Source organism: Anser brachyrhynchus, assembly GCF_964034855.1.
Source record: "Anser brachyrhynchus genome assembly, chromosome: 1".
Classification (NCBI taxonomy): domain Eukaryota; kingdom Metazoa; phylum Chordata; class Aves; order Anseriformes; family Anatidae; genus Anser; species Anser brachyrhynchus.
The window spans coordinates 92,160,870-92,232,958 of NC_137694.1; the positions used below are offsets into that span (position 1 = coordinate 92,160,870).

General features: G+C 37.2%; 1 long non-coding RNA gene across 1 annotated transcript; it reads right to left on the reverse strand.

The window, feature by feature from the left end:
- Positions 1–31,045: 31,045 nt before the first annotated feature.
- LOC308176699 lies at positions 31,046–41,349 on the reverse strand. The gene is made up of 4 exons (XR_013938506.1): positions 40,195–41,349; positions 37,831–37,887; positions 32,896–32,947; positions 31,046–32,213 (listed from the first exon to the last, which is right to left on the reverse strand). It is a non-coding gene; the product is annotated as an uncharacterized lncRNA (long non-coding RNA).
- Between the last annotated feature and the right edge of the window lie 30,740 nt (positions 41,350–72,089).

Here is a 72,089-nt window from a genome sequence, read left to right on the forward strand (position 1 = left end):
AACAGCTAATTCACTGCCTGTTCTAGGACTAGCAGGGCAGTACAGCTCTTGCTTTTGTAACTTTTATTCTTAGAAATCAGCTGCATGACAGATTATATTTATTAATAGAGGAATGTAGTTCTTTGCCAAAAGGCTACTTCAGCAAAAAAAGATAGTAGAAATTTATGTTATCGTCAACGGTAGACAAGAGCATGGGAATATGATGACACATCCCAAGCATAACCAGAATAAAATGTTCTGTGCGAATATAGTTTTGGTATAGGTAGTAGAAAAACAAACTTCCCATTGTGGTCTTGGTACATCTGCAAGCATGAAAACATATATAAAATCACTTTATTTATTTTATTTTATTTTATTTTATTTTATTTTATTTTATTTTATTTTATTTTATTTTATTTTATTTTATTTTATTTTATTTTATTTTATTTTATTTTATTTTATTTTATTTTATTTTATTTTATTTTATTTTATTTTATTTTATTTTATTTTATTTATTTTATTTTATTTCATTTTATTATTTTATTTTATCCAAATTTATCTATGGCCAGAGAAGGTCATTGTGATAAAGAAGAAATATAACAATGGATAAATTACATGGAAATGAGGTAAAATATAACTATTTTCAATCATGAATCCGTTCAGTCATGGTTCAGATTCATTTATAGTTCAATGCGCACGGTATTGGGCCATGGTACTGGCTTTGGTACAGAGGGACAACCTTAAGCTTTCTCACTCCATGTCTGAATATAGGGAGACAAAAAAACCTCCAGTGCTTTCCAGTACCAGAGCTACACTAGAGCTCCCACCAGTGTAACTCAATGATGGGAAAAGAAGATGGTTCATCATAAATGAAGCCACAGTTGACTCAAGTATTTGAGCTATTGTATAAATATGGCAATATTTTAAAGACAACACAGCTATTAAACAGTAATGAAGAACTGAAAAGCAACTCTGCATAATCACCATTCAGCTAAATGATGATTTCACAGATGGAAGAGCAGATGAAATTCAGCCAAATGATTTTAGGGGAAAATGAATAGGCAATAATGTACTTAGGAAGCATTAGCCTCTCTTCATTCTCAGAGACAGTGACCCATTGTTCACAATTAACAAACCCTGAGGCACAAAGGGGACAGAGATGGTGGCTGCCTAAGATCTGTTCAGATCCACATAATAACACAAGCATAGAAAATCGTACATTACACTGTATCTTAACATAAAACAGAGCCTCAAATTACTTTCATATATATTCAGATTAAAATGCAAGACCTGCTAAACTATGATGAGTTACAAGTCTCCTTCCAGATCTGATGAAAGTCACTTTTGCTATAAGTTAAAGGATCAGTGGTTAGGTAGCAGTTTAGCTTTCCTTTGCTCATCGGCCTTCCTCAGGCTGGCACAAAGAAGCATGCAAAGGAGTCACCAGCCCTTAAATGCCAGCTTGTCCTTGAGAGCTGAAAGCTCGGATATAGAGCACTATTATCTCTTAGCAGCAAAGCAAGTTGAAAATGAGGAATGTATTGTGTGGCAAGCACCTGAGCCAGTAAAAACCCTAACTGAAGGCTTCAGTTACTCCTTTCATTTTGATAACTGACACATCAGTAACGTCGAAAAAGGAAAAATGTCTGCCTGTAAATAAATAATGCCACTGCAAAGAAAAGCAAATGCTAATAAGTAGTTCATCTTCATAAATAGGTGAGATTAGAAACAACTGTTACAACTTTTTTCTCTTGGAAGGCCAAAAGAAATTGTCTTTTTTAATTATTATTATCATTTTGTCACCTAGCAATGTAATTACTAATTTTGTCTTGGAAAAAAATAGGGAATTACATGCTCTTTCTTTTGAGGATATTTCACCCATGACGAATATGTGCCAAAAGTTGGTTACAATGCTGAGGCTGTCAGGTTAGTATTCTAAAACCTTCTTTACAAGATAAGGACAAGTAAATGCTGTGCTGTAACTGTACTGTGGAAAAAAAAATGGCTTTGTAAGTGACTACTGTTCTGAATACCTTACATTTCTGTGTGAAATAGGATACTTCAGGACATAAACAAAGTAACTTTAGAACTACTATGATCTTTTAGCACACCTGGCCTTGACAAGCTGGATTTCTTCTGCAGTTCCCCACTAGTTAGTTCTGTCTTCTCTACAGAAGTTCAGACCTGTAAAATCACTGATATCACAGAGAGAAAAAAGGGGATTGCTACTTATTTATTTGCCAGATACCAGACTCACAGGTCATCCAATTAAGTCATCAGGCAGCATGTTTAAAAAGCAATCCAAGGGAAATAGTTTGGAGATGAACAACTTGCACAGCTAAATGTTGGTGGACGAGTGCTGATTGCAATTTTCTGGTTAAGGACTAAATCTGGGAGGCTATAACCAGAAGTATTGTGCTATACTTGGCTTTTTCTTGTATTCTTTCTCTTAATGTCCTTACTGGTCAATGTCTGGTAGCGCACTGCAGAATGGACACAACTTTGGTTTTTTAACCCTGTCTTAGGTCAGGTTGTCCCTGACATGTCATCTTGCTGGTGACTTCATACAGTCACTGCCTGCATGACACAGTATGTGACATCTGTTTTCTGAGAGAGATTTGCTACATCCTCCTCTCCTTAGAGGCAAGAAGGAGGCTAAGCTCTGCATTCATGTTTCACCGTAAGTTTGAAAATTAAGCATGAGAAAATTTGGTGAAATCATCCTAGATGGGACCTAATTGACCAGATTCCTCAGAAAAGAGATCCTCAGAAGCACCCTTAGGGCACAAAAGAAGTGCGAAGAAATAGTAGTGTACATATACTACGCATATACATGTGGCTTCCAGTCTCTTTCCAGACACAAAAAATCTATACAGGTAAACAACAGAGCTTGTGGGATGGGGGTGGGTGGGTGTGAACAGGCAGTATAAGAAAATGATTCCTCTATGACCAATATGTGAGAAGTGACTAAATGAATGTGTCATTGCAGCCGTTGAACCTGACTTGCCACCAGCAAATCTAAAATGTAGAAGTATTAATATTACTGCATTCAGTTCTTGGGCCCCCAGCACAAGAAGGACATGGATCTGTCAGAATGAGTCCAGAGGAGGGTCATGAACATGGTCAAGGGGCTGGAGTGCCTCTTCCATGAAGACAGGATGAGGGAGCTGGGATTGTTCAGCCTAGAGAAGAGAAGGCTCAAGGGAGACCTTATAGTGGCCTTCCAGTACCTAAAGGGGGCCTACAGAAATGCTGGGGAGGGACTCTTTTTCAGGGAGTATAGGGATAGGACAAGGAGGAATGGCTTTAAACTAATAGAGGGTAGGTTTTGATCAGTTATAAGGATGAAATTCTTTCCTATGAGGATGGTGAAAAACTGGCACAGGCTGCCCAGAGAAGCTGTGGATGTTCCATCCCTGGAGGTGTTCAAGGCCAGGCTGGATGGGACTCTGGGCAACCTGGTCTGGTGGGAGGTGTCCCTGCCCATGGCAGAGGGTTTGAAAGTAGGTGATCTTTGGTTCCTTCCAACCCAAACCATTCTATGATTCTTCTGAGACCTGAAATGTGATCTAGACTTGCCGAAGGCTTATGCAAGTGTTTTAAGATAATGTATAGCTGTATGTACGTGGCAAACCTATGACTAGGAAAGCTTCAGGGTACCTATTGAAATATTTTAGATGAAGAAGTGTGGTGGAACTATTGTTTGAACTCAGAAGATTTCCAGAAGTCGTGAAGGACTGGAAGAGTTTTGTTGGAAAAGGGAAGAAGGTCTTGGGGAACACTTGTGCAATAATTACTTAACAAAACTAGACTCTAAAGCTGATTAGCTGTATTTCACATTCACAAAGCAGATTTCTGAAATAGTACCCTTGTTGTTGTTGTAGTAGATTTTATTGTCATAGTGACAACTATAGTGGGTCATTACGGGGCTACCAAGGATGGAACAATAGTGAACACCAAGATACCTAACATAAGCTTGCTGGGTTTAAGTGATTTTTCTTACAATCATTGCAAGGAAATCATTGCATTGCAAAGCAATGATGGGGGGGGGAAAAAAAAAGGAAAGGTACCAATATTTTTGGCTTATAGATAGAGAGACATCATTTCTGTAGGACTTCGAAATAGTGTGTAAGTAGCAGCACTGTTATGCCCGGAGATAAAGACAAAAAAGTTTTTTCAGCCTGTGAAATGAATTTGACATGTTATGCCTACTGTTAACTGCACTAAGATTAAAAAAATGTGTCAGTATATATTAAAATTTTATTAAAAATTCTTATGCCATGCTCTAGCAAACGATAAGTATCCAAATAGCAGACATTTCATAAAGAAAGCTTTCTGTTCCTGTTTTGGTAACACAAAATATTTGTGTAATATTTGGTAATATCTCATGTTTTCTTTGTTAACTTCTCTAATCTCATTATGTCTAAGCAATCCAAAACTGGAAAATATTATGTTCATTATGATTATCATACTCTTAGTTGAAGATTTTTACAACTCAATATCTCCACTATTCTTCTGGAGAATATTCCAATTATAAGTTACAATTTCACCACAAACTAAATTTCAGACAAATTAGTTTTTCCCTCCTCCACATGACATGAAAAAAAAAATAATTTTTTTTTTCTTGTATTCTTGCATCTTTAGAAGTAATAGAAGAACCATATGGTATGGCATTACTGTTACTTACCAAGATCAACAACAACAACAGACTACTACTGACACAGTGTAAAAATGGTGTGCTTTAATAGTCAGCAAAATGTCTTGAAAAATTTTTGTTAATGCTGTAAAAGAGGTTAAATCGAAAGATTAACATATCCTGCCCTCCCGTCCCATGGAGTTCTGGAACTTAAATGTGTCTGGTTTTGTTTTGTTTTGTTTGTTTGTTTTATTGTAGACAAATTCTGGGAAAGGTTAAAAATAGAGTGTTGTGCATTTAACTAACATGAGAAAAACAAATGACCATATATTAAAGAGCAGCACAGGACAGGAGAGGACGAACATTTTACCCTTCGGGTCATAAAAGAGGAATTTTTGACAAATTTACATTGTCAAATTTTTACCTTTTGAAAATTACATACCTATAACAATGCATGTTTGAAAGCTGCTGACTCTGACAGCCCTAAAAGCTCTACAGGAAAAAAAATATACATTTCCAGACTTTATGCCATTAAGCTAAACTTAAATTAAATCCTTCAGTACAAGCATTGTTGCATACGAATAACAACTTTTTAACATTGTTCAGAGGGTGATGAGAAATCTATACTGAAGGGGAAGAATTAATGAGGGCTGCCTACTGATGGAGGCTGACCAGCTTTAAAAGCCTTAATGTCTAGGAACATTGGGATGGAAGAGATGACAGGATTTAAATTCTGGGTCCCCTCATGTAAACACTAGCCCTGGCTTCTGAGCTGGGAAGACACGACTGCCAGGATCCAGAGTCAAAGCTGCTCATCAAGCTCGTCACATCGCTTGCCTTCCACACTTGTGCAGTGCCAGTGTCGTAAGTTTAGGTGCAGGTTTCAATGTTGCTTGCTGGCCACTCGGGCAGAACCCCTGTGCTATGGCATGGATCCAAGTCCATCACAGCCTGCCCACTCCGGCTTTGATAGCAATACAGCCTGGCTAGAAACCTATTTGGAAAAACAAAAAAGCTCCCTGTTGTCAGGAGAATAGGAGTCAGGCTGCCTGTGTGATGATCCTGCATCATCCAGGTTGTCAGAAAATGGCAATTACTGTCACACCGTGCCCTAGGTACTCTGCTTGACAAGAAAGCTATAGGGCAGAAATAAAATTAGACAAGTTCCAGATCTCCACCGAAAACTAGACATCTGCATTCTGCAGAGAGACATTCACTGCTCTAGAGAAGCATAAACGATTATACAGAGCATGATTCAAAAAGAAGTAACAGGTGTCAGACCATCAAACAATGCATATTCCACCATTATTCTCCAGTTCATTCAAGTGTAATTGGTCCTATTGCAAAGTTTGCTGAGCAAGAAAATGGAATAGCACTGCCAGAAAGCAGGCTTGACCCTGACTTCGTTATGGAAAAGTTAATCAACCAAAGAAACTGAAAAACTAGCTGAACTGGTTTTCCAGCGCACATTGTAAACCAAGAAAAGTGAGAATAAATAGAAGGGACATCCTGGGAGTGGGAAGGACAAAGGAATCTGAAATGCAGACCTTCAATGTTTTATCGCACACAAAGACTGTGTGATATTCAGTGAGATAAACCTGTAAACTCTAATATTTGTACACAAGGTACATAGATCAGTATGGCTTGCCAGGTAGGAGGGAGGAACATCCTGGCAGAGGACACCAGTGGTGTTTTCCTAGCATGGCAGCTGGGGTTACAAGAGGGGAACCTCACCTGCAAACCATGCCAGAGGAGTGAGAAAGTGCACCCTAGTACCAGGTAGTCCTCAAAGACACGAGGAACCTGGCATCAAAACCTCATCTCTGGTAGTCTGAAAGAGTGAAGAAGAGTTTAAATATTGGGGTCCTGAGCCCATTGTCATCTTTGGGTGAAGAAGTTGAAGCCTACAGAAAAGATGGCAGAAGTGAAGGCCACTTGGTCACTTCTGCTGTACAGTGCTTAGAAACACAGTAAAAATAGAAATGGCACTATCAACAGTGGAGAAAAAAACCAAAAAAACAAAAACACAAAAACACAACACTTACTTTGATTCATGCTTTCTGTTGGAAAAGTGTGACAGGCTCCACATTCATTGTTCATACACAATGCTGAATATATAATCCTGGTAGATATATAAAAAATCCACTTCTATTGAAAGAGTTCAAACATAAACATGGTACGCTTTCTGCCAAATACAGGGAATTTGTTCCTCAAAGGCAGGCTATTTTCCATTAGCCTTGGAGAACACAAAGAAAAAGATGGAGAAAAGTTGTAAAGGAGGTTACAGTCTATGGGGCATGAGTTTCTAAAATGTTATTTGAATTTGTGGAATCTTGATGGATTAACAGTATTTTATGGCAGATTTTTATCATTTTCCTTTTATTTTAAGGACAATGTGACAATTCTGGGTTAGTGGGAATCACCCATTTGAGCTCTGCGTGACATTTCAAGGGTCAATTTGTTCAGAATACTGTTTTGCTGAACAAATGACGACATCAGGATGTGGGTGGGGTCTATTTGTATGAGGGATACCTACAACTGATGTTATATACAAACCTTTACCTCAGTTCACGGAGACTGGCAAGTTAACTCACGCTGCAGTTTGGGATTAGACAGGGTGTTCAAATATGGAAAAAATGCAAAATGCTGGATATTTGATACCTGACAAGCAACTGGTACCATCCCTTTAAGAAAATTCAGAATTAAAAACTGTACACTAACATATACTTCAATTGAATAAGCATCACTTGCTTCTGACAAGGTGTGAATTGTCATGGATTGATGGAACAAACAGTTCTTTAAAAAGCAGAAGCTTCATGATTCAAACTAGTTTTGTAGCTTAAAATAAGGGTTTGTATGTTAGTGCTTAACTAAAGATATGAAGATGAAGGGAAATGGAAGAATAGCCTGGCAGTAACATTCATATAGCCTTGGACTATGGATAGCATTTAAGTGTCAGGCAACAGGACATGTGACAACATCACACAGGAATATAAAGTAAGTTCTTCCTCTGATACTTTTCTTTAAAGACTGAAACAGTGATCCACATCAGAAGTTTTAAATTGACCTATCAATTTCTTATTAACTCTCTACACAGGATACAAAACAGTTTTTGCTCTATTTGAAAAGGAATCATTGGATGTTCATTATTTCTCTTGGGAAACAGGTAGCTTACTTTTATTTATTTATTTATTTTTTAAGGAACACCTTGATGTTGCTGTGTTGCATACAGATTTTCCTTCAGAGGTATCAGAGACCAGTAATGAAGCACTTTTTTTCACTGGTGTCTTGTATGAAAGGAATATAATATAGAGATTTTTATTTTTTTAAGAAAGTACTTGCACCATAAACTTGAGTTTTGTCTTCAAGAAAAAAGTCTGCAATTCTTTCTAAAGAAACAGTAAAGGTTAAAAAAAAATTAAAAAAATAAAATCTGACCAAATAACCTATTGTATGTCTGCAAGCAGACTTTCCAAGCTGAGTAGGAAATTAAGTAATCAAGCTGGACATTTGACAGAAACTTTTTTCCAGCCATTTTTGTGCAGTGCTAACAAAGAAATGAACACAGTTTATGCTAGCGCAGGGCAGCTGTCTGTGTGCAAGAAGGCAAATGAATGAAATCAAAAAGATGCAGGGCAGGCAAAGATACAGATTTGTAGAAGAAATACAAAATAGGTAATCATTGTTGATGAGGAAAGAATGGGAAGTGTTGGAATTGTCAGAGGGAATTGATTAGTTAAATTCTGAAAAGATCAGTCATGGGACCTTTATTAAATTTGTACATTGAATAAATTTGATGAAACAACTAGTAGCATGGAGACAAAATACACTAAGACCAAGCTTGGAGGAATCTTTAATGGAAGAAATAGAATATTTTGCACAACACTGATATGGCAAAAATGGAATAAAATTCACAGCACAACAAGCAACCTGGTCTAGTGGGAGGTGTCCCTGCCCATGGCAGGAGGTTGGAACTGAGTGGTTTTTAAGGTCCCTTCTAACCCAAACCATTCTGTGATTCTATGATAGGCAATATTGTTAAGTCTGTTATGGCATAAAGGAGAAATGCCTGTCTGTAACAAAGCATTCCAGGTTATTACAGACAATTCTGGAATTTGCCAAAGAATCCCTGAAGTGAATGAAGAAATAATGGTTCCGTGTATTGCATTTAGGAGATTTCTTCAACCTAATTTAGAGAAACTTAGGTACTGAAGCTTATGTTGCTTCAAAAGCGTGCTCATTTACACAGAAATGGGGATGGCCAGCATAATAATTGGGAGGTTTATTTCATACACTAATGAAAACTTGAAGAAATAATACAGATTATATATCTCTAACATGTAGGTACATCTTCCGGTGTCACCATCAGTTTGAGCTTTATAAAATATACCACAAGAGCAACCAGAGATTCAAGGAACATGTTTTGTTTTCTCTTGGGTTTTCTGTCTCGTGATAGCTCAAGCTGAAAATTAATGCAGCTAGGATTATGAACCTTGTGTTACCCTCCACTAAGAAAAAACAGCAGATTCTTCCTGATCCCAGGCATTCAGATGTTTGCAATGCTCTCAGTAAGTCAGATACAATTCATAGAAATATAATGTAGCTAAAACACAGGCTAACCAGGATTACCTTGGGATTAAGAGTTCAAAAGTGTGAAAACTGGTACAAATAATAAAAAAAACACTCAAGATTGTTTTAAGGTTGCATTTTTGCCTTCTAATCTTTTCACCTATAATATTATACTGATGGTTTAACATTTAGTATTTTGATATAACAGAAGATAGAGATTATAAATTTTAGATTTTTTTTATTTTCTTTTTTTTTGGTATTATGCTTTTCTGAAGAAATGGTGAAACCTTAGCATCAAAATTCCCATGTGGGAATAACCTCCAACATATCATCCTGAACAAAACACCTGTAAACATCTTTGTCACTGCTTAACTAGAACAATTCAGGCCAGACAAAGCAGTGCACACAGCCTGGGGCCAAGCTGGGGCTGTTTGGCAGAGACCTTGGTGAAGCTGCACATCTGGAGCAGTCCAAGGGAGAGGAAAGGGCTTAAATACTATTTCCTCAGCTCAGATAATCAGCAAGAGCAGTGTGTGAAGATCAGATGATAATGCCAAGTCCAAGAAAATATTTTTTCTCTTGCAGTTGGTTACATTTATGGGCAAATTTACACCTCACAAGGATAAGCTATTAATAAGTTTTAAAGTAAACAAACATGACTAGCTGAATTTAGGGGATTAAGTAGCATCTTTTAAAGCTTTACAGACACATTACATTTAATTACACTTGAACAGCTAAATGTTAGCATAAAGAGCAAATGGAGCCACATCATCCATGTGAGCAGTCTTTTGGCACAGTTTACCTAGGTTACAGGTAGACCAACAGAGCCGCTGTTAATCGACTTAAATCTCAGAAACTTTTAGCTCATGGTTCTAAGTCGCCATAAGGTGCTATTGGTTTAAAAAGCAACATGGTACTGTTCATTATCCTTGTGGTTTAACATAATGGATCAATTTATCTTTCTGATAGGTCATTTAGTGCATGCCACTCTCAACAGTAAATGTGCATGAGTATTCCTTATTCCTTATGTAATTGCAAAAGAAAAAAAAAAGTCAGTATTTATATTTTGTGGTTTCTAACATAAGAAATTTAGAGGACTTTTCAGCAAAGTTATGTTTCTGCTCGGTTTTGAGGGTGGAAGGGCAGATCTAGCTTAATGGAGTGATTGCTTCAGCCACTTAACAGTCAACTTTGTCTTATTTAGTTGCAAATGTTAGAGACATACTTTCAAAAGTCACAGGCATGAACATAGCATTCAATAGCAATGAAGAAAAATACCGCAAGTTTAAATTTGGTTTCAATTAGGATGTGATTAAGGTTGAAATATACAGAATAAGTTAAGGCAGAGTTCCATTTTTCAAATGGCTATTTGTTCTTCAGTATCCAGACTGCATACTTCAAACAATATGAACTCTAAGTTGATTGATTGAAGTGTTCATTTGATAAAATACAACACAAAATAAAATTACAGGCATAAGAAGGCATTTAGACACCTTTAAGTGTTAAGTGAAAATTAAGACAAGCCTATAAGAGAAAAATAAGAACAGACCAGAAGTAATTTATATTTGTTGAGAAGGAATAATTAGAACTGAGTAACCGCAGTAGACATGTATAGAGGTGTGCCATAACAGCTAGGATGGAAGTGTGAAAAAAGAAGCAAGAAAGTAATTTTTTCTTTGAGGAGGGTGGTTCTTTCGCAGATGTTTGCAGCTGGTCATTTATGTATTGAATGTCCTGCTGAATTGCCACCTTTCCACTGATGAGCACCAATTTGGTAACAAAACAGAGGGAATTTAGGAAAAAGGAAGATAAGTTTATAGAGGGAAAGAGATGCTTAGAAAGGTTAAAACACTCCTCAAAGAAAACTGATATCTGATTTAGCTCTATAGTTTAAGGTCTGATTTTTCTGATTACAATGTTCTTGCAGACTCCTATGGTGGATGTAGTTATGTGAATGTAGCAACTTAATGAACATGGAGAGAAAAGAGATAAATATCAGGGAAAGCTCTGCTGGTGTGCTGAGAAACTAATTACAATGGGGGGGAGGAGGGGAGGCAGGGCATGACTTTAATCCAGAATGGTAGAACTCTAAACTAGATTATGGCCGATAGAAGGGATGTGCTTCATACTGCGGTATACAAGGAAGGAGACCAAACTGTCAAGGTACTTGAAAGGGATATATCCATATCTATCTGAGACATTAAAATTGTGGAGCACAGTTAGAAATGGAAGTGTACAACATTTAAGAGACAGCTGAAGAGACAAAAGAGGAAGTTATTTGAAATACAGCCCATTAAAAGTTAAAGATTTCATGGTTAGTTAAATTACTCTGAATTACTGAAAGATTAAGAACCATGCTTAAGCTGAGTATTTGTCTTTCACACAAATACATTAACTATAGCCAATTAAATTTGCCTAATCAAGCTTAACAAAGCTACATGCTGTTTCTCATTAGAAAGTCAGTATTTAAAAAAAAAAAAAGTCTACTTGAAATGTAATGGTAAAGAGATTCTGTATGGATCTCCAGGAGTGCAGCCATCTGACTCTCTCGCTTAAGAGTAAGTTAATGTCACTGCTTAGTGTTTGTCCCAGGCAAAAGAAATTTTGCTGTTGCTATTTTCTTTCTGCAACTGAGAAGCACAAGGAAAAGAATACCTGCTTCTTGTAAAACAATGAAAGTGATACAACTTTTATCATGTCTCAGGTAATACTACAGCACTTTCACTTGTGTTCAGTGTAACCAGTGCTGGAGTTCCAGCTTTCTTATGACTGGTAACTCCTGAGCCTTGGAATAAACCTCAGTTTGAAACTTTAGTGCTGGACAAATATTGCAAAACCTAGTAGGAAATACAGAGGAGGACTGACCAGACTTAGGATTTCTAAGCCGAAAGGAGCATGAGATGATAGAGAAGTTACAGCTCTTTTTAAAGGCCTAGGAACTGTTATTTCCAAGTTCGCCACTGCAAATACGTATGGATTAAGACTGCAGGATGCTTGCTAAGGGCTACAGGCATGACTCTGTTTCCAAGAGCATGTTGAGCTGAAGAAAGGTTTATGCTTATTGATGAAATACAACTTGCCAGCAAGGCAGGTAACTTCTCAGATCTTCTTTAGAAATTTTAAGGTAAGTATCTAATAAAAACTGATGAAATCAGTAAAGCTGATGTTACTTACTGTCTCCAAATTAGGAATGAATCCATATTACTTCCCAGTACCACTGTATGAAATTGCTCGAAGGATCTACTCCATAGCTTCTCTGAGGTAGACTGGTGAAGGACAGAGGCAGATCTGTCAGGAGCAGCACACAGCTGCTTTTTTTTTTTTTTCTATCTAATCAGAGTGGGGAGGAGGAGTAACATCGTTATATTTTGCCACAGAAGAGTCTGCCTGAAGACTTCCTGGCATACGGGTTCAAATTCATGACCAATGTTTTCCATTTGATGCTGAAGACAAAGGGGTGTTTTAGACCTAGTAGGTGATCTGCTCCACGGAGCATCTCAAGGTGTGCGGTAACAGAAACTGATGGGGACAGAGCCTGGCTGAGGGCCAAAGCAGGCCTTGTTGGCAGGTGAATGAGTAGCCCCTACATGGAGAAAGTGATCCCAATGGGAGACTGGGTTTGAGGAGAAAGACAGCTCATTTCCACATTGTAGGGAGGATACTCAAGAAGGACATTCATAACGATGTATGTGAACAGAAAGCAAAGCTACAGGCAGTGACAATAGTGTAAATTAGTACCTCAGTTCCCTAAAATCTTAACTAGCAATAAGTCCTTACTAGCACTTGCCTTTCTTTGAGCATCAGGTGTCTTTTCTGTTAAATAAAAAGCAGACTCTAAACTTGGTTCTTCTTCATCCTCACCCACCTGAGCACAGTACAAAATGCTGAAGTTGTATTTTCATGTGAACTCTATGGAGGAAATAAATATGTGGCCCAGAGGGATTTGTTAATAGCTGGAGATTCTCCCTCACTGTCCCATTAGGTTCAAGATTCTGTTGCATTGGCACAACTTCCTAGAGCTGATACACTAACACTAGCAAAGCTGTGCTTGGACTAGGAAGGTTTATTACCGTAAAACTGAAAGGAGGTGTGCTCCCAGAAATAGCTTCTGACACTACAGAGTGGAGCAACCAAACAAGTCATCCATGAGTATGGTGCAGTTCATAAGAACACATCCCTCCTCAACACATCTGTTCCTCTGCTCCCATGTTTTGGAGGAAAATCGTACCTGCAGCTATGCTAACAGACCTCAGTAACCCTTTCTGTCCTATTCATTGAGTGGGAATCCTACCCTTTAAATGAGGAACCAAGTGAACACAGAGTCATATTTAGTGGGAGATCAGAGGTCACACAATTGTCCAGAAAGATCAGAAAAGTCAAAGGCAGAATATGAATCCTAAAATACAGCCCTCTTGAATGGGTTTTGTACCTCAGATGAGGTACACAAAAGTGGTCTTGATACCTAAGAAGAGAAGAGCCACAAGTGTTTTTAACCATGCTCTTGGTTACATGGCTAGCATGTTCAATGCTAAGACAAATAGACAGTCCTTTATGTGGACTGCAAAATTGAAAGGTTAATATTTTAATAATTAATGTTTTAATAATATTTTAAAAGTTAATAGAAGATCAGGATGTGTCTCTCCTGATGGAGCAATAGTGCTTATATTCTGAGAGTTTGCCCAAGTGATGAGTGAATAGTTGAGTTAGAAATGAGAATTATTCATAAACTTACATTTCAGAATGACTCTTGTCCCTTTTTGGAGAGACAGACCAACCTTTGAGAGACTCTAATCTGTTTTGAGCTGCCAGTTCTTGAGGGTTTGCATTTTGCAGTTTTGGCGAAACAGGGAATGATTACTGCCTGTCAGTTTTATTCTGTTTCATACATTTACACAAGCTTACAGTGAAGACCACACATTTTACTCTAGCAAAGAGAAAGGATTAGATTCTTGATTACACAGATTAGAAAATATTGCCCTTCTGTTATTGTGAGGAAAATCATCACCTGAGGCTTGCCCTTGGGTCTGGTGAGAAAATGAATCATTTTCTGACCTTTTCCCTGCCTGCTGGACACTGGTATTTTTCCATGGCTATATTTCTGCAATGTGAAATTTACACAAAACTTTTGACTATGCCTGTGATGTTTCAGTGTTGTCACCAGGCTTCTCTGGTAGCCCTCTGCAATAAATCTAAATATGACCATCCTACCGCCCGTCGATGTGAAGTCTCCTTCTCAACCCTTTCAGGTCTTCGGACCTCAGAGATCCTATAAGCCTATACTTTGGATAATTATCCTAATGCAGACATCCAGAAGTATTACTTGTAAAACTGCCAAGTTATTTCTCTGGAGCCACTGTATCAAAAATGATGCTGTTGATAACAGTTGTGAATCAGTGGTCAGCTTAAACGAACCTTAGATGTAAAGTATGCTAGTGTGGCAATGAGTCAAATGAACCAAAAGTTGTTTATTGGCAATTAAAAGCTTAAAAGCTTAAACTAGGCCTAAAATCTGCACTCTTTGTAGAAAGCACAGCAGATCATACAAAATGAAGCACGTGTTTAACAACTTGGGGATAGCTAATAGAAGTAAAACCCAGAAAGCTATGGTTTTGCACTGTATGCATAAATGCTTGGCAACTTGTACCTTTAACCTAGGCAGCTATTTGTGGTAGTTCAAAACCTTTTCTGGGATTTCATAAAAGTCACTTTGGCAACTGAAAGCAATCCAGATATTGTACTTGTTTGAAATAAGCTCCATCTGCTTTGTGTGCATGTTGTTGAATAAATAGATATCATAGAATCATAGAATATCGGTATGGTAAGGGACCCACAAGGGTCATTGAGTCCAACTCCTGGGCCTCCAAAGGATCACCCCTCCAAAAAAATCTTCTTGTTAAGTGCAGAAGCATTAAATCCAGCTTGTTATACAAGCCAAACTAACTGGATTGGATGTAGAAAAAACTGAATAGTCTTCCTATAGGAAAGCCAAGGACAAGTTCGAGTTCACTTGTAATAGTAGTACAGACAGCACCTAATGCCAGAACCACCCTGCATTAAAATATGTTCATACAGAAGAGGAGTATTAGCAAAACACTGAATTTTATATTGATCCTGATCACCTTGAAAAGTCAGTGAAAATATGAACATCCTTCATACTGTGCTCATCAGGTAAGATGAGAATGCTTATAATAAACATTTTGATAGCTTCCATTTAAAAGCCTGTAACTTTAAATGTACCAGTAAAATGTTAAGTTACTGGAAGTAAGCAAATACAGTACACATAAAGAATTGAAAAAGAGGGGCTTCAGTCTGTGAATTGTAATATGTAAATAACTCTAGACCAAGTGAACAGGCACAGAACTGAAACTAAGCAAGAATTGACAGCAGCTCTGTTTATCCTTTTCAAGAATTGTATGCAGGCTTGACTCAACTTAAATTTTTAATGGAAATCTCCTTAAAATCACTTTCTATTTACACTTGCCAATGTTTACTGCTAGTTACAATTTTTGTTCACTTCAGTCTGTTCCTTTGTCCAGCCTCCTCAGTCTGCAGGGGTGAAGGAAAAGGAGGCAGAGCAACTTGGAGAAAAGCAGCATATCAGCTCAGAGTTCTTCATCCAATTTATTTCATTTTAGTAACTGAGTTTTAAGAAATCCCATAAATAAAATACCAGCAAGAGTTTAAGCAAAGAAATGAAATCTACATGCAAAACCATGAGTGTGAGAATGCCTATGTCTTGTATAACTTTTAATGATGAATTGTTTTGAAAATGTTCTTTTCTGATGTAGTGGTGGTGGAACTAAAGGTTGCCTGTTGTTTAAAGGATTTTTCTCTTCAACAATGCTGTGATAATCTGACCTGGGTAGAGTAAAAACATAATATGTCTGTTTCATCCCTGTTGGAATAAGCAATAAGGAGAACAAAGGAGATAGTGATCTTTGTAGAATACAAGTGAATCAAACAATATCTTGAATCAAAATAGTTTCCATGACCTTCACTATTAATTTATAATTTCTTTGGAAAAAAGAAAAAAAAAAGCTGGAATAATAAAAAGAAACAAATCAAAAGTACAGACAAGCACAATATAGAGCTATGGAGAAATGCACTTTTGAACTTTTGACTTCTCTGAAGCCTTTTGTCTGCTAATCCATGTGTCAGAACAGCGTCCAGAGTTTCTGAGCAGAGTCCTTTATGGATTCATGCACACCTGACTGAATTGTGGTCACTGTGACCACATGCTCTGCATGCATTACAAGTCTGTGTCTCAGCTGCTTTATTTAGCACTCCGTTTCACTGTGTGCAATGGTCTTGGAGCAGTAGTCTGCTGACTTGGTGTTGGCTAACTTACACATTTCTGACAATTCTTTTAATGGCAACTTATCTGCACTGATTTACTTAGTCACCTCTATACCCTCACTGTACTTGGATCATTTTCATAACATGTGCCTTGTTTTAATAGTAGCAGGCTGCTAAAAAATGCCCATTGTGTACAAGGGACTGATAACATCAGTAACTAAGAGCATGACACCTGGCTATCCACCAGAGATCCTTGTGATGTGCAAACCAAGATGCTTTTTTTTTTTTTTATTTGGTGGAGAAACTGAAGAGTAGTCAGTCACTCACAGAAGCAATTCACTTCTTGTATGTGAAGAGGAGATTCTCTTTTGAAGATCACTTTTTCCTTTTTTACTCCTAACATTCAAAAGATTGAAACAGAACTCTTTGCAATGATCCTAATAATAGCCACTACTGTGAAAAACTAGAAATCTGTGAATGTTAGCCTAAGTTGGAAGAGAACAAGTGAAAGTACAAATGGATGCTTGCTTTTCTCTACAGCGGTTAATTGCAGTGTACCTGCAGTGCTCTAGTCCCAGAAGCCAGAAGTGATAAGCTGTGTGCTGCAGTGCAGTACAACTAATAGCAGCCTTGCTATGGTTTTTGTTTGATGCTACCCACCAAGAGTCTGCATAAAGTCAACAGTCCCTTCCCATCGGCTACACCCTGTATTATATGCATAGCACCTGTACCAAAACGGTTAAGCCATATAGCTTTATTTGTAACACTGATTCATCTATAGCTCATCCTGACTGGCATGAGAACTCTTCCCCTTTCTTCTCCTGACACAATACAAGAGACTCTCATTAAAAATGGCACCAACTGTGAAAACTGTGAAAGATTTTAAAAGCAGATAACTTGACACTTATCCACTGTCTGATGTGTTTTTTTCCCCACACATGCAGCAGCTCAGAAGTATATCTCACCAGCTAGACACAATCTTTGCCTGACTGGCCTGTTACCTTCCTAAAATTAATCTTTCATGTCCAGAACACTTTCATATTGTACTCTCTCTCTCTCTCTCTGTCTCTGCACAAATGAATTCAGAGAAGAAACACAGAGAGGCAATAACCTGACGCTGCTTCTTTTCAGCTGTCTGAGCAGTCTTCTAACCTCAAGAGCTTTTCTGCAGCTTTGCAAATCTAGAGCATAGTTGTGAAAATGATTTGAGACATATTTTCTAGGTAAACCCTGAAAGAAACCAGTTCACTCTGACTTATTTACATTTCATTGCATTGCTGTTCTGAAACAAAATACTAGGAGGTATTTCTGGGCATTGCCTGACAGCACATTGCATTCCTCCAGTTCCACATACCTACCCTGTCTTCAATACACTGTGAGTGCATATGCAGTTGTACCTCAAATAGCTTGCCTGAGGCTCAACAAGCCTGAGAGGAACATTTTCATGCTCAAGTTTTATTCTCTAATTGACACACGATTCGGAATAGACAGATAGGTAAATATTTAAGAACTTTGTTTTTTGACAGAGTGGGAGAAACAATCCAGAATTTGAATCTCTGGTGAGATTTATTCTTGGTTTTGATACTTAGCAGTTTTCTTTTAAGGAGCTAGCTTATCTATTAGTTCCACAGTCCTATGGAGAGATTTAACAAAGACAACTTATATGAGCCTGTTTCACTGACAGCTATAATCTCTTAGTTTAATTTTTGAACTGAAGATATTTCCACTGCTGGGATCCCATTGATCAGGTATCTAATCTTCAGTATAAGCATGATTTGAAATAACATCACACAACAAAGAGAAAACAGAGCGAATTAGTTATGTGAGCAATGACTCAGCTCTGTTGCCCAAATTAGAAGTGTCTAAGTTCCATTAAATAAACAACCACTTTGGCCAATTTTCCTGAGCCCTTGCCATAGTCACAAGCATATGTAAGAGAAAAGGAGTGTGGAATAAAGCATACTTTGATTTCGAAGACTGTATACGTAACTTCAGGCTGTATGTAAAACCACTTAAAGTGTTGAAATGACAAAAGATATTCCCACCCTTTCTTTCAAACTGTAAATAATCTGACAGTCAGAACCTTGCTATGGAAATGTTAAAAGCTCCTCCCATACTCACTTACAATAAATATTTTTCCAGTAGAGAGGAAATTTTAAACTGAACTGTCACACTAGAGTAATTATATCCTGGAAGGTCTACTGCCACCTTCTTTTATTTTTTATTTTCTCTAAATTCCTTATCAGTACATTACCTGCAGTCCCACATCTAAATCACCATCAGGGAAAGATCCGAGTGATTTGACAGACCTAGTGAACTATAGTTATTCCTGTGGTTTTCTTCCTTCCCCACATGCAAAAAATTTGCACTAAAAATCAATTTTTATTTGGATACTTTCAAGAAAAATCTATGTTCACTGAATTAACCTCATTTCTACATTGCATTTTCCCTAGATTTTGCTCCTGACTTTTGTAATATCTTTTTCCTTAAAGATAAAACTTAATACATGTTTTCCATATCCAAACCAATTTTGAATTGCATCTTTTTAATCAATGGTCACTTCAAGTTTTGTCATGGCAGAGCTAAACAGGTTTCCCTAAGATTTTCAAGTTGAGAGAGGAATAAATGCTTTATATCTCCAGTTATAATTGCTTGTAAATCAGGAACTTGACACACAACTTCAGCTGCTACTTTAATCTGTCTTTTTCATTAATACATGAATATAGGCACCTGAATTAAAGGAGGAATTCTATCTTTCATCTTCCATCATGCTTTTCAGCCACTTTTATCGCAATCTGCTGTTTAGACACTGGATACAGAATACTTTGTCTGAGTTAGGAAAATTTTATAGATTGTGCTAAATATTTCTTTGCCTTCTTTGCATTTCCTAAGAAATCAAATTCTTTGCTACTTCATCTCTAAAGGCCACCTTTTATACATACTCAATTTGTTACATGACTCAGCAATCCACAGAAGGAAATGGAGGCCATGAATTTTGAGTCATTTGAGGATATCATGTAAGCCTTTTATCCCATTTTAAAATAAGTTGTTGAACCTTCACTCCTGCATGGTTTGATCTGGAGAACAGATGCCAAATAGAGGCACTAGAATCAATTTAAGAATGCAGCAGCAAGGACATCTTAAAAAGCTGAAAACAAAATCCTGTTTTCCTGTCTCTCCTTTAATTGCAATCACCAGTCAAGATCCTAATCAATGCATATAAATTGTCACAAGACTACAAGGGCTGAATTTTTGAGTCTGCAGTTTAGGGATTATGTGTGCTTTATGAAGAATTAGTGCTTATGGTTATTAACTTTTTTTTTTCTGAACTTTTCCATTAGCATTCCACCTCGAGGCCACCCAATGCATTCATCTTACTAAAATATTGAAACATTAGACTGATAAAATCAGACAACCTGCCTGCATATACATAATCTTGTATTGCTTTTACAGCTTCTTCCCAAAGAACCTTTAGGGGAACTCACTGACTATGTCTAATGGCTTCTTGGTCATGTTAGCTGTCTTTTTCTTTCCAGTAAGTAAAGGTTTGTCATCTGCTAACTTGAACTTGAAAGCAGAGTTATCTTATTCCACTTCCCTTTAATTTTTGGCTCATTTTCAGAGCAAAAACTGTTTACCTAGCTTTACTCAAGTGTATGTCTCTTTAGGCTGATTCAACTTGCTAAATCTTTACTCTTTTAATTTCTCCTCTCCAACTTGAATTCTCAGTGCAATGCATATACAGTTATCTTTCCTCATGTTATTGCCAACATCTATCAGTAGATTCATGATTCCTCTGCAATCTGAAGATAGAAGCGTTTTTCTATTGCTCCTGTATTACTCCAACTTTTAAGAAACAGCTTTCATCTCTGGAGATCTAGAATTTCATTGGTTTATTCTTCTTTTATCTTTCCTTCTGAATATATTACCAGATTTTTATTGCATTAATATTCATTATGTTCTCCATCATCATTCATTCTATCAGGAAAGTAGAAATTATAGGTATGTTGATCTCAATACAAACAGGTAGCTCTTTCTAAATGTATCTTATCTTCCTCCTATTAAGGTAAGTGTATTAGCTCATTTAGGAGTGTTTAAGAAATGAGGACTATAAAGTCTATTTGAATTTCATATTTGTGCTTCCCCCTGAACTAACTTAATTATGTTAATGTCTGAAGGCAGTGCCCACTTACAAAAGCTAGCTAATCAAATACCAGTATTTGAACTCCTAGAGAATAAGCAACAGAGTTCTCCTCAGAGCCCAGTATACCAAAATCTTTTCTTAAGAATCTTCATATCAGCCCCCTCCTGAATAAAAGCCTTCCTTTAGTTCTGTGAATCTAGTGTAACCAGACCACTTTAAAAGACCATTCTGTACTTTTCCCCCTACAGTATTACCTTCATATTATAGCCTTTATGTTCTGTACTTTTCACACTTCAGAGAGTTGTGGAATGACTTTAAGAAGGTGACCCTTTAGAAAGTTAGTAAACTTTCAGAAAAGCCTTGCTGTGTCTTGTTAGCTTTAGCTTATAATGAAGGATTATAATTCACCAAGGAAGTGCTATAAGCAAGGATATATATATATATAAATCTTGTTTTCCTACTGTTGCTTCTAATTATTCATTTTGCTTCTTTATAATATTGATTCCCTGCCCTTTCCCTCCTCCTCTCACAACACAAACATATGTGCACACATTTTATCTGCTAGCTGTTCAAGATTTTATTTAAAAATCTGTAGGCTGTGGGATGAAAATGGATGGTTAGAATCAGCCACAGCTGATCAACAGCCCCTACCAATATGACTTAGGAACGGTACATTTCCTGAAGCAGCTAGAGTTGTATGAGTTACCTGGCCTTCATTTCTTTCAGTGCTGAATGTGTGACCTGCCAGATGTAGTGTTTTGTGTTTACAGAGGTACTTCATGTTGGAGAGCAATGGTACTCTCGGTACATGAAAATCTCTCAAGAGCTGAACCAACTGAATATCACAAATGCCTAATATAATCTGAACTGATGCTGAAATCTCTTTGTGGTTATATCGACAACCTGGAACAGAGGTAAAATATATTCTAGCATAGCTGTGAGGGTACCTTCATGGTTATTTTCCATTCAAGTTGTTGCATTACTTCTGTAAGATTTTTGAGATGAGCTTGCTAGATTAAAAGTTGTGAAAGTCCAAGTTCACAAATATCTACTATTAATATATTAATATAACATTAATAATATTAACATATTATTTAATTTTGTACACTTGCAATACTTAATGAAATTGGATACAGTGAAAACCAGTGCCTCATAGCTGATGAGTAATTAGTAGACTATCTCAGATTATATGTCTGTCTATTGTTTAAGATTGGCAAATTGGACTGGTGAGTTTAATGTCTGAAAAAATTACCACTGAATGAATACAACCTTTCCTAGTTGAGGAACACAGGAAAATCAGGTAGTGAAAATAGTGATTGAAATTAAGAGGAAAGGTTTCAGAGATATATCTTATTAGGTTTTCAGTCAACTGTAACATAGAAGTGAATAAGAAAAATTACTAAGACCATAAGAACTGAGTTAAGAGGTAGAATTTTAACCAAAATGGGGAGGAGTCAAGGTTAGAAAAGGAAATACAAAATTAAGATGAGATTTATGATACAATAATGTCTAAAATTATTATTCACCATTACACTGCCATGTTTGGTTTATGTGAAAATTAGTAGAAAAAAAAAGCTGATCAGGTCTATGAAGAGAAATGTATCATGCAACTTACAAATTGCTAATTATGACTGCAATGTTGTGGTGTCAGTCATCCTACTAAAAGGAGATAAATGTCAGAAGAAATAACATCATGCCAAGCATCCTTCTGTATATGAGATGGGAATCAGTCTCTGACAAACTTTAAGAATATTTCATTAGCACACTAACAAATGCCAAGTAGCTTTTGAAAATTTGTTTGCTTCCATAGCAATGAAAACTAATGCCCCCAGACAAATGAGATCTATAAAACTAGAGTCGTGGTCCATTCTAAAAGTATCCCTCTGAAGACAGACTGCAGTTGACTTGGTCATTTATTTTGGGGCATGTCTCAAATGGAAATGATAGTTGGAGCTAGTGATTAATGTTGGCTATATATTTAGGTTTCCTCTAAGTGAAAAAGTGCTTTGAACCACTTCTGTAATGTTTCCAAGTTGTGATCAAGAACTTAGTACCACATGTCCTAGAATAAATGTAGCATTAATCTTACCTGGTGTTAAATTACCTGGGGTCACCTGACAAGCAGAGTACCATACATTTACATTATGTGTTTCTGGAGAAACGTGAGCTTTGAAGATAACCTCTTTGATTGCTTGTTGTCAAAGACAATAAGAGAATAATACAGCAGAGGAGAATTCTCATCAAACTATGAGACTTGGTATGCTGGATGCCAGGATATGGATCAATATGTTTCCAGGTGATCGCTGTGTTGTGCTTTCTGATAAAGGCAGCTGGTGAAGCGATGTCTAGGAGTAAAGGAAATCTCATCTCATCCTTTGATGACTTGAAGGCTTCATGCCTGTAAAACTTTAAATAACGGTGCTCCATGAATGAAATACAATGTTTTAATTAACTCTTCAGAGTTTCTTGATGTAGTTAAATGGAAAAACCTACTACCAGCAATTTATGTTAAAGTAATATACTATCTGGACAATGAAATTGAAGAAATTTCACAAGTTCTGGCTGTTTTGATTTCTGAGAAACAGGGTCCATGTAAAGCATTTAAAGAATTGCCTTTGCCAGTTAATAGGCTGGGCTGCACAGTTGTCAGTACATCATACAAGTAGGTTAGCAATTGCTATGCTATTTTGCTACAGCTGAACATTTAGTGTTGTATGTTAGATCTGTGTCTTGATTTAGTCTGACAATTTTAATAGCAATGTAGAGCTTAGTGTATCATATCCCTTGATGAGAATATAATACTAGCTTACAGAAAAGTAGGTCCCAAAGAAAGATGCTAATGACAGAAGGAAAATAGCAATTACTGACTTCATATTTTTGTCCTGCTACACTACTGTGCTTGTTGTGTATGTGTTAATGAGATATTGGCTGACAGAAAATTCCAACTTAAAAATTTTGCTTGGTTAAACAAGCAGACTCTTTTCTAACTGGCAAATGCAGAAGTCTTATTAGCAAAAGATACTATCTTACAACTACAGGAAAGGACACTTTTTAGATTAAAAAAATAGGAAATCATTCAGACTCTAAAAGAAAATAGGTGTAGATAAAACTGCTCGGGGAATAATTCATGCATGTTTGCCTCTCTATTTCTGACAGTTCTAGGTGGTTGCTTTCAAGTCAGCCTTTGGAATCTGTAATCACAAACTCTTTTGTAATATAGCAACTACTGTTTTTCCTCTTCGCGGACATTTCTGTGAATAGTTCCAAAACTTGGTCTGATGTCCAGATTATTATATTTTTTAATTGTGAATATGAGAATGTACTAGAATTTTGAAGAAGTATTGAGACTATTGTAACTATTGTCTTCAAGTTGCATTGCCATCATTACTGGATAAAATACAATAAATTATATTGTATAGTGCTCTAACAAAGATTACTGTTAGAACAAACCAGAGAACATAAAAACACATTGTCACGTACATTATAATAAAAGGCTAAGATAGTACATATTACATACAATGCCCGCATTTTCTTTGTATTGTGCTTCAATCAGCTTTCTCTATTTAATTTCCTATGCAAGGGCATAGAGAAAAAAAAAAGAGCGATATCAAAGCTCATCATCAAACAATAATTTCCCAATGGCAAAAGCAAATCTTTGGCAATTATAGCATAGTGTATTAAAGTTTGAACTGGAGATTTAGAAGTGATTTTTTAAAAAACTACTTTTGCCACAAATACTTGGAAAAGGAACCACGTCCATGGAGGGAAAATCCAACCTGAAAAATATTTGATGAAATTTGTTAAAGGCTCAGAATTGCTAGGTTTTACATGCACTAGTTGAGCAAGAAAACATTCCGTTATTCAGATAAAACTAGGTATTTCATCCAGACTTGGAGAATGAAAAGCAAACAAGAAGGGCATATTAAAAGGCTGTTACAATCAACATCTTGTAGTGGCGGATGATGTTAACCTGAGCATGAAATGAGGAAAAAATGTCTCATTAAAGATATATCTGCTCAAGAGATAAGCAATGCTTAGCAATGAGGAAAGAAGTTCAGTTTGATGAAGATGCACCAAATGGAAGCAAAGTATACACCTCCTGCAACACAATCACTTGTTGCAGAACTTATGTTGCATAATCACTCAATAAAATGAGTGTAGCAGAGTATAAAAACATATAGTGCATACCTTTAGTTAATACCTTTATAAAAAAATAAAGGACTATCTAGAAGCTACAGGAATGTCCACAGCAAGGAATTGCTGAAGCGTCTTCCTTTTAACTGTTGCACATTGAGAAGAAAGTAAATGAAATACAAAATACTTAAACCCCTTGCTCTTGCCTTGTAATTTTTTAATTGTTTTTGTGTTCAGTTATGACCACTGTTAGAAACTGGATGCTAGCTTGTACTGAGCCTTCATCTGAATTGCTATAACCATGACATGCTCTCTTCACTCATCCTTCTTAACTCAGCTCTGGTGAAGTCCGTAGAACACTAGGCACAGACTGCACACACCATTAGGCTTATGAAAGCTGTTTATTTATTTATTTATTTATTTTCAGAAATAGGTTTACTTAAGTATTGGAAGGATTAAAGATAACGTCTCCAATATTTTAAAATGAACTGTATATATAAGTCTATGTAGGGATTCCAAAGTCACCCTTTCCCGTAAATCGTGTTCTGGGGCAGCATTGTTTAGATTTGGATTTCTGTAATTTATTTTATTCCTGTTTGAAGAAATATTTGTTGGAAAGAAATTATTTGTGAGACATGAAGGCCACAGTAAGTTTCCTGTGGTACGTGATTTTCCTCAGGTACACTCTAAAGTATGACCACTGTGACATTCAACCATGTGTGAAATCTGTGAGATAAGATCCTAAATATGGCTTCAGATTTTTTTTTTTTCCCTATAAAAACTGTCATCCAAGCTAGAGGTGCTTCAGCTGGAAGAATTTCTGGATTGATCAGCAAATGGTCAGATATTGTGACTATGCAAACTAATGGGGACAAGGCATATTTTATTTTTATCTTGAGGAAGCTTGCAGTTGGCAACCCTATAACCACACAACAGAGTAAGAAAGCAAAATGACTGTGTCTGACTGGATACAACAAATAATACTCAGAAACAAAAATGTCAGTAGCTTGCATGTGTTTTTCCAAAGAAAACCTGAAAACTCTTCAGCAGCAAGAAATTGCTGATTGAAGAAGTGTATGCAAATACCAGGGCTTTTAAAAAACATTTCAAATCTGAGTTTAGTAAACCCATAGGAAAGCTGAAAGGATAGTGAAGTTTATCTTCTCACTCAGATAACTATGAAACTACTGGCCACACTATCTAAAATTAATTGAAATCTCTACTAATTTAAGTTCTTGGCACTGATGAAGATGAGAGCTCTCTTATGGCTTTCACAAGCCAGGATGGAATTACATTCTTGGTCTCAGCCCTGTTCAGTTATGTACCACAAGCATCACTTCTCATCATATTTGGCACTAGAAAGCCTTTTTATAGAGCAGTAGGGGTAATGATACTCCAGTCCTGCCAGCCTGTGAGCATGCACAGTGCTCTCCACCATGGGGAAGCCTACCTCCTTTGCCAATGGGTGCAGCAGATTTGCTCAGGAAGGGGCTCTTACAAACATTTATCAAAAAGGCATTGTCTCATCACATCTGCTGGAGCTCCTGGAGTGAACCTGGGCACAGCTCATCCAGTCACCCAGTCCGCATGTTGCTCTGAGTATAATTTCAGCCTGAGGTATGACAGGAGATGGTGTTCCTTGGGCAGCTGTCAGGGATATGTTCTCTGAGAGATGGCTTTTCATGGGGTTGCAGATCCCCTGGCCAAGAGCCAGCTGTGACAGCAAGGCTGCTGATGCCTATCTGCTGTGTTGGGGGTTGTCCCAGAACAGCTTGTTAATGCACCAACTCTACAGGCTGATTTAAGTGATTTTACTGAAAGACTGCTTCAAACTCCCAGGGCTTCTAGTTGCACTCATTCCCAAAGCTGCTGCCACAGGCCTGATGTTTTCAGCTAGCACTGGCAAATATTCCTTTAGTTTCACAGTTCATTTTTCTTCCTTTCTCCTCCTTTCTGTGTATCTGTACAGGACCAAGGCTTTAAATTATTTACCTCCAGAAACATTGGCCATATGAAGTCTCTCCACTGGCAGAAACTATCAAGAAACATATAAAGATTTTTCCCATGCAAGACTGTTGCTGGCAAGTTCTTGATGCAAAAATCAAGAAAGAGATGGAAACTAATAACTGGAAGTTTAAGCTATGAATTATTCTCATACTGTAGATTCTTTGTTGAATCTTGAAGACTAGAATCCTTTACTTCATACATCACATTTTCTACTAAGCAATAGAATGAACAGGAAAAAAAAATCAGCCCTGCTTCCACATGATACGAGTCTTTTGATGAGAGGTGTTCTTAGCTGACTGCTCAGACACGTCCCCAAATGAGAGCACATATCAAAAATCTTATACAGAAAATGAACTAGAAAGCCCTTAGGACCAGAGTAAACACTTTCTCCCTAGGAACCTATCAGAATTTATTTTCTATCAACTACAATTACTTTGAGTTTAAGACTATTATCCATACAACTAGACTCTCTTGCATTTCTAAGGAACAGATATATTTAATAAATGAAGAATGTAGGAAAAAAGTATTCCTCAATTACACCTATTATAAAATTTAAGCTACGAAAATACAATAAAGCTTCTTCTGTATCTCACAGACTGTAATTAATGAGCAGTTATCTTAAGTCTGAATTACAAAGCACCCTTTTCTTTCTTGAATATGATACCTTAGGCATCATTTCAGTGAAGGAAAATGTCTTTAGCAGCGGAGCATATTCTGATTAATTGCATGCTAGCACTCAGTCTGCAATTTGAAAACCATGTTGCCACTAATTAATGATGCACCAGTGTCACAATAACAGATATGAAAGTGAACATATTGAAGTCACATATGTAACCAAAAGAAAGACAAAAGATGAGCTGCAGAAGTGTTAATTTTGATTATTTTTAAAAGTCCATAAATGAAATAGTGTGTGGAGTCACTTGCTATCACACAACTTACTATGTTGAAAGTTGTGTAGAAAAGCAAAGCATTTTTTTCTGCTTTTTCACACCTTCTTAATCATTGCTTTTTGGTCTGATTTTTGTCAATGGAATTGTAATTTCTAGCAAAGACGGCACATTGAGGCAATGTTTCTGTTGGATGTCAAAGGAGCCAAAACATTCTTTAATATTTTGATTTTATTTCTTTACCATGATGTACTTCAGTTCTCTGTCTCTTCCTCTTCAAAAATGGGCACTACCCTGTATGGCGTCTTACACCAACCAAAGCTTAAGGTAGGCAGGACTTTAGTGCTAACATATTTGACATGTTGTTTCTAGGTAGCAAAAATTATTTGATCTGTAAAGAAATATTTGCTACACACAGTAAGAAGCTCTTCAACTAATTAAACACCTTATGCCATAAACACAAAGTTAAGTACTTGAACTGATCAAAAGTGCCTCAAGTAAACTGTTGAGACAATCTGGTGCTAAGTATCATTTGAACCAATTACACATGTTTTTTTTCAAACAGTGTAAATAACCTCTCGCCATTTGGTTTGATAACCTTTCTCCTTCTCAACAAAAGGTCATTTAAGGTTTCTGCTTTTCCTCCAGTTTGGTCCCTCTTGGAAGCAGTACAGACTTCAAATCTCCTTTTTAGAGCTTATCTAAGACCAGTGCAGGAAAGGGATGAAAAGGTCATTCTAACCTTTTCATCCCTCTGTGTTGCCCTGAAGAGTGATATTTTGTCACTGGGCTATATAATTAGGACCTCCCTCACTTCATTAGATCTAAGGCACCCTGTTGGGATAGCAACAAACTGAACTATGTCTCCAAGGAAAGCTTTCTCTCTGGTGGTTAATGTCTTCATTAAAAAAATGAAGTCATTCTGGATCTTAAAACCTGGACAGGCTTCATTTTGATCACAAAGAAGGATGCAAAAATAATTCCTTCCTTCTATGGGGAAAACAAAACAAAATGTACTGGAAAAGTGTATTAATCTACCTTCACTGGAGAAAGACCTTTGAATGTTGAGAGAGAAAGTTCTAGTGTGTCAAAGAACTACTGTACAACTTTGATAGGTTCCATGGAAATTAGTAAAAAAGGCAAAAAGTAGCATTCTAATTCCACTCCTGCATTTTTGGAAACTGCTTACAAAATGCTAGAGAGTGAAGGGGGGAGTGAGCTTTAACCAGCGTACATGGTATCAGGTATAGTCCTTTCTGCTCAAATATTAGACACTGATTTTACAAGAAAAGTGGAAATGACAATTTCCACTCTTTAGCAAAGCACAAGTCAGAGTAAAGTTTATGAACTCTATTGCTAATCAGTGCTGGAGGGTACTTAATTTTCTGGTTATGTAGTTGACAAAAGACAGATCTTGTGCAACAAAACCTGAAAACATTCTTTGGGAATTCTGTAAGCAAGGTTGGTAAGTCAGAACATATTTACACCAAATTATTCATAATGAAAGAAGCCAAAATAATTGCAATTATCTGGAGATGTACAGAGGCTTAACCTTATATTTTAGGATTTTTTTTTTTTAATAGCTTAGCCTGAGTACTATGGATGTAAAATAACTTAATATCCAGCAGAAAAATATAATGTAAACAGGAGAAAATATTCAGCTGGGGATACTTTGCCAAAGCATTCTACTTGAATCCCTGAAAAGACCAGAGGGTCATACACAGAGTGAAGTAAGAGCTTATATGCTGGGTTTTTTAACCTCTATCTGCTATTTGAAAGAAAATTATCATGTGCAGCAAAAAGCTGAACAAAAAAAAGTCCCCAAAAGCATACTGTTAAGTTACAAGCCTGTGCTAAAGAACGTACAAATATTCTTAGTCTAGATCTTGGCCTGCTTTTAAAGAGCCTGACATGGAAGGACCTGCTGACATGCACATTTTCAGCAGCGGATTATGAACATTCACAGCTTGTGTCTTTGATGCGCATGCAGTTTTTGTGCTCTTCACGTGCAGTGATTGTGCTGTGGGAGATACTGGGCCTACTGGTTTTGGTCCTATCAGCACCTGCAAATCTGCAAGGGTGAGCTCAAAGGCAGTAGTAATACATCATGTGGGAGGGTGGAAGTAGGAGTAATTTTCTAACTTATAATAAATGAATCATGGCAAGAAGAGAAGAAGAAAAAAGAAAAAGTCTAAAGCAAACACCTGCAGTCTGGGGAATTGCTACTGACTGGAGAAAAGGTCAGAGATTTTGAAACAAACAGCACTGCAATAAAAGTTTAACTTGCCCCAAAAGTTAAAAATGATTTTTCAGCTGTGGAATTACAGTACTTGCAGTGATAAAAGTTGTACCTAGGTTAACCCAAATGTGATTCATCTTTGGATGAACGTCTTTTTTCTCAACAGTTCATCCTCATTCAGCAGCCGCATTTTAGAAATTATACTCAGGATTTAATGGTATCATATTATTTTTCAAGGCAACGCATAGTTTCTAAACAGACAAGAGAAGGTAGAGAAGATAGATGCATTTCAATTGCAGCCATCTGAATGAACTTGTACAAGATGAAATGGGTTAAGTTCCTCTGACACAATACATACCAAAGGACTAAAATTTGGTGTCATTGGTACGACAGATTTTCTGGGTCACGAAATAGTTTTCTACAAATTAGGTAAAAGTAGCAGGAAGGGAATAGTTTAGTAAGCTTCACCACATGCATTTATGACCAGAAGGCTTAAGTATTAGTGCTGATTAACTTTCTGATTAAGGCAAGAATTAAACTACTACTTTTAACTAAGTACTACTATAGTTTTCTTGATGTTAACGAGCAAGCTATACACAGGTACATGCCACATGTGTGAAAGTATTTGTAACTCAGTAAAATACTTATAATCATATCACTACCAACACAACTAAGTTGGTTAGCTCTTGTGTTTAATGCATCTTCGAGATAAACACAGAAAGATGGAAGGTAAAATAAAATCAGTAAAACTTAGTAAGGTTGGAAACAGGGAGTCTGGAAAGGCAGATTACAGAATTAAAGTGTTTCTACCTGGATTTGTACATGCAAGCAGCTTCTGGTTCTCCTGCAGAAGTTTAAGCATGCAGATACGATCAGAGATTGCAAGGGATCACATATCAGGAGTGTTTAAATTTACACCGTTGAAAATATCATGGCTCTGTTTAAAGCTTAACAGATCCCCTTCAGGTCTTGATGAAAGCATTCGAATATATACATTAGATTGTTATGACATTAGGAAGCAGTCACATAGATAACTGAGCTACTCATTCTGGTTTTATTCTCAGCTGAACTTTCTATAGGCAGCTATTTTTCTGTGTGACAGACCTAGACATATTAGAACAAAAAAACACACCAGGGCTTTTAGTAAGATAGAAGGCTGGAAGATGGGTAGTTGTGGGCACCAAGAAACTCTTAAGATCTTTAACTGAGAGACTGAAGGGTATTAAAATCAAAGTGATGTAAAAAAAGAAAAACAAATTATGACCTCTGCTGTACCACTGGCTTAGCTGGAAATGTAGTGTGCTGAAATAAAGCATAAATGAATTGAGTAAGTCTCCAGCTGGCAGGGGGTGGTATTGTTTCTGCTTTCTCCTGCAGGTTTTAAGTGACTCAAGCAGTTGGCCTTATTGCTGAAGTTCAAAGGCTGTGAACCCAAGAGCTTATATATTTTATGTGAAAATACCATAGAAGCAAAGCTCCCTTTAGTCACAACAGTGAGGCCGAGTGACAGGTGCTCATTCCCCCAAATCCTTCCTGAGCTCAACGCCTGCTTGAGTTTCTCACTGATGGGATTTTCAGAGGGGCTACTAGGAGTCCCCAGCTAAGACCTAGCACTAAGATAACAAAAGACAGTCTTCAAATCTGCTGAAATTGTTGCAAATATTAAACATGGAAGAAAACTTTCCTGGTTTAAATGTTGTTATACGAGCCATTCATGAGAGACATATCAACCCCTCAGCTTTCAAAACCCTTCTGAATTCACTAAAAGAAACTTATCTGCCTCCAGAAGCTGACACTCAGTTGAAGATTTCCTAATCCTTGCAGCAGCTGATGCATTAGTACTTAATGAAGAGGACCCCTTGTAGACCCACTGAACAACCTATTGCACAAGCAACAAACATTTGTAGACCTTTTACGTATGCGCTCTAGGGGAGAGGCTGCACTTGCTGACCAATAAGTGATAAATAGTTGCAGAAGCTAATTCAGTGTGGGGGAACTGTGGAAAATCTATTCCGGTTGGGACTGCTGTGACACCTACAATAAAGATGTGTCACTTAACTACCATTGAGCATCTGGCTTTTCCCACAGCGTCGTTTGTTTGGGAATGTGATCTCTACAAACAGCTTCTTATTTCATGGCTGAAGAGTAGTAACCGAACACGTTCAAACAAATTTACCATGAAAGTATTGTATTCCTTTTATCTTTGGGCAGAGGAAATTCTTCAGGCAGTGTTTCTTTTGATCAGTAAATGCCAACCCAGCAGTCTGCTGCTGGCAATGATGAAGCTGTAGGTATCTGTCTGTTCTGTCTTGACAGTATGGCCTAGAACAATAAAAAAAGCATGAAATTCATTCTCCAAATGCCTTGACAATGCCAGCCAGGGAGCAAATGATTATGACAGTAAAACTAACTGTGGCAATGGTGCCCTCCTACACATACGGAAAGGTGGGAGGCATCCTCATAGCATACAGGCTATAGGACAGTCCAGGGACTGTACAGAAATCCAGTTAACAAGGGGAAAAAACTTCACTGCCACAGGGCACAGCTTTCTTGCTTTTATCCACTTCCTGAAACTCAACCTGCAGAATAGCAGCATTTCTGCCACCCAGCTAAGACTGATGCTTTCAGAATAAAAGCAGCATGAGTCATAGGTAGAGGTCCAAATGTTAAGTGTTCACCTCTTCGGTATGACCACAAGAATTTGGAACTGTTAACCACTGTTCAGGGAAATATGCATCTTTTTCTCCAAGCTCTGTTGCAGGAATGAGTCTATTTGTGGCACATATTTTATGTATGATTATACAAGCTAAACAATTTAATCTACATGTAAGAGATTCATTTCTTATTCTAAGAGACTTGTATTGACATGGTGGGATGAACTACAGATTGGTAAAAAAAAAAAAATACATTAATGTATCTGAGTAATTGATAAAACAAACTGCTTATTCTCTCTGGCACCAGGGCATTGCCAGTACTGCTCAGGCAATCTTATTGAGAAGCTTACCCTTCTCAGTGGCTTCAAAATCAGAACTTAGTGATGATTGAGTTTACAGTCCCTATAAAATGCAAAATATTTAAAAATCAGAAGACAAGGGAAAAGAGCAAAATGTATATGCACCGTACACTGTTAAATGATTTAATCTGTATAAATAAGGGATGGGTAGTATATGTTGGGAGTTAAATATTTGACAAGTAATTTCAAATAAAGAGCAAAAATCATAATGGCCTTCTGAACAACATTTTAAAGGATAAAAAAGAACAATGCAGGTGAACCTCCTAGATGATAGTTTCTATCTGGAATAGTAGGACTTACAATACCACTAACACACAGAGGTTTCAGAGACCTACTGGCTGAGCTACGTAGGCAAGTCTTTCTTTTCTTAAATGCAGAACTGCAGCCAGTGATTAACTGTTTGTATGCTTCTTTCAGTCACAAACCTGCTTCTCGTAAGTATGTCCATAGCTCAAGCTGAAGTGAAATATCAAAAGCTTAGAGATAAAAGTTGACTAGAATCAGCTGTACAACAAATGATTCTGCAAATTAAAATCTCACTTCTGAACAGATGGTGTGATGTCCTGTTATCTGTATTCATATTAGTTGTCAAACGTATAAAAGTCTGGTACCCCCAAAAATGTAATAGTTAATGGGCACATTGCCATCCAACCACTGCAAGGTGATATCTATCTTAATTATACCATAGAAAGAGCAGGCCACTAAATAAAAAAAGATGCTAGTTCTTTTCAGGATGAGGTGTAGGACCACTACAAACATGGTATGACTCAGAACCATGTGTGGAATACCGTTCTTCTGTCCCAGAGCTAGTGAAAACGTGCTTTGTAGTATGCAATGAAAAGGACTCAGTGCCTCCAACTGATGCACTTGAAACTTGCAGGAGAATTGAGCACTCAACAACATGTAGCTCTTGAGCTCATGACCATACCACAGTATGTCCCCTTAGCTGGGCATTTTAAGTACACAACATGCTACTGGATTTGAAAGCACCCGCCACACTATTGTGATAACATACTGTTTTAGTAATAACTACTTAATTTCTTTAGATGAAAAAGAACGTAAATACAATGAAGAGCATTGAAATAATATTCAGACCTAATGCTTAGTTCTCCATTTTTACTTCTGTATCATGTCAGTCTGATAACTATTTCAGTTTAATCAATGGAGCAGCCTATGTATTCTATTTTAAGATTCAAAGGGTATCAGAGGTAGGATATCTCACTCAGATAACAGAAGTATCACAGTTCATACACCTTTGCAGAACAGGAGAAAGTTGCTTCCTTTGGTTCAAGTCCTGCGTGCTATAAATACAAAAGCTGAAAACCTGGTTTTATACTGACTGTGAACAGAGAGTGATAAAGACTTTTATATTAGCCTGGATTTCCCTTTCAGATTGTTACAGCCAGCATGGCCTATTTTCAAGTTCCTTAGCAAAACCTGCTGTTTTGTGGCTAAGGTATCTGAGGCTGTAAACAAATACTGCTTAGCACTTTCGTTTGTGATTCTATTTCTATTTCAAAATCATATGGATAGCACTTGGTCACTACTTTTGTGATTGCCTTGTACCGACATAGCCTGAAATCATACTTAAAGCCTAAATTTAAATGCTTGGTATTACACATTCCTCTTGCCACATGAAGATGTCCTATATACACAGAACTGCATATGACAGACCCTCCCTTACCTCAATTAGCTAAATATATCATCTTTAATAGAAAAAAAATTAAGAGTGAGACACCCTGTGTTCGCTAGATGGCTCTTGAATATTGATGATGAAAACACAGGTGGGAACTAAAGTTACATCAAACCATTATAGACATAAGACAGATAAGATTTTTCATAGAAAGTGTAACTCATCCTTGGAAGGCCTTTCTGAAACTTGTGATAGAGTCACCATTTAGTAACTTCCAGAAGCCAGGAGTGCCAATCTGGAGAGGTGCACATTGGTTCACAGATTTCTTAAAAGGAGATTCAGCTCTGGCTCAAACAGCAGGGGATATAGACTGAAAGAGTGACCCCTTGCCAATCAATGCCTGAAAAACACTAGTCTAGGATAAAAGGCTTGGAATTTTGAGATATGAAGTTTTGAGATATGAAGTATTACACTTTAATACGTAAGGAAGACTGAATGAGGCACCCAAGCAGTAACTTCACTCTTGGATGTCCAATGGCATGACAAAGCTGTACCTAGGGCTTAGTCTGGGGCACAGACAAGGCAAGGATATGAAATTAGACAGCTTTCTTGTAAGCTGCTTAAAGTAAATGCGTTTATACAGGGTCATAGTATTAAAAAAAAAAAAAAGGTAAGTATACTCAAGAAAAAGATACTATACTCAATTTTCTTGCCATACAACCACTTTCTTGAAAGATAGTACTATAGCTTCTGGTGATTAACAACCATCAGTTAAAATAATTGGTTTGATTGTTGAATTAGGGATTGTTTTTATAACAGTAATTAAACAAACCTTATCATTCCTTAAACACCATCTTGGACGCTGAGAGGCAGAATTTATATAGGCATCCTGAAATTTCATGACATGAATGTTACCTTAGTGAAAATGTCTTGGCTTTATATATATCCTCGCCAAAAGGGCAGAAACAAGTTTCTACATTTAAGAAACCACAACATAAATTTGAGAGGAATCTTTGCTCCTTTCAATAAAGATAGGAACTGGTTAATCTAACCAAAACTGAGGGAAGAGGTGATCGTTGAAATTGACTGGAGTGGGAAGGAGGTTAAAGAGTTTTTAAAAAGTCACTTAAAAAGGTTTCTCCAACTGAATGTCTATCTATAAGTCTGATGAAGCAAAAGATAAGTTTCAGCTAAGAAAAAAAGAGTAGTTAACTGCTGTGTCTTCGTTTGCACTTTTTAAAGTTTTACACTTCAAGTCATGTCACTGACTGGATTTTGTTAAGTTGTGAGTGATTTCTATTGCGAGTATGATGCATTACAAAATGCTGGACTGTTACAATAATTTAATTTTCTTCTGGAATTGCCAAACAGGGGATACAAAAGGAAAAGAAGACTAACTAGAGTGAAGTTGGAATGTGCTAAATGGGTATGGAACTGTGCAGGATAATGGTGGCAGGAGGAAACTCCTTGTGATTATAACATTAGCTTAAAGGCTAGCCTCACATATTGAGCTGTCAAGCCTGAGGGAAAAGACACCAGGAACTCGTTTTTCTATTTGATAGGCCATGGTGGGATTGAGGAATGAAAATGAAAAGTGAAATTAGATTCAATCAGCAGTACTTTGGAGGTAATACAGTAAAAATGGAAAGGATGCTAGCACCCTTTGGGGAAGTAGTATGTGTTCAGTAATACAGGCCGTTATTTGTATTAGTTGAAGTGTCTCCATTTATGTGATTCTACCTTTTTCTCTGACATGCTCATTCATGTTCATGGTAATTTAAGATACTAACTCCCTTTGTAGCTGATGTGCTTGCAAACATAACAGCATCAAAACAAAAAAAAGTAACCATTCAAACAACAGATAATGTACAAGAGAGGCAAGTCTAGATTTTGAGAAGTGAAAATGTGATATAATTTTAAATATTGTGAAACTGACAACTCATAATGAGAAATTGGAACAACCTTAATATCTAACTTCAAACAAATGTTCAAATGCTTTGATCAGCTGCTCAATGAAAACCTCTTTTTTTTTTTTTTTTGGTGTGTGTGTGTGCATGTGTGTGTGTGTGTTTGTGTCAGCCTTTAGAAAATATTAAGTCTTGCAGTAATTGATACTTTCTTAGCCATAAAGTAACTTTGACTATTTCCAGTTTATGCAGCTTCAGGAATGCCACATGAAATCATTCACCTTGAAGTCCTTAAGCTTAAGCTATGTCAAAAGACTAATGTGCTTTATTTTATGAGGGCAGTAATACATATGTCTTAATTAATAACATTAGATAAAATAACTAGATATCCTTTCTCTGCTTACTCAAGCAAACTTCCTCTTTAAACTGAAAAAAATACAAATGTTCAGTCACTTACATTCTGCACAGCCTTTTTCCACTTATTAATGGGGAATTGAATTAATATTTACTTGAAGAGATACTCTTGAGATTATCTACATATTAGAAGTTAAAATGTACAGGTTTTTATATTGAAGATGAAGTTATTTATATAATCTAATCACAGAAAAAGAAAACCACATGTTTCTTGTGAAAGCAAAGAGCCATATGCCACTACACTTACATTGTTCTGAAACATTAGTTTTACTGCAGGTAGTGTTTAGAAAAATTTCTATAAATATACAGTCTGAAATGAAAAAATCAAGTAACATTCCTGAACACTTCAATTTAAATGACCTCTTCACCATCGACTAAATCTATATAAAGTAGATATTTTGTTTGACTGTGCTCTCATTGTTTTCTCTGAAGACCATTTCCTCCAGATCAGGCCCTCTTCTACCATCAAGATGGTGCCAAGACAGAAAAAAAAATCTTTCATTTAAGTGAATTAGTGAATCACTGAATGCTGTGATTTTGCATCTTTTCAGCAGTTTTCTGTTTGTTCTCAGAAGGTGAAATAAAAGACAGCTGCTGGAAACTGGTTATGACTTGGAAAGGATAACTGAGAAATAACCTTTTCAACAGAACAGCTGACCTGATCAAGTTTGGGAAATGAGAAGTGGTAATCTTTCTCTGCATTTGCTTTCTTTGTCAGAGGAAGTTGCTTCTGAGAAAGGCTGAAAAAATTGCAACCATCTTGGACTATGTTCCAAAATGTGTGGGCATCCTGCTTCCCTCAGTCCCTCATGGTTTCAATGATAACTTCTGTCTTGAGCTATTTCAGTAGATGACCTATTTAAATGAATATACAGCTGAGAGTGGGAAAAGGTGCAAACTGACAGCATTAAACCTAAGTGTGTTAATCTGAAAGTGGTTTTCTTCTGAAATTTAACATACCCCAGAGCTTACCTTGTATTCCAGTGGTTTCCTACTCATATCTGCTAGGCTTTGATTGCTCCTTACCAACTGCAAAAAAAAATAAAAATTAAAAAAAAAATAAATAATTAAGCTTTGACAAGGGAAGCAACAACCTTGAATTTTGAACCTGAAAAAGTAGAGATTGAACTGACAGGGGAAACAAGACAAGCAGCTTACTTTACTGAGGACAATAAAATGCTCAATTAGACATATTAATTATAGCATATGTAGCACCATCAAGCCTTAGGTAGGAACTTTGCTCTTCTCTCAGTCAGTGGTATAATCATTACACCTAGCTGGTGAGTATGCTGCATGGCTATTTAGTGCTTGTTATCGCTGCTTTACCCTTGCTCTTGGAAGAAAGAAAACAAATTAAAACAGGATTCACTTCAGTGCTAGTATGAGCCAGAACAGATCATTAGGGGAAAGTGGTTGGTGCACCAAGCTCTGCTTAGATAAGCTTTACTATTTTCACATCATAAGTTAAATATATTCAAGAAACCTCACCTTTAAACTTGCCTAGGTATTATGCTACCTTTAATTCAAGGCTCCAAATTCACTGAGATATTCAGATTATCATGCAAACCAGCTGAGCTCTCAACAAGCAGCTCAAATAATGTGTACCAAAATTGGAACCCAAAAGTAGTAAAAGCCTTTTGCGTTTTAAGATAACATTCATAGGAAATGTAATACTGAAGTTCAGTTTTCATTTTAGAAGCACTGAACCCCAATACGTCCTTTTTTGGCAAATAAGCAATTCAAGATTCAATGAAAAATGTCTACCATTACTATCAGACTGTCTTATTGCCCTATTATATTATACACTGAGACTACTGAAGTCTGTAATCATTTTCTATACAATGTTGTGTCTATCAAGCAATTCATTTAAGTTATGAAATTAAAATTTCTCTGTACAGTACTTTACTCACAGCTGGTAGTAGCCAATAACTAACAGATTTAGATCTTTACTATTTCTAATTATTTTTTAAAAAAGGCGTATTTACAGTGTTATCATGTGTTTACCTAGTACTACCTGGACTGTCCATATTCTGTCACTGAAAATTATATGCTGTTTGCATCCCAGAAATTTATTCTCCCAGTATGATTATTGCAAGGGGTTTGACTACCACCTAGCTCTGTAAAAATGGAAACAAAAAATCTGGCATGAAAAAAAGATGAATTTTTTGATGGAACGCAACAGTAATTTCATTGTTAATGCCTTTTACAGTGCATTTAAATAAAGTGAAAAGCTGTACTAAGTAATTTGTAAGATCTCAGTGTTATAGGGAACTCCTATAGATGTAGAGAAATTTTTAGCAAAGCTCTGTTACTTTGAAGACTGGAATAATTGTAGAGCATCACTTAAGACAACCTACAGAAGTACTTGTTCTTCAATTTATTTATTTATTTTTAGCTTTTGGACTCTGATTCAGTTCCAGCTGGTCCATAATGGAAAGAACAAAAATCAGTTCTTTGTCAGCTTTGGGTAAATCTCTACACAAAACTAAAAAAAAATCCCAGATGAAAAAGACATTACTTCCCCAATGTGAGCAACAGTAGTGCAAGCTTCCCTCTTGCTGCTGCTGCACGAGTGCCTTTTTTTTTTTTTTTGACAGTGATGTTTATAAAAAAAAAACACTCCTAGTCAGTCTTATGGTCTTCCATGCTCAGATGTACCACAAGGATAACAGTTCCTCAAAAGCACTTCCTAGTTTACGTTAACCCATATGGATGAAGTCTGGCCAGTTTCACTTGTTTTAGGCATGGACTACATATGAGCAGAAGGTGAAGCAATTTGTGACATTTTCCTTTTCTACCTGAGTCTGTGTTGTCTGAAGCAACTCTTGTGCCTGCCCTGGGATTAGAGATATAATCTATCTGTAAATAACCAGAGGGTAAAAATACTTTACTTTCAAGACTGCTGCAAATCATGAGGTGAGAACTTAGAGACTGCCACAAACTGCCACAATCCCAGTGAAACAAGCTGTACCACTCAGGAGAAATCTCATTCTACACCTAAGGCCTGTTCAGGTCTTATAGCCAAGTCCTACCTCTTCTATCTCCGTTCCAGTTTAGAAAAGCAAGGAGTCCAGTTACATTAAAGGATGATTTCTCTCAGCTGCAGCTGGGAAAGTATTAATGGCCCTTTGACCCAGGCCTATTCAGGCAAACCGATGCACACTTTTACTGAGACGGATTTTGGGTGTGCAGGTCCTTTGCATAGACAGGAGAAAGTAGGCACTTCATAGCAATGTAATTTTTAGCAGTAGGTGACTTTCCATTCTTTTGGGATAGTACTAACAACAAGAAAAGAATAAAAAATGCAGGGTAAGACAGAAAGGGAAATTATCTTACTTTGGATTGCTGTGTTTTTTTCTTTCCTCAGAAAAAGGCTATAACTTTACAAGAAGGAAAACAAACTTAAGCTGCTGATGACATTTCAAAGTTGTTTGTCAGTAAGAAGGTACTTGCAGGCTAATCTTTAACTACTCTGTGAGTAGCAAGTAATTTCCATTTGTAACACCTGAGTTTACAGGGTTTAAGTGTGATGTCATTTTTATTTGTAAGGTATACTGAAAAATGCTTTAACCACTACCTTGCAGATACATAAATCAAAACTAATATATAAAATGTTTAAAAAGCTGCACAGTTAAAGGGGGATGTCCTGAAAACTGTAACTGTGGTCTTTTTTATAGTTAAGAAAGTCTAGTGTTCAACACATGCCTTTTACCTCACTAACGTTAAATTTAAAACTTAAGCCTATAACCCTCTTATGGAAAATTTTAGTCTGATGAGCATCAACCACAGACACTATGCTCACTATGCAAACACTATGATTACAATGAATGTATTGCAATCAAAAGATAACTGAATATTTTACAACAGCATCTATAAACCCAGGTGCCATGAATTTCCATAGGAGATAAACGTTTATCAATTGACAGTAACAAGTGAGCTTGGCAAGTTTAAGCCAGGCTGGTATAAGCAAAAGGGATTACATTCAGTCTGGTTGAACTTCATTTGATGGGGTGCTACTGGTAGATCTGCTTGATCTGGTGTATTCTGAATACATACAGTCTCCCTAATCTGCAATAAAACAATGCATGCTTCCATTGGATTGAATGTTTTACTCCTGCCTTCATCCAAGCAAAAGAATATTAATCATTAGTTTGTCATTAACAGTACATCCCTCCTGCATATTTTAGTTGACACAGATGTCATTCATTTGTCTGTATTGCAGGAGTTCACAACTCTGCAATGTGGTGGCCAGGTTATTCCATTATCTTTAGAGAACATTTAGCAGAGATAGCATGATCAAGTTGCCTGCCACTATGTTGCACATGGTATTGTGGAAATACTGACATCACAGCGTTTGATCATTGACTTGAAAAAAAAAAAAAGAAAAAAAATTATTTCTATGTATTACTTTCTAATCAAACGGAAGGAAAATGCTGAGTTCAGTTATGTCATCTTATTAAGCTGCTGCAGATTAACATACATTGAATAATATGCATGTATAAATTAATAGGGATACAACAAGTTAGTTATTAAATTAGCAGTTTGTATTTTTAGATAAAAGTTAGACTACAGAATACTGAAACTTGAGTCATTTGCCCTGTCATGCTGTGTTCAAGATACATTTAAGAAATGACTCATGTTTTTTGACTGAAGTGAAATCAGTTTTTTTTGTTTTCAAATAATTTTGCTTTAAAAATTATATCACTTTTTGTTAATGATTTGATGATACTTGTATAAACTCTGCTTGACAACATAGCTGAGAAGTGAATGACTAAATAAACCTAAACATCTAAAAACCTTAAAATCTCAAATAACATTCAGGGAGGAGAACAGTAATTTAACTGCAGGAACAGAAAAAACAGTTCCAAAAATAATTTTAGAACCAATCCTTATAAAAATCTATTTGTTGCATAAAAGCTACGTAGACTGTGCCTATGTAATTAAAGGCATTCTTTCAACTGAGACAATTTCTTACCTTGATTCAATTAGTGTACTTCTAAAATCCATAAGTTAAAAAAGAAACACACCACATATACTGGCTATTAAAATAAATTACCAAGAAATGTATCAAACTTCATTTATCTTTAAAAAAATCTTACATTGCTACTTACAGCTAATATCATATATAATTAGTTGTGCAAACTGTCCTACCACCTGCATGTGATGTCATATCACATTAGGTAGACTATACTGCTTAAAAAACATTCATAGCTTGTGACCCAAGAGCTTTCAGAAGTCACACATGAAATTCAGTCTACATTTTGTCTTCCTATCTCCACAGCCATGGAGAGCTACACACATTTTAAAGAAACAAAATGAATGAGAGAGGGACAAGTGTGGGACCAAGCAAAAGGCAGTCCACAGATGAGGTGTGAAAGGCATTTATTTTTGCTTGGAACTGTGGGGTGAATTTTCACCACATCGTGCACTTAATATTATGTAAAGCAGTTACATCACAGCAGAACACCCACCTGCTGTGCAATGCAGTTGCTGATACAAAGGCACATCCTTCATGAGCTCCTGTTGGCATTGGTGCATTTTACATGCATAAGGCCACCAGTATCGACATGTGTAGTATCCTGATAAAGCTCCTAGCAAAAAATTATCATCCTTGAGACCATAAAATGAAAGTTCATTAAAGACCACAGGTACACGGCTAGCCTACCATAAAATGGCAGAAACAGTCCTTAAAACCTTCTTACTTTCAGTTTGCCCGCGTCTTCCCCAGAAGCACCCCATCTCCTATTTTGAGGATTCTGGAGGTTTTGGCAACAAGGACCGAAGCTCAGACCGCAGTGAGTAGCATGCCTACTTTGGGGGCTGCTCTATCTTACCCTGCCTGAGTCAACCACACTAGTGCTGGGTGTGGGGTCATAGCCACAAAATCAGTGACTACAGGGGTGGCCAACCCTGCTCTCCTCCTTCCCCTTCCACCCAACGTGGAAAGTAAGTGTTGTGCACAAGTGTGGCTTGACCCCATTGTTCCCCTACACTGAGACCTAGAGGCTGTAAAATGCCTTTGTTCCTCTGGCACCTAGCAGCGACCAGCCCTAACAAGTGGCAGAAAATGAGTTGGGGCATCACATCCTTAGGCCCAGAAAGAAAGCTGCAAGGGTTGCAGTAAAAATACACATACACACAAAAATAATAGGAAAGGTCTGTGGTGGTTTTACCCAGCTGGACAGGTGAACTCCACCACAACTGCTCTCTCACCCTCCTCAAAGGGAAGGTGGCAGAAAATAGAATGAAAAAGGGCTCAAGGGTCAGCCTTGATAAGGACAGGGAAATCACTCAACAATTATTCTGACAGGCAAAACAGACCCAGCATAGGGAGATTAATGTAATTTATTAGCTATCACTAACAAGCTAAAGCAGGGAGAAATAAAACAAACAAAAAAACAAACTGAAAACACCTTCCTCCTATCCACTCTTTTCCACCTCCACCCCCAGAGCGGTGCAAGGGAACAGGGGCCAGGGTCAGTCCCTAACACTTCATCTCCACTGCTCCTTCATGGTCACTCCCTTCCCCCGCTCCACATGGGGTCCCTCCCACAGGATGCCGTCCTTCCTGAAATGACACTGTGGGGGCTGCCCACAGGCAACAGTTCTTCAAGAACTGCTCTCACATGGCTCCGTACCACAGAGTCCATCCATCAGAAGCAAAAGTCTCCAATGTGATCCCCTGCAGGCTGCAGCTCTGGCCTGGGGCTCGCTCCTGTGAGGGCTCTCCATGGGCCGCAGCCTCCTGTAGGCCGCATCCACCTGCTCCACCGGGGGCTCCTCCACGGGCTGCAGCGTGGAGATCTGCTCCATGTGGGACCCATGGGCTGCAGGGGGACAGCCTGCTCCACCAGGGGCCTCTCCACAGGCCGCAGGGGAACTGCTGCTGCCTGCCTGGAGCACCTCCTACCCTCCTGCTGCACTGACCTCGGGGTCTGCAGGGCTGCAGCCTCACTCCACACTCTTCCAGCTACTGTTACACAGTACGTTTTTTTTTCCTTTCTCCTCTCCTGTCTTTAGTCTGCTCTAGAGAGGCCTAACCAACATCACTTATTGGCTCAGCTCTAGACAGTGGCAGGTCCTTTAGGAACTGTCTGAAACTGTCCCTTAACTAACATAGGTCAGTTTATAGTTTTTTCTCACAAAGACCATTCCTGCAGGCCCCTGCTACCAAACCCTTGCCACCTAAACCCAATACAAGGCCCCAGAAGTTACTGACCTTCTTTGTATATCTGAGAAAAGGTCATATGCATTCAAATACCTAAGCACTATCTACCACCACTCTACATTACCCGTGCGCAACAAAACTCTTCTAAACAAGAGTCTAGGCTAATGCATTAGAACAATGCATTAAAAGATATTGTCTTTTTGATTTCCAATATTGTTTACACATTTTTCCTTCAGGTATACTAGGAGGTAATGAACAAAGAAAAGTCAAGATTAATACAAATAGAAACAATGCGGGTTCACTTATGGGCAAAAACAGAGTTGTAGAGAGAGAAGGGTACGGGCTTTCATCTTATGATATATTGTAATAGGTGAGGTGCTGGGAATATATGTGTTTGAACTCTGGGATCTTCCTCTTTTCCTAGGCCCCAATTTACCAACTCCTTTAATATTATCTAGCATGCAAATTCTTTAATAGTAGTGTCAAGGTCCCAAGTGTGCTAATAGGTCTTAACTGCTCTGACCAACCTCACTTGGGACCCTTATCCCCACCCTGCTCAGCAGTGCTATTTCAGCTCTGGCCCAGGCCCTGCCTCCTCTTTTGAGTTAGCTATAGGTCTAGCTCTGTTCCTGAACTGATTTGAAATTTCTTCAGACTAGTCTCAAACCTGATTCCGTGATGGCTGGGGTGTTGTCAACAGGAGTTCTTGTTCTCTTTCCTATTCCAGTGGGACAGTGCTGTCTCTGCTGGGGACACGTGCAGTTCCTAGCTCACGTATGCTCATGGGGTGCCTTGCTCCTGCGGTCTGTGAGAGGCCGTTGGTTAATGCATGCAATTTAAGTTTCTGTGCTTTATATCTTAATATTGTGTGTGTGTTGTCTTTTATGCTTAGGATTATGTATAGTCAATGTTTCTACTTAAGATAAAATCATTTTAAGGGAAATTAAGACTTTAGTCCTGTGAAGAGTGGTCTACTAAAGAGTGTGACAGCCTTCTGTGTGAAAGCAGCTGCTCTCTTCCTTCAGTGTCCTGCAGCTGACTGCAGTAAGCGTCTGTTTCTGACAACAGTAGTAGTAAAAGTAACTCTGAAGTTAAAACAAGCATAAGGTCAGAGATGTAGATCAATGGGGAACAACTGGAAGCAAAGGCTGGGGCTGGCAGTACTTTGGCTTGGGGCAGCTCTGGGGCTGGCTGTTCAGGACGTGGCCAGGCCTTGCTCACTGAGGGAGGCACCTGTGCTGCTTCTCGGCTGTGGTGCCACACTTCTGGCCTCACCTGGAGAAGCACATGGCTGTGCTCAGTGTCACGTGCTGGTAGGCCGTGTCTGGCTGACACTTTGTAGGTTATGCCACAGGGAAAATTTAAAACATAATTTTTCTTGAAATGAAGCTGGCCTTTAACTATTTGTTCTCCCTGAACTGGAGGCTGGGCCTTGCCACGTTGTCCCCTCTATTTGGCCTGCTGTTTTTGTGTTTGTTGGCTCTGGTGGAAAAGGCCATCTGAAATACCTGTACTAGGCAGGTTTGAAGATGTTTATTGTCAGTGTTTTCCCAATGTAGTTGAACCAGGTTGTGACAAATTTGAAACATGTTCTTCATCCTCACATGAAGAAAGGTGGCCCTTCTTTGGAAAGAGACCAGCAGGAAAAATCTGGTGTTGGAAAAAAGATCTAGAAAATTCCTATCCATTTTTTTTTAGGCTTTAGTTTCTCTGAAGAGATTCTTTCATCCTGTTGATATTGCTTAATGCAGATTACTAGCTGCTGGCAATTAATTATCGTGGGGTCTTCGTTGTGAGAGACAGAAGGTGTCTTTTCTTTGGACAGCTAATAGATTACAGGCTGAAGGAAAATAAAAGTGTCAGTGATTAATTTCAGTGTATGCTGATGCTGGTATGTCGGTTAGGTATACAAACTCAGAAAGCACAAACTGATGAAATGGGAGTAGACATTGCATAGTGTCAGTAACAGGTATTTGCTGTGGCTGGTCACTGCACAGCTGCATAGCGATGGCTTCTTCCTTTCAGAATTTGTGCTTGATCTGGAGACTTCCATCAGTTTAGTTATACTCCGTGCTTAGTGGTACAACTGAGGCAAACTGTATGGTGTGCATAATGCCACAGTGCTGTCGAAATGCTCACCACTAAACATCATGAAATAGTATTTAGCCAGGATGAGAATATATGAATATATGCCTAATACTTTGAAATGCTAAAAGAAAAAAAGGTTAGATTTTATATATATGTATTTCAATTTTTTCTTGCAAAACGTTACTTCTGTGAAGACCTTAGAAGAAGTGCGTGATACTTTGTTTTTTAAGGCAGTAATTGTGAAACATTTATTTCAAAGTCATTTGAAAGCGAAGTCATTTGAAAGGTCACTGAACGGGAGTAAGTACTTGTCTCCCTCTGCTCGTTCTTTGTTGTACAGCCCTTCTAAGAAAGGTCTCCATTGGGCAGGGTTTTTAATGAAGGCTTTTAGGCCTTTAACCTAATTCTATTTTCCTTCTTGAGGGAATCTCTTAAAGGAGTCTACTATTTGAAAACCTTTTGAGGTCCTTTATTCTAAATTCAAAGAGAGCCTAGTTTTTGTTTGCTTTTGTTTTTCTTATAGATTGTTATGAAATGGAGCTACAAATATAAAAACAGAAGATTTGCAGGGATGATATGTTTTAATACATAAAACCTCAAGCATGAAACCAAATCCACAGAGCTTTTTCAGGTATGTGATTTTTTTAGGACACTTTGAGATCTGCAGGGAGCTTTTGTGAGCATACGGCTTCTTCAGGCTGAATATACTGCTTAATCATGTGTTGCATAACAGCATTGATCTGCAGAGATTTGAATTGAACTTTCCCTTACTTGTGTGATGGATTAAAAAAAGTTTGGTAGTCACAGTAAAGGGATGTTTAAGAGGCCTTCTGTAATTGTGTTATAAAAAAGGATGGTTCATCAGCTTGCACCTGATCGAAATCAACCTATAGTCTTATTTATCTAAATGACTCAAACAAACTGTAATATGAAAAGCAGGTTGTGAAGGCCAGCACACATAAGATGAAAAGATTTCTCACTTCCCTTGCTCTTACACAAACACAAGTTTTTACATCTCAAGCTATTGTATGCCTGTAGAATTATGTAATTCTAGTTAGTGTATTAATCAAATTTCTAACAGAAAGTGTTGTGGAGCCTGAATGTTGATGTGTGCCTCTGTGTGTTTTTTTTTTTTTTTTTTTAAGAGTTAAAGCCTGTGAAATCTTCAAGCATAGTACAAATTAATTTTTAAAGCATGTTCATATATGTCAGTGGTATAGGAAGAAATGTAAGGAGGATGTCTTAGGAAATGGAAAAACAGTGCATTTTTGCAGTTCTGTATCTAAATCAAATAAGTTGAAATATCTAGAGTAGCTACATAAGTTAGCTGATAAAAGTCATGTGAGTGTCCCACATGAAGAACTGCAAAATATATATATCAGTTTTAGAGATTCTATAAACTTGCAGTAAACTTGAGATTGCATAGGCCTGTTGAAAATTCTCTTCAGCCATGAATACTATATACATGCTCAGGAGTTTAAAATAGCTGCTTCAAGCCTGTAGGAATGTATATGCCATTTAAGAAATACTTCAGTCGTAGGTGACTCTAAGAAAATAACTTGATTAGCTTATCTGTACTCCTGAATATTCTGATAAATCTTAGGTATTTTCTTAGTCATTCTAAAATTTTTCAAAACAAAACAAAAAACACCCTACAAATAAATTATCTCAGAGCATAATTCTGGATTTCCCCAGAAGAAAATAAATTTTCTATGGTGTCCATAAGGACACTGAGCACTGATTCTATGTAGTACCTTGATATATTAATCTTTGTTTCTTACATAGCCAAAAATTCAATAGATAATGATCAATTCATAGTGAACGTATTGACCTGTGACATTCCCTATTGACTGCACTAATTTGGAGCTGTTACAATTCTATTTTGAGACTATAGTTTTCATCTTAAACATAAAATGACGATAAGGTAACTTCCAATTATATTATTTTGTTGGCTGTGTAAGTATGTTCCAAACCTTAACATGATAGCCCTTAGCAGTATCTTTGTGCTTATAAAAATATCAGTGCAAATGAGGAAATGAATATTAGAATTAGCATATTAGTTGTAAAATCATGTTTACTTTATGCCAATAAAAACAACCATGTGGAAAAATTGTCCTGGGTGAATATTTGTATAGCAGTTAACTGTTTCTCAAGTGTGTTTTAAGAAATTTAGAACACTTCCTGATTACAAGCAGATGCACTTATTTTTCAGTTTTGTAGATTATTGCTAAATAGCTTTTCTTGGAAGTAAAATACATGTCATCTTCAGCTCTGTTTAGGTCCATATGTGTCTACCTAGGCTGCACACTGATGAGTAAGCAATATTAAAATATTTTTTGTCAGCCAAATAACTCATTAAAAACAGCTCTCTTCTGTCTTTTTTTTCTTTTTTCTTTTTTTCAGTTTTTGCCTTAGGTTTATGTATACTTGTACTCTCCCTGTGTACAATAAAAGCACTTCTAACAGCTGTAAAACTAGCACTGTTTGCTATTTTTCAAGATATAAGGTTCCCCATAAGCAGTGACTGTGAAGAAAAAGATCTTTTTTGTGCAACTGGCTGCCAGATTGTTAATAATTGCAGGCTGTTAAAAATACCTGTAAAATTACATGTCTGTAATTTTCTTAAGTATTCTTTATGAATATTAGAAGAGCACTGTATTTGCTAAATCTTAATTTGCTCAGTTATACTAAGGAAACAGATGTATGGATACAGTCTTTGAAAATGCACATTTTAAAGGAAAATAGGAATGTAGCTTAAATTTTATACTTGTGTGTAACACTGACCTGTGAGTGCTGAGAGACATTAGTGTGCTGGAAAAGGAACTAACTAGTATAACATTTCTTTTGAAATGGAATCAGAGAGACTGTATCTGGGCTCCAAGTGAATCTATTTCTCCATATTAATTTTCTTCCAGGGTCTAAAATTTTGATCTTGTTTTTTTTGGAACTTCTATATCAGAACCTCATACAAAAATACTTGCGTCTAAAACTTATAAATAGTTGTAAATACCTAGTGCCAGGTGACAGAATAAGGATAGCCATGCAGTTGCAATGAAATGTTTAATATTGAATCAATTGGCCATGAGGGTCGTTGTAGGAATATTAGACCTTTTCCTACAACTTGGCACTGATAACCAGCATGGTATCTGAGGTTGTCAACACGTTTGGTTAACGGATTTGGCAGCAGGTGGGAGAACAGACCACTGAGGGCTGAAGCAGTGTGAGTTGTCTGTGATGTCCTCCCAGAGAATCCATTATGCATTAGCAGTGCACTGTTCACAATATGTTTTTATTTTTTATAAACATTCTAAGAGCTTCCAGTAAAATTGGATTTTTGGAAACTCTCCAAACTTTCAGATTAGCTGTTTGCATGGAGGCAGAAGGTCTTCAGGTGCTAATGCATCTACCAGTTAGAGTGGAAGTGGATGCCCAAAGATGGGATGCTTCAGCAGGCTCAGTGCATGGTTAGAGGAGATGGGCAGGAAGTTAAAACAAAGACCTTTCTCGATGCTTAATTTATTACTTGTATTCAGTGGCACTGTCACGCTCACACTGTGAGAGTGCTGCCTCATGCCCAGTTGATGTGTGAAACTGATCTAATAACAGTCTTTATATCACAAAAGAGGAGAAAAAAAAGTCTGTTTTTCTTGAGATTTCAGTATTTGAAAATATTCTGCTCTTCCTCTGACATGTTAACATGAAAATGCAGCTTGATCCTATGATTAACTTTAGTTAATAAAAATGGAGATGATGACATAAGCATATTGCATAGGCACCTTATTTCATAAGTAATCACTAACACAAACTTGTGTAGTAGTTATACCTGGTGGTGGTGCTTCAGTAGGTCTGTTTCTACCAAGTGGGTATGTGTCATACAGAAAATTCAGTGGGTCCCAAATTAGTTGAGCGGTATGAGACACAGTAAGTCAAATTCAGATGTGCATGTACATAGATGACAACATGTTAGGTCCTTTTGGTCTGCAGCTCCCTTTTCTGCACTTAAAATATTTACCTAATGGTGCAAGTTTTTCTATTACTTATCATCCATTGGTTTTAATTTATTTTTTACTTAATTAGTTTATCTGCACCCCAAGCACATACTCAAGGCCCAGAATTCATTGCCATCATATAAATTAAATACATTGAAGGCTACTTGGACCGTTCCCAGTTTGCATGTTCACACTCTGCAGTACTCTGTTGAAAAGAACAGACCACGTGTGACGTGGGTAGAATGAATTTAGTCTTTCAGGCTAGAGACAATGAAATCTTTAATAGACAATCTTGCTGCTTCAGCTGCAGTTTCAAGCCCTCTCTCCTTCCAGGTGAGATGCTAAAGTTATTAGCTTTCTATATTTGTCCTGTGCAGTGTCACTTAGATGAGTGTTAGGTCCTAGAAACAGGGCAGGAAAGCATGGTAGCCACTGTGTCAGATGTACATGGTGCAGCTGCATATGTTGGGCTGAACAGTGTAGCTCCCCCAGAAAGACCTGGCTGAGCCTGTTGTGAGCCTACATGGCAAGGAAGAGGGGTTTGAATGCCTCCACGATAACCAAGTAAATAGCAGGTCTTCTGAAATCCCATCCTGGGTGCACAATGTTTGAAATGAACTAACTGCTGTCCCACAGAATTGTTTTGATAAGCAGAAAGCTATTCTGGTTGGAAGTCAGTAATCAGGCCACCTATCAGGGGCTAAGACTGTGGTCATCGTCTCGTCTGATGTTTTATGTGATTATGAAATCTTATGAATTCAGCAAATGTTTTGTAAATAGATTTGGTCTAATAGCTTTTGACATTTCTTATGTGAAAAGGAAACAATTAAAATAATTGTACACTTCTTCATTTGATTTTTGTCAAGATGTTGATAATAGGATTAGTGTGTGTTACTGCTGGGTTTTAGGGAACAGGCATAATTTTCTTCAGCATAGTCTGTAGCCTACCCCCCTAGCAACCAATTAGTGCAGTAGATGCATCCTGTTTCTAATGTGGGGTAAGAAGCTGTACATGTCTATCATGAACAGACCAGTTCTAGGGGAAACTCGAATTGTAACATAATTCAGGGATATAATGTCTACTACACCCTATGCTAGTTGCTGTTACGCTGTTTAATGCAAATGGACCTTTTACTTCTTTTTTACTTATGATTTCTTTAGGACAGACAAACCTGGAACAGTAGGGAAAAAATACATCGGTTCATTGGCTGATGTCAGCAAGTGTACAGGACCAGATGGTACTCTAATATGACATTATAAAATCTGAATAGTAGGTAATATCATGCATAAGCAGTTTTTATTCCAGAAGAACAGGAGGTTGTGAATACATAACACAGTTTTCTAAAAGTGTTCCAGATCAAAATAACTACAGAACTGTGGCTGATCTGCACACAGGACTTAGTAGTAGAAACTAAAGAAGAAAATTAGTAGACATAGACATAAAAAATTGGGAGAGACTTTGTATCATGGCACATCAAACGTGCTGGTAGGATTCAAGATCAGCCAAGCAGGACTTTGGGGAGAAAGAAAGAGATGGGTCAAAGGAAGCAGCTGGAATTAAATATGCAGACATGGGCTCCTTCCTGCTTTTAAAAAGTCTTGGGTATTAATGTGGGTTCCCCAGAAATGTCAGTACATTGTCAGTAAGAAAATAAATAGAATATTAAAATCAACAGGAAAAGAATAAACATGTTTTTGGTCTAGGTTGCTAGGCATGTTATTTATTACATGCCCATGTCTTGTATAGCGTGTATGATTTGATCCTTCATTCCTCTTCCTTTCCAAGCAATACAGGAGACATTAAAAAGGTGAAAAAAAGGGCAGATACAGAATGAAGTGAAAGCCTAACACATGAATTAATCTAGATAGTTGTTGACAACGCTCATGGAGTTTGTCTGTGGATGCAGAAGTTTGGGGTATACCTTTACTCAGGCTTCTACTAAAAGTAACTAATTGCTTGTGAGCAAAGGTGGGTGTGCCAGAGATCATTCTATGTACTTTACGTACATATGCTCTGCAGATGATATCTTCTCCTCCAATAATTTGTTGACAGTTGCTGTTGGAGAGATGCTTAATTTGACTCAATACAAAAGTTGCTATGGGCTTAGAGTGAACATGTGAGCTGCAAGCCATTTACTTGATTTAGTTGACTAAACAGTGTTTGAATTTTCACAAAAGATATTTTTATTCTTTGTGCCAGCTGTCTGATAGCAATGTGGAAACTCTTCAAATACTTACTTCTTGTTAATCTGGGCTTGACTAATGAGTAGGAAGCAGAGCAATGTTCAGATTGCTCTAATTTGAATGAGTCACTGTAGATGATTTGCTTGGTGCAGCCTATACACAACAGTCCTGTAGTGGAAATCCAGGCAATGATGTTAAACTTCTTAGCTCTTGGATACTTTTAACTTCAGATAACATGGATTCTTTCTCTTTTTGACAACTAAATTACAGCTTTTTTTTTTTTTTTAAACTCATATCTTTGTGGCAGTAAAATCTGTACCTAATTAGGTCTGTTATAAATTGCTGAAAACTAAATGATATCAGGTGCTCTGATATTAGATCAAAATCTTAACAGCATTCTTTGTAGATATTTAGGTGGTTGAAACAGGTAACTTTTTTGGCTTTCATAAAATGTTGAACCTGATATGTGGAAATGCATTTATTTTAGAAAATGTTGGCTCATAAATCTGGGATTTTAAATCTTCTGCACGCGTGGTAGCCAGTATAATTGATATAGTGTATAAGTGCTGTGCTGTAATCCACTGTCAGAATTTATTCAGTGAGCGAGTTGGAACTATAGTATTTCAAAAGGGTTTCTGGCTGGTAAGAGAAATATAAAATGGAGATGGAGCCCACAGTTTCGTTCTAGGTAATTGCAACCACTTGGGAGTTACCCTAGCTTTCCACCCATGTGTATTTCTTCATGGTTCTAAAAACACAGAATAATCCTATACAGTAGGGCACTGACTGGAATGATACTCATGAGCTAATAACACACAGCCTGGTATTTGTCTTGTAATGCTGTCATGTTTTGTTGCTATGTGAGAGAAAGTAGCAACTTGCTAATTTAAGTCTAATATTCAGATACCATTCCCCTTTTGTTCCTAACATAGGTCCTTGACTAATCAGGCACAGTCAGATCGTTTGACTTGGCTGAAAGTTCCTGTAATTTACTGGCTGCTTATTATAGTGCTATAAAAATACATATTAACAGCACTTGTTTCACAAATGTCTAGCCTATTATAATATTTCATAATTATAATATTTGATCAAAATATGTGAAATCTCTTAATTGAGACCTTCCACTGAAGGCAATGTGAGAAGCAAAAACACAAGGGGGGGAAAGGCATTACTGAAGGTTATAGTGTGGTTCTTCTAGCTGTTGGAATTAGGTAGCACTTGTCAAAATTGCTGGATCAAAATAAACTAGTGATGTTTATGATAAGCCAAATCTTTGAAAGTCACTTTCTAATAATGACTTGCCTTCTTTGGTATTCACTAAATATTTGTTTCATGATGAGGGACTTGGGAACTCATTTGGTTGTATGTTGCTATTCAAATTGAGCTGTGGGGTGGCATATGATTAACATGTGTGCGCACCCCTGTGGTCTTGGTTACTGTCTGTGTGCTTTCATGATGAGAGAGGAAATAACCACTAAATATTTGGTGGTCAAGTGAGTTCTTGTTTGGAGGACTTGACACTTCAGCCCATAGTTAAGTTACTCCAAGTTTGCCTCTGAAACTAAACCTCAAGTCTTATGTTAAACACATCATGATTAGTCCGTGTCTGAAGGAATACAGCCCAAGTAATTAGGATAGTAATCAGAATCAAGCAGTTAACCGCATGATCCTAATTTCTTTTCTGAGCCAAACTGTGTCTAGTCTTGTATGCATCTTGAACAGTATATTGTAGTATTAGATAACAGATGCTTCTGGTGAAAGTCACCAAAATACCCAGCATATAAGCAAATTCATTTGTAAGCATGTATCTTCTCACCCCACAAAGTCAATTAACATGTTTGCTCTTGACATTGAGAGGTATATTCATATACAGGGAAAGAAGGGGAGAAAGGATTTCAATGCTGTTGCAGGTAACTAAAAGCCAGGTTACAAAACACATGAATAGTTCTAAATTTGTGCAAACAACACCGCACTATATCCTCTTGCCATTAAGATATACAGGTTTTCTCTTGAGATGTGAACAGCTGAATTAAATGAACAATGAAAAGAAGCAATATCATTAGACTCCAAATGCATTCCCTTCTGTTCTTGGTTTCTCCTACTTTCCACATCCATCGGCCCATAATTAATTTGTATAAAATTCAGTAGACATCTAAGGATTTAAAAGCTAATGTGTCCTTAATCATGGTCAGAAATTTTAATCCTATTCTCTTTGTGAATGGGAGAATAATGCAACAACAATATAAACTTGTGGGAACAGTCTACCTCCCCTGTCCTCCCCTCAGCTTATTGCTCTTTGATCAGGAAAATCACCAAAATGGCAAATGGAGAAATTATCTGGGTCAATCTTGTGTATTTGTCTGAAGTTTTTCTTTTTTTTTTTTTTTTTTGATACAGTTCACTGCACTGCAGTGGGGTTGGCTGCACTAATTCAAGGGAAGCAGTGAGGAGATGGGGATAAGTGAGCACGGTGCTTCATTGTGATCCTAAATACTTCTATTTCCCATGCAGTCCTTAGTCTAATATCATGTCCTGTTTCTTATTCCTGGTCAGTTTTATGCTGTCTTGCAGTTTTTGACTATTAAGCAACCCTTGCCAAGAGGAAAAAGCTTTTCTCTCGTTCCCTCTCACTCCTCCTATCACTTCTATATATTTCAGTTTTGGAGAAATATTAAATGGGTTACTGGGACAAGACGTCTCATCATCTGTACAGGTACACTTTAGCAGTAGGAGAAGGATTTTCATTGTGTTTTCAGTGAAAATAGCTCTCATTATTACATTCCATACTCAAGTTAGATAAGGGAGTGCTGGTTGTGCCACATCGTCTTTACTCTCCACTAAGAGTAAGATGGTATCTCTGAAACGACTCTTACTCCAGAAAATAGGTATGTGGTCTGAAAACAGACTGATCACTTTGAACCTGTTGTTTCTGTCTGTACTATTAATTTACACTAAGATGAAGTTCCTACATTCAACTTCATCTCCTTTCTTTACTATTTGTATGTTCCATGATAACTGGGCTAATGAAGCATTTTAGTAAATCATGGTGTGTGAAGTCACAGCCATAGGTTCTAAAAGGTGTAAATGGCTTTTTCATGCATTCAGAGGGTCTGTTGTATTGTGGGGACACATAAAAGTTCAATGGAGCTCATTCTAAAGGGAACTAAGAGAAAGTACTGGTAAGATATTTTGGCTGTATTCTGCAAAATAGGTTTTGGCTGCTCTTGACATCATCTGAACTGCACAGTAAGAAAGTAACAATAAAAACTCACGTCTTCATTTATTAAAAAGGTTATCTTAGAGAACCTGATTGCATCCTCTGAAAGAACAGACAAGCTTACTGGAGAGATAAAGGAATTTTTAAATTTTGGCATGACACTACAGCTGAAGAAACAAACTTTGAGTCTTCTGGAATGGGACTGGGACCACCATTTACTGATGGTGGTCTGAAGAAGTGATCAAATATACATGAAGTTAGAAACAGAAAATGAAATGATAACTGGCTGGAGGTCTTCTAATCGAGCGTGTTCTTCAAAGTAGGGTTATCTCAAAATTCTTCTCTGGTTTTCTGTCACTCATTCTGGAGATGATCAGTGGGGTGAAGTAAAATTTAAAATTACAAACCTTTGTCTGCACATACAGGTGACTCTCATTAAATCAACCTCTCCAAAACTGTTAATATGTAGTGGTTGGGGAGACTTCTGATCAAGGTGGCAGCATTCTGCCTTCTCATGTTTTTCTCCCCACATTTAATTGTAAGTAGAATTTTTAAAATGAATAAGTTTTTAAATAAAATAATAATAATAAAAAAAAAAAACACCCCACCAAACCTCTCCTACATCTTACTTCATTCTGTTCTATCAATCAGCCATGAATTTGGGAAGAGCATTCTACATTTTATGATTAGATGTTTTCAGTATAGATTAACAACTGCATCTCTTCCTGCAAACTTTGCAGATAGTATAAAAGCATCTGTGCTTTAGATAGGATGTCAATCTGGCTGTCAGTTATAACAAGCTCTAGTGGAAGAAGCTATGATGAACCACCAGCACATACATGCAGTGACAGCATGTACATGCCAAGTCTGGTAGCTTGTGTGTACTGTGTGTTAAGGAAGTTGCTTACAATAGACAAATAGGTGCTTTAGTGGCAGAAATGGAGCAAAGTATCTTGAAACCAGATAGGGAGACTGCAACAGCTGTTAAGCTATTTCTTAAAATGCACCCTTACTACTATGGAAGAAATGCAAGACACATGGTGGGACTGCAGCCACTATTTATACACAATCCCTTAGTCCCAGGAGAAATTTTTCATTTATGAATATTGAAGCTTTAACAACAAGCCAAAATATTTTACATGTTACATCTGTGTGTTCAGTTGTGAATGCATACTATCATTGTGTGGTAGATGTTAATCTTACATTTTAAAACTCCTTTTTCTCTCAGGATGAAAAAATTATCCACATCTGGAGCTTACTAGAAAGGGGCATTGAAATTTATTTGGCAACTTGTAAATATAATTAGTTCAGTACTGGAAATGTGTGTGCCTTCCTTCTTCAGAATTCTCAGTACAAGGGCACAACATCTCAGACTTTGTGGAAATATCTTGTATTTCTTGTATTGGTGCAAAAACTTACAGTGAATATGAATAGTATAGTTGTTGTAGTTACTAAACATGTAAAGTATCATAAAATTGTCCTGTACAGGAAAAAACATGAAGCTTTAATTTATCCAAATTAAGACCAAATGGTGAGAATACTAGTTAAGATGCATTTTCTCGGAAGAATAGACTGTTTTAGGGACGCTTGTTAAATGCTTTCTCCAGACACAGCAATGCCAATCAGAGTCTTGCTAGAAAGATGGATATGGATTTGTTCAAGAGGTTTCTGGAAAGGGAGACATTGACTGTAGTTTGGTTTGTCCAAAAGCATAGTACCCACATATAGTTGGGACACTTGTGTATGAACGTACAGTGCACAACAGATATTTATGCCGTGCAATAAAGTGTGTCCTCTTCTGAATCTGGTCTGCTAATTTCTATTGTAAAACTTCTTGGAACTGCCTGTTAAAACATATCTTTTATTTTAGACTGCTGCTTCAAGTACATTTAAGTGAATATTTTTTCATGGATTTCCATTCTGAACTTTTCTTCTGCCAATTCTCCAGGTGGCCCAGCTAGACTTCTTTAAAATGTAACTTTAGTATTATACTGAAATAATTCTTTATATTCTCATTGTTAACATTACAGGTCTACCTTTTAAAACCTGGTTTCCTTGGTAACAAGTACGGCAGACAAATTAAGGATTTTGCCTTCTGCTTACAAACAAAAGATGACTCTCCAGGAAGTATATTTTTGTGCTATAAATAAGATATCCCCAAAATAAGAGCAAGGATCTAAATGCCCTTCAGACTTCTTTTGGTCTGAAAACCATGGTTTTGAAGGACATTTTTTTTCCAAAAATCACTCCTAATTTTCAGGAATATAGTCAACCGTGAAGCTCAGGATGCCTATAGAAAGTAGGTACACATCTGTCCATTTTAAATAGGCCTTTGATTAACTTCAAGGAACCTCCAAATAAATCTTTAAGTTTTGTCAAGCTTCTGTGCTTGTTGTGTCCACTGTGGTCCCTGATGAGAAAAGGCTACTGGGTCACACCTGTTCCTTGAAAGGAATTGTATGATTTATGCTCAAGTGGCTTTGGGGTCACACTTCAGAGATACAGAATTCCCAAAGGAGAAAATAGATTCTTTCATCTGCAGAATCTAAACAGGTGTTGCCACCTTTTATGCCAGCTGCCAAATCTTGGCAGAAAGCAGTGTTAATAAATAGAAGAAAAAATAAGGCAGCAGTACCTTGTCTTTAAACTTGATTTTCACTGCTTAGTTTCCATTCCACATGTGACCCTATTCCTTGCAAAATTTTATAAATAGGAAGGAGATGTTCTGTTTGCAACACAAGATTTTGACACTTGTTTGCCCTGAGCTAGTAGATGAGTCTTCACTTTAAACTGAAGGAGGGTGGGTTGAAAAATTGTGTATTTTTGGAGTGGGATGCTTTAATCAGTTTTGGAAAATGTTATTTAATATGGAATTGAGCTAAAAGAAGTCTACTTACCTAGTGTCTTTTTTTTTTTTTTTTTTTTTAGATTCAAATGTACAGTTAAATGGGAAAGTCTGGCACAAATTAAAATTCTATAAAGTGGAGGTCTCTGAAATAACTTGGTGTAATAGGTCTGCCTTTACTTCAAGCAAAGGGTTTCTTAATGAACTACTGGTTAGGAGTACTAAATGAATGTGAGTAACAAAATAGCTTGCTTTTAATGTGCACTTTTGAGGAACCACAGACGCTTTATTTTGATCACTTAGCACTGGCAGTTCAGCTTCTGAAGAGTAAACAAAACCAGTATTAGATTTAGATTTTGTCTACACTATTCTTAAAGGAAGGAAGAAAAAGTATGTTGTAAGCTGAAAAGGGATCTTTCTACTGTTATTTTATGGTTGATTTTTCAAGCCATCAATTTTGGAAATTCATGTAAAGATCCTCAAACAGAATAAGAGGATAAAATGTCATTCTTTTATTACTACTGTTGATATCATCTAAAGATCAAATAATTAGCTCATCTAAACATTTTTTCTTAAAAAGAAAAAGAAAAAATTAAAAAAAAAAAGAAAATTTACTGTGATCGGTAACTGAGATGGGGTCATAACATGCATGTCTAGTCCAGGGTGGATAGTGAGGAGCGTTGTGGGTCTATGTGTGGATTAGCTGGGACAGAATGACAGCTGTAGCTAAGCCCTTAAAGACAGTGGATAGAAGGCATGCTTTTCTAGTCTATAATACATTGACCAAGATGAATGTCTGTACTTATCTACTGGGAGAAAGGTGTAAATGTCAGGTCAGTTTCTGGGAGGTAAACTGGCTATCTAGTTGTGTGATGGCATTGACGTGCAAGCATCTGAGTGCTCTTCCCAGACTTGTGGGCAAAGCTTCCTCTTCTCTCCAAGCTAGAAGTCAGAAATAGTGATCCAGATAAGAGGCACGAACTTAAATGAACACTTCTTTCAGTAACTTTCACATAGTTTCAGTGTACAGTGAGAGTGTAACTTTTCAACTGGAGTACGCTTTCTCCATGGCAAGCTCATTGGCAGCATAAATGAGGATGAGCAGAGTGCATCTTGAATTGAAGTGAAACTACTATGCCAATATGTTCCCTTAGAAACCAAGTATCTTAATCACAGGAAATCGAGCATGTCTACTTTGATACTGTGAAACATATATTTTGAAGCTCGTGGCAAAAATGTCCATGGAGAAGTAGATTCTCTGAGCTAAGGTCATAGGGAAACCTGTGCTGCATGACACAGCAAACAAGCGTGTGACTTCCAATAATTGAAATTCCCACTTTGGGGTAATATTACTTGTGAGACTGAGCAGACTAATTTAATTATAGGTCTGCATTTTAAAGTAATGTTAACCTACTTTTAGGTTCCAAGCAGGTGCCAAAGTAACGTGTTGCTGGACACTAGATCTGTGGCTTCAGTCAAGATGAAGCCCTCCAATTATCCGTGAATATATTAAAAAATAAATAAATTATTGATGACACCATAACAAGTGTGCTGAGGGAGAGGAGGTAACACAGCTTTGTGCATATGCTTTTGGTTTAAACATATGCTTATGGTATGGACTCAAAACTTTCTTATTCTTCAGCTATAACTAGTCACCCTAATGAAATATTGAGTACACATCTACAGAGGTGTTTAAACTTGTATCCATAATTTGCAGACAGCACTTTTACTTTTCCCCTACTAAGTCCTATTTTTTTGTAGAAATGATTCTATAGAACATAAATTTAACAGTGGACTTTGTCTCTCCGCAACGGTTCTTGTAAATTCTTCATTATAAGCTAATAGATCCTCCTTTGAAATGAACAACAGTTATGCAAACTTGAAACTTTCAATAACGTATGTAGCACCTCCATCTGTTCATGTTGATGCTGCCATTTAAAATATGATCAAGAAAGAAGGAAAATGCAACTTATAGGTGTACTGGTTAGTTGTGGAAGCATTTTGGAAATTGCTGAAGAAAGAAAATCTCCAAACAAACAAACAAACCAAAACAAACAAACAAACAAAAACCCTTCCCTTTGTCACTTTCCTTTTGAAAAATGTCAATTTCTATTTATCCTTGCCCTGTTCCCCCAAATATATTTTGAACTGACTATTGTTTCCCCAGGAGCAGTTTCAGAATGAGGGACAGCTTGTATTCCAGTTGCATTAGGTGAGTTTGCATGATACTGGGATACTTCAAAGGCTTATTTCAACATGATCTGTTAACCTAAGCTATACTTGCAGTGCTTGGAAAGAAAACATTGGTTTTCATGGTATGTGAGCGGAAATGGATTTCTACGCTGGAGGAGAAAAACAGCAGATTTTTGTGGGGAGAGCTGGTGTGGTCCTCTTATGGAGAAAAACTGATCAGATGGAAAACTCCTCCTTTTGAGGAAGTATCAAACCTGAACACAAAATCTGGAGACCATAAAGTCTTGATGTATGATTGGTTCCCAGACTTGTAAATCTTGAATATTAGCTATCCTAAGGCTTGACACTAAACAAAAGTTTTTTTTATTTTTATTTTTTAAGTGTCATGTCATTGTGGTATGTGGAGTTAGCAGCTTTTCACATGTATTATTAATAAGGTTATTTCAAATTAAGTCTTCAGCGGGGGGGGAGGAGGGAGAAGAAAACCCTCTGTGGCTTCACATTGGCAATTTTGTATATGCATAATTTTGGTTTAAAAAAATACTGTAAAGCCACAGGGATTGCTTCAATGAGGTTTTATAATATTAAAAGTCTTAAAGTTCAATCAGAGTACTGAAAAGGCACAGATTTCTTTTTCCCTTTGTTTATAAAAAATGAATATTATAACACCTAGGCTTAGGAGAATGTTTTATTTTAAGTGTAGAGATGTGACCTGAAAGAACTCAATTTGCTCTGATAAATTTGCTGTCACAAAATAGAGGTAAGAGTTGCACAGTTAATGAATAACTTTCAGCCTCACACCTCGGTCACTTTTCAAAGAATAACATGTATGAGAAGAACCAAACCAGCAACGGTCTGTACCAAACTAACACCCCACCATGTTGATCACTTAGCAATCTTTACATCAACCAGAAATGAAAAATGTGGGTGTTATTTCTATTTCTATTAATTATATATTTATTCACATGCACACGCGCTTAAAGTAATTAAGCCCCCTGTTTTGCTCAGTATAATTGAATGTTTTTCCCCCTGTCAGTTTCTCCGGGAAATCCAACAGAGTCATGCTGGTTGGGCTGGGTAAGAATTCAGATTTCAAATGCATTGTCTTTAAACTTAGAAACTAATTGGATTCACATTCTTTCTCCAGTTGCTTCCAGCTCTTTAACTTAGTAACAATTGAATTCCCCTGAATGGTCTCACTGAAAAGTTGTTCAAATATTGTTTATTGTGTATTAGATGGCTTTTATGGAGCCATCAGCTAAACTTTAATAGTTTCTTGCCATAAGTTCTTTATCCTTTTGGTAGACTCGCATCAGAAATGGAACTGATCAATGATTTAAAAATAAAACAAAAGCAACTTTCATCTTCTTACTAAAAATGTTTATACAGAGGCTGAGGTGAAAATAAGGTAACGTGACCTGAATATCCCTCTTTTTGGAACAACATTACATGTCTAACTTTGTATGGACAACTGTCTTGTGGTAGGAAAGAATGAAAAGCTGAGGAAGTCAGAGGGAAACACCTAGGGACTATTACTTAACAGCAAAATAGTATTGTGGAAGTCTGAATGTCACATTGTGGACTTGATATATCAGAATCAGCAGAAATCTATTTCACTGCGTACTTCATCAGTGAGGTTTTATGGATTGTAACAGACTTTATTTTTTGCAGAAAATCAAGAATCATATTTTTTGGAGTCTTGTCTTTGATTTTTTTAGATATTTTTTCTAAGTTCTTAGTTTGCATTAATCAAAAACCTTCAATGCTTTCTAAAGCTAGGTTTGAACAATGTTTATAGAGAAGGCTATAAAAAAATAAGGAAACTTCAAACTGTTAGATTTTTTGGTATTTTTGGAATGGCCACAATAATTTATTTTTTTTAGAATGGAATATTACTTATTATTACTTATTATTAATATTATTTAGAATGGAATATAACTATTAATATGCAGAATTATATACACCAAACCAAATTATGAATTAGCTTCTGATATAGAGTACTTCATCTCTGCCAACTTAAGCAACCTACTTTTAAACTATTTCCTCATTTAGGAGCAACTGCTAATAATAAAGACTGAATTTTATGCTTTTCTTTGTCCTTTGAGTGCCCCCAGCTGTGTGATTGACAAGAATCTGTTAGACTTTGGGATTTGCCATCAGATTTTCAAAATGTTGCTGAACGCTGGGAACTACTGCCTGAATATATGCTTTTGAGATACTTTAAAGTAAATATTAGCAAAACACAAAGCAGTACCTTATATGGAAAGTAATATAGGACTTTTGGGCTTCTTATGTAAGAAATTATCACGGTGTTTAGGTAATGGCTATTCACTTCAATGGGCTGAACATGTAACTATTGCTCTGTGCAGCCTCTGAACAATCTGAAGAGCTATAAACTAGTACCTGTTGAGTGAGCCCTTAGCTGTACTCCGTGTTCAGTCATGTTAGTAAGGAGAGATTTTTAAGAACAGAAGTGTAGAGGAAACTTGTATTAAAAGGAAATGCAGTGCTGTAGAATAAAATTCAAAGATCTCTTGTGTAGCTGCCTCTATCTTGCTGTAATGTACAAGATGAGCCTTAAGCTGTTAGGTACAGAAACCTCCCTAACAGCTTATGACAGCTTTTTATAATTTCCACACCGGCATTCCCCACGTAGTTCTCAGGACCAAGATGCAATTTTATAGCCAGGGCCACCAACAAACGGGTAGCAGGATCTGTGTGGCCTTCTAGGGATTGTACTCTTACTGGAGAGCATCTCACCGAGGACGCTACAATCCAGATTACTGTGATTTTGTGTGTGTGTGTGTTGCCCTAGGCAGCAGTGTTGCACTCTCAGCTACTTGTCTGTGCCAGCTCTGTCGGTGGCTGCCCCATGATCCAGTCAGTCCTTGAGATGCCTTTGCTGAGGGTAAGGCTGCAGCACTGCAGCCTACACATGCTCTTCATGTTTGAGATCCATGAGGACGTGATTAGCTCATCCCATATCTCACAATGGGCAGAAGAAATAAGGGAAAGGACTCAGTTTCTTTCAGATAAACTGACTGCCGCAATGTGGTTCATAAAGTTCAGACTGAGAACCATTGGGAAGTGAGTTAAGGCAACTGGAAAAGTGTGAGGTGTTTACAAAACATAAGGTACCATTTGCTGAGCTATTTCCACAAAGCTGGTTGGATCATAGAAACATATCATAAAATAACAGAATGGTTTGGGTTGGAAGGGACCTTAAAGATAATCTAACTCCACCCCCCTGCCATGGGAAGGGATGCCATCCACTAGATTAGGTTGCCCAGGGCCTTGTCTAACATGGTCTTGAACACCTCTGGGGATGGGGCATCCACTTCTTTGGGCAACCTGTGCCAGTGCCTCGCTGCCCTCTAATAAAGATGGATAAAGGAGCAGGAAAGATGTAGGGGGGTGATTGTGGGGACTTGGTCAGCTTGTAAAACTGCCTCAGGGCTCTGGCACAAGTCCGAGGCAGTCTTTCCTGGAGCATATACCTCAACACCTTTCCTCTGGTAGCTCTGGTGCTACCATCTCAGGCTGTTGGTATGTCGGTTTATGGAGATACTAGATTCATCTCTGCGGTATGTGTATCATTCTCCAACCTGTGATCTTCCTGTTTTTCATCACTTGATTTTCACAGGTGAATTGGTCACAGTCCAAACACCAGAGTCTGTGCTGGGTAACAGGTCTTGGTTTTCCTACCTGAAAAGGGCAAGAATCATATTGTATTGACTTAATTATTTAGGGAATATTTTCTGAACCAAAAACTTAGGCAGCCGAAGGTTAAAAGCAGTGACAATTTAAGCATTGTTCTATCTGATTTGAAGTGGTTAGATATTGATTTTAATAATGTATACTTAGATTTCTACTGCACCTCAAAATGTAGGATGATGAATTTTTAGTAAACCTGAAATGAGATAAATGGACCTTGTTCTTCACATGAAGAAATGCTATGACACAGTCAGGTAAACATACTTTTTATTGCCCCATTCATCTTGGAGGTGTAGTCACTTGATCTGTCTTTTTTTTCCCCAGAAAAATGTGGACATGATACTATACAGAATTCCTGCCCAAATTTAGTAACTTCAGAACAAAACTCTGTTTTCAACAGATCTTGAAAGCTGAAATTCCTGACAATGATATAGAATAAGAATCCTTTCTTTTGGTTTATAGCTGGGAATGTAGTTCAACTTTACTTACCCATTTAATTTTTAAGTTCAGTTAACTTGCTGTAAATATTATAGAATATTGCTTTACTACCTTGTCTTTCTACTTACTTGCTTCGCGAATGTCAAGTTTTCCAGGCGGTGTTCACTGAATACTAATGATGTTTTATTTTGAATTACTTGGAGAGTATATTGGTTTTGTACTCATGTTGCTTTTACTGGTTATGTCAGTCAAGAAGATTTCTGTACTTGTATCCATAGATGCAGAAAATTCTAAAGTATCCTACTGAATTTTCCTTCACCTGTAACTTAAACTGTCACTTAACCACTGTTTTCATTGCTCATATGTCAAGTTTTTCAGCTGTTAACAGCATTATACTTTTAAAAGCAGCTCAAGATATTAAAGTTTCATGAAGGAAGAATGAGTCTCATGGAGATTAAAGCAAAGTTTTGCCTTTTATTGGGTAATGTAGAGGGTGCAAAATTATTCTTTTGACAAGAGCCAACATTGTTACAGTGAGGCCAACAAATTACTCATAAAAGATAAACTTATTAGATTTCGGCTAATCAGGCATGCTGACATTTTTTGAACAACAAAAAAAAATGTATTGAACTTTTGCCACCTAGGTACTTGGACATCTGTGTACTTCCTTTCCACCTTTGAAAGCAGATGGATTATTGCTTTTAGTGACTTTTGGACAAGAAGTTCTATAATTGATTTTAGTTTTCTCTGATCTAAGTGTGTACAGTGGTGGGATGAATTCATAGGAACATAAACAACTGGAAGACTCTTAATCATAAATGTTTCTCTTTTGAAGTCTCTCAAATGATGTAAATTGTTATCATGTGTGGGAATAACTGCTAGGTTTTATCCTGTAAGTGACAAATAATGAACCACCTAATGCTTTTCTGTTTTGGAATGGGCAGATGGTGTGTTATAACATCTAGCTGTAATTGGGGCGTGGGAATTGTGTTGTTTTCTGGTGTGTTTTTTTATCCAGTTGGAAGCTAATAATTTCTCTCGCTTTCTATAGTTTTTCTGAAGCTGAAAGGGAAGAGGGTTGATTTTCTTTTTATGCCCTTTTAGCCACTGCTTATATGCTTTTCTCTATATAGGCATATAAAGGCTTGCTCTGACAAGTAATGAAACTGATGCTATTGCAAAGGAAATATGTGGAAAAAATCCCAAACAGGGATGTTTTATATCAGAATTCGTTATTAGTTTTTTTTTTTTGATTTTGTAACATGTCTAGAGACTGAAAATTAGGCAGGTCCTTCGAGGCTATGGCTTGCTGTGTTTGAGTCATAAAGCCTCATATTGGCTGGCTTTTAAGGGTGTCCTATCTTTGCTTTCGGCAGACCATGCAGTAGTAAGGCAGTAGGTACTAGGAACACTCATGGGTAGAAGAAAATACCTTATTACTTTAATTTTATTTTGCTTCAGCCTTAAAAATTTCACTTGTTAATCAGTGCCATGATTTTAGTCATGACAAGGGCAAATGAATTGGTTAACTGCTCCGTAGTGATTTTGAAAGCACGCAGAAAAGTACTGGTAGAATCAAGGAAAGAATGCCAAGTGAATATTTGCTGAAATGTGCTAGTGAAAATCTGAAATAGACTGGTGGTCAAAATGAATTGAAAGATATCTTTGGCAGTAATATCATAAGCATGTATGGGTTATGATTTGAAGACAGAGGTTTAGACTGGTAACAGGAGACTTACTATTGCTATAAATTGGGGGAATAATATAGCCAGCAGGCCATCTTGAAACCACCTCAGTTCTGAATTATTTAACCAGATGGAGCTTAAAGAGTGTGAAGTATTTTTACTCCCACACTCTTGCTGGAGATGGTTCTTTTTTGCATCAATATGCTGTGTTGATCTATTCCCCAAAATTGTAGGGCTGTAGGACAACATCACGTGATGTTGCCACTTTGGCTGACTCTTCTCAACGTTCTACTCCATATACAATAACTCTTTGCTTTAGGAGAAAAAATATTTAAATTTCCTTTATCTGAGGTGCAAGACTTTGGAGCTGTCAGATAAGAAGTTCAGTAACAGTTGGTGTAATAATTTTCCAAAGCCTGTGAAGTCATTTTTCTTCATAGGTCTTGCATAGGTCTTCTTCATAGGTATGTGCACCTCTGTAGGAGAACAAATTGTAAAGGAGAAAGGTGGGGATGCAACAATAGAAAGGTTATTAAACAGCCTCAGTGGTGTTCTGTGCTGGTTTACAGGAATAAAGAAAAATCAGTTTTAAATTGCTGAATAGGTATTGCTCCTTATTTACACTTAGCACAGTGCAGTCTGTGGAGAAATATCTAGTATTCCTACTACTTTTAATACTTGTTTATTTACTTGAGAAATTGCAATACGTGGTTTTCAAATTGTTCTGCTTAGTATGGACCTATTTACTACATAGATGGGAAAAGTTAACTGACTACTTAAATAGCAACCAAGTACTACACCCTCTGCTTGTCATTAAAACAATTCATTTAAAGGTAATAATAATTGTTCATAGGGAGAATCACTGAGAAACAATACATAATGTGGAATGGCATCTATATGAGGAAGCCACTTTCTTTCTCTATATAGGAAAAAGAAAACAGGTGTGTAATAGACTTTAAAATCATGGATGCTACGTACAGGATGGGTGCAGTTTTCCGAAACAAGGAATAGGGCTGCTATCACAAAAAAACTTATCTAAAATTGGTCCAGAGTCTCAAGACAAGATTGAAAGACTACAGACGATTGCTTTAAAAATGCAGGATATTACAGTCTCAGTGAAATTGGAAGGAAGTAAAAAAAATTGAACACCTCACATCTGAACAGGTCTTGGGGGTCTTGAAAGGCTGGTTTCAGCCTCTTTAGAAACACTATATCATGAAAACTCATAATAATGCTTTCCAAAAGGTTCCAATTTCTGTACATAGCCTCTTTGTTATTCAATTATCTACTAGTTGAACCTGTTACCCAGTTTGGGGTTTTCTCATTTACAGGGGATCCTGGCAAGCTAGTACTAAATGCTTTTTATTAGTATTTTGGGCTTTTTGCATACACCTTGTTTGGTGTGCTTCAGAAGTTATGGGCTTAAAAATGCACCAGTGTAACCTGTGACTTTTTGTATTGTGTCCCGCTACAATGATCTACCCAATTGTTTAAGATCAACTAATTCATTCAAAATGCCTATTTACTGGATTGTGATCCATCACAGAATATTTTAATTGTGTTTTAAGCTGTATAATTGGCTATGAAATATCTGTCTTTCAGCTGCCAGTTTTCTCATGTGCGTTATATTTAGTCCCTCTACGATAGCATTTTTTTTCCACTTTATGACTTAAGATAGGATGGCTGATAATTAGTCTTGCCTCTATCCTCATTCCATAGTTATTTGTCAACTGAAATAGCTGATAGCCTGTTTCTATTACATGTCAAAAGAAAAAGAAAAAACAAAACAACAACAAAAAAAACAAACACCAACAACCTTGAAATAAGGTAGTGTATAAACAATATTTCAGTGGATGTTAGTAAGTGACCTTGTTGGTCAACCATATCAAGAACAAGACTGAGGAAAGGACCAAAGGAGAACAGGTTTTGTGTTTGTGCATGTGTGAAACAAATGACCGAAGACTTTGTTTAATGTTGTTTCTTTCTTTTCCTTTGAAGATGTAAATGATTTAGTTGAAGCCATTTGTTCATACTAGGAAACATGGACTGATGTGCACTCCACGGAGAGGAAGGGAGCTGTTGCTAATATCTGAACAGATCTTATGTGTCTTGAAAGGCTCACCTCATCTTCTGGAGAAATAAATATTCATTTGCAAGTAGCAAGTCCTGGTTATCCCTGGATAGAAACAGTCCTATGCTGCTGGGGGCTGCAGTTGCAAGGAAGCTGGCAGAGGAGGGGTAATGCTCACAGGCCTCAGCAACAGAGCAGACTGGGGGGCCAGTCTGGCATTTTTATCTATTTCAAGTACAGGTTCTTAGCTGTTGTCTTCCTTGTGCGATGCACTTAATGGAGTGAGAAATGTGGGCTAACTGAAGTCAACAGGATGTGGAAGAAGGAAGCGGGAGTAACTGAGGTGCCTAGAAAGGCTTTAACTTCTTTGTTTCAAGACCTTGGAAATACTTCAAGGGCCTCCAACATTTTTTTTTTTTTTTTGAAAACCTGACATTGCATTACCCGTGACTGATGCTTCCAGGCTAGTGTAACAAAGCAGCAATCACTTGTTATCAAGATGTGGGAACTACCTGGTCCTATGACTGGTGCATGCTCTACAATAGGTGGAACAAATAAAAGTAACTATAATTCTTTCTTGTTAAGCATTCAAAATTGATTTAATGGTTCAGTTAACAGGCAAGGACCTTTAAGTTGTTACTTCATGTAGAAACTAAAGGTGTCAGTTACACAGCCAGATTCATTTGAAATAATTTCTTGGAGGCAAAACCATGTGTGTAGAATTCAATGTGAAAGCTCACTAGTAAGATGAAACTGACTTCAAAATGCATGCCTGTGTTATTGTTATATTGCTAAAAACTTTTTGAAATCCATATGGTGACCAACTATTCTTTTTAGTTAAGTGTATACCTTGCTTCTAAAAATGCAAAATATTAGACAAGTAGGTTTTCTTGTAGCTCTGGTATGTGGAATGATTCAAATAAATTATTGTCAGATCTAGTAACTCAACAGCAAGAAACAGATTCAGTTTTGGGCCCCTCACTACAGGAAGGACATCAAGGTGCTCGAGCGAGTCCAGAGAAGGGCAACAAAGCTGGTGAGGGGTCTGGAGAACAAGTCTTACGAGGAGCGGCTGAAGGAGCTGGGGTTGTTTAGCCTGGAGAAGAAGAGACTCAGTCGTTACCTTATCGCACTCTACAGGTACCTTAAAGGAGGCTGTAGTGAGGTGGGGGTTGGTCTATTCTCCCACGTGCCTGGTGACAGGACGAGGGGGAATGGGTTAAAGTTGCGTCGTGGGGGGGTTAGGTTGGATATTAGGAAAAACTTTACTAAAAGGGTTGTTAGGCATTGGAATGGGCTGCCCAGGGAAGTGGTTGAGTCACCATCCCTGGAGGTCTTTAAGAGACGTTTAGATGTTGAGCTTAGTGATATGGTTTAGTGGAGGTCTTGTTAGTGTTAGGTCAGAGGTTGGACTAGATGATCTTGGAGGTCTCTTCCAACCTAGATGATCAGATAATTCTGTGATTACACCTTTTATGTAGTCCTGTCTATACTACATGGGACAAGAATAACAGCATTGGTGCTAGCAAATTATGACAGGAGATTTTTGGTTAAATTGCTAAAATAAAAAAAAAATCATGATCACAATTATCAGATGATAAATATTTCTTCTAAATTTCCACTTGCTATGAGGGGAAAATATTCACTGCTACTGTTTATCTTTCCCAATTTAATAGTCTTCAATTTCTTTCTATAGTGCAATTCAAGCTGAAAATGAATAGAAAGTCAGAGCATAATAGACAAATGGTGAAAAAATACCTCACTTTCTGCAAAAGCAGGGTTGTTTTGAATGGTAATAGGAACTGTAAGGTGCACAGGTTGGGCAAAGGGAGAAAGAATGAAGAAAAATGAAGAAAAATAAGAATGAATAATATGAGAAATAAGATGAAACTTCTGGGGGCAGAAGAGTAGGGAAGCTGCAAAGAAGGCTTAAGCAGTCACTCTAGAGCTCCGTGATATACTGAGATAGAAGGGAAGGGATATCCTCAGAACTGACAACACTTGAGGTTAGCTATTTACCATAAAGATGTTTCACAACCTTTAAAATTTACAGTTGTTTCATATGACTCTTGAGTTGTCAGCTATAATAAAAGCCAGAGTTAATCTCTTCTTCATACAAGAAATTGTTAGCATATATCGATAACTTTAATATGCTTTTTTTGCTTCATGAGTCATGTCACGTTATTCAACATTTGTTTTTCACCCCCAATCCAATATTATAAAAGAGGCCTCTAATCAGGACTATTTTGTTTTAATGTTTCTCCTTAGTCTCACTCTGACAGTGGAATCTTCAGTGATATAATTGGGAAATGTTTTAAGGCTGCTGTCTGCTCACCTAATTAAGAAAATGATTGTGTCCCTGGAGGGACAGATCTCCCTAGGTGAGACAAATGAAAGAATTGCTCTCTTGCTGGAGAGAAGCCAATCTGAAATGAACCTCTTCAGAATGTCTTTTAAGATCAAAGTATATTTTTAATTTTCCTTTGTGCCTCAGCAGACTTAAATCAAAGAGGAGCATAGCCCAATGTACATATTTATATTGAAGGAAATGTACTATTACAAAAAGTCAGATAGGGTTTTTCTCGGCATTCACAATGAGATAGTCATCCCTCCTGTGCCTGATGAATAAAATAATCATAGGTCTTTTGATTCTCAGACATGTTGCGGTACTCACCTGATGCTTGTTTTTTTGTTAGCATCTTCTATAAAAAGCCAGTAATGCTCTAATGTAATTTTATCTAAAGACCTACACGTTAACAACTCAGGACAAATTTTAAGCACTGAAAAATAGATATCAATGTACATGGTAATTTAATGGAAGTTTCTAAAACTTTTTGGTTCTCACTGAATATGTTGGAATGTCAGGATCCCCTGGCATTAGAAACGTGGAAATTCCTATATCCTGCTGCATCTTACCTAGCTTAAAATACCCCACCCGTGAAGGAAAACAAAAACAAAGGAATGAACAACAGCAACAACAAAAAAATGAAGCTTGAAAGTGTTACTATCTTTTTATCCAAGAACTGGACAGTAGCAGACTATTCACGTCTACTGCAGTAATCAGATAAGGAAAAAGAGCATGAATTCGTCACTTGCATATTTGGAAGATGGAGCTGAAGAGATGTAGGTCATTAGTAAGAATATAAAGATATAAACATCTTGATTTCAGAGTCTCATATTACCTGAATGGATCTATAAAACAAACAAAAATCCTGAATTTCTTAATTGTATCTGTTCAGCACACAGAGGTATAAAATAGCTTTGACATACAGCTTACAACTATGATTACTCTCATTTGTGAAATGCTTTAAAAACAATCAGCAAACTCTCAGTTCCATCCATAACATCCATCTGGTTAGTAAAATTAAGCAGAAAGGCACTCAGATTGCTTGAAAGACTGGCATTTAGCAGCAAAACTGATTACAAGCAAGGAGTGTTAGGGATAATCAGTATTCAGTTATTGACTGGTCCTTAATACTCATCCACTGCAATCTAAGTCTTCGTGTTCATCTTAAGCTGAATTACAACAGAACACCTCTGATCAACAAAATTACTTTTTTTGGTGGGAGCCTTGGTATACTGTATGATATAAACAATTACCTTCAGTTGGTATCATTATACATAAAGATCATGTAGTCA